This window comes from Polypterus senegalus, chromosome 8, assembly GCF_016835505.1.
Source record: "Polypterus senegalus isolate Bchr_013 chromosome 8, ASM1683550v1, whole genome shotgun sequence".
Classification (NCBI taxonomy): domain Eukaryota; kingdom Metazoa; phylum Chordata; class Cladistia; order Polypteriformes; family Polypteridae; genus Polypterus; species Polypterus senegalus.
This window is the reverse complement of record NC_053161.1, coordinates 135,625,174-135,697,262: the sequence shown is the minus strand read 5'-3', so window position 1 is coordinate 135,697,262 and position 72,089 is coordinate 135,625,174. Positions and strand designations below refer to the sequence as shown.

Below are 72,089 nucleotides of genomic sequence, written 5' to 3'. Positions count from 1 at the left end.
AACATAAACACTTTAATGCATTTCATCATGAAAGTGATATCAAGTATAAATCTAAAGATTCTAAATGTGCAGAGAGTTGGAATATCATACATTTAATTTGTTCTGTGTGATGATCTCTTGCTGCTTGCCGCAGCTGTCCAAGCTGTCCAAGAAGCTCGTAGCGATTAAAAACTGGGATGACGTTTACGATCGTCTGCTTTAATGATAAAGTAAACTACGAGGTTAAAGTGGACAATTTGAGATTAAAGCCGAAATTTCCACTTTAATCACAAAATACACGTTTTCACCGTGTCCTTTATTTTTTTCTCAGTGGCTCAAATACAGCTCTATACATTATGTTGCTGTTGTGAAGTTGCAAAAACAAAAAAGATGGCACAAAGACGTTATGTGAGACTTTTAAAATGCATCGTGTCATTCCGATCAGGAATATGCGATGCTTGAATATAAAAGCACCACGAATGCATCTGTATGTCGGCATTTTGCTTCACCACATCGAACCATTCATCAAACAGTAAAGCACGCACATCGATCCCCGTAGGATCTGCATAGAGGCTTTCTGTCACATGCAGACAGTAAACAGAGACTCTGACGTCACTTTCCGAATTTTAGCACACTGCACCCCCCTGACTTTTTGCTGGTACTGCAACTCACGCACGCGTCACGTTAATTTCTGAGGACCTGCTCAGAGGACGCATGAAATGAACGCTGGGAACGCGTGGCAGCCATGATGCTGGCGCATACGCATTCTGAGCATGAAGTATAAATAAGCCATTATGGGTAATTCAAACATGCACAGTGTAGGGCTCTTACATTAGTCTAGTTGAAGTCAAGGTCAGATAATCATGGATGCTGTACTGGAAGGCTGCACCATTGTTGCACAACGCAACGTGGTGAAGTTTCTTTTGACAGAGGGAGTGAAACCTGCTGAAATTAACTGAAAGATGTTGTTACAGTATGTAATTGAAAACAGCATGACTCAACAAAATGTTTATAAATGGGTAGAAAGGTTTAAAGCAGGAAGAACAAGTGTAAACGACAAAGCTTGATCTGGTTAACCATCAACATCATGCACACAAGCCCTCATCGACATGATGAATACCTTCATCAGAGAAGACTGACAGATTACGTTGCCTACTGTTGCTGCAGATTTTGATCTGCACACGCCATAGTGCACAATACCTTTAGAACAATAAAGTTTGTGCAAGATGAGTACCCAAAGAGCTTACTGATCTGCATAAGCCAACATCCTTCTGTGAATTTCAGCAGGTTTCACTTGTTGTGCCCACTATGGCACATTGTTTAACATTAGTGCAATTCCTCAGCATAATGTTCATGTTCATTTGACCTTGACTTCAACTAGGCTAATCGCAGAGTGCTGCACTGTGTGTGTTCAAACTACCCATATGCCATAGGAAATGTGCGTCATTCATTGCAGTTTCCAGACAATTTTCAAATTGCCTTTACTTTTTGATTTACCCTCGTAAAACAAACATATGAACTTACCGATCTGTATTAAAATGATAATTCTTTAATTATTGTATTTCAAAAGTATACCGTTAGTTAAACTCAAATAATGAATCAAGCATGTACCTCATGATGACCTTAGAAGATGAAGAAAACATGTGCTTCAACTATTATTTCATAAACCATCTCAGCACCTGACAACTTTTTGACATGGAACTCATTGTAAAACTATGTTAAATATCTCAGAAATCAAGAAAGATGAATTGAATCAAGACTCTGACTGTTACTAATGACCCGATGCTGTAGAGTGTACTGATTGCAGGTGCTTATTAAGCATTTTACATTTTATCTTCCTGAAGAGAATAGTCCATTCTTCTTAAAAGTCACAAATGATTCCAGAATGCCTTCCAATTGTATTGTAATCACTATCAGCACAGAAAAAGTTATTCACCTGATGTAAAGAAAATGTAAAAATATAGGAAACAGAGACAGCTACATGCAGTCGATTGCTATATGTAAAAAAATGAATGTAATTCAATGTAAGAACATTCTTCTTTCTGACTTTCTGGACCAACTGAGTTCAAGATGGCAAATGATGAGATTATATGGTTTTGTTAAAGTATTTAATGCTTTCATTAATTGTATTCTCCTTACAAGGTAGTTCCTACCCAAACATAGTGTGAGACAGACTATTACATTCTTTTTATCTTGATGGTGTAACATGATGCATCATGAGTTATAAAACTCTATTATGCTAATTATCCTTCTTCATATTAACACAGCTCTCCCAGTTAATATTTATTTGTCATAATGAACTCAGGTGGTTTATATGTCAGTGCTCCCTCAGATTCATTGAATAAAAGATTTCCATTTGAACCAGTGTGGAAGTGATCCCAGTTGTTACTTAAAAAGGAAATCCCTAACAGTAATAATATTTCATTATCATTTAAACTTGTTTAACATCTTGAAGTGCAGTTTTTAAAATGTTTTAAATACTGTTTGTGAACCCATGGGGAGAGTTTAAAGGAGTGAGACTGCGTTACAAATAAATCTTAAAAAGTTTTTTTAAGGCCACAGGTAATGTATGTTAATAATCAATGAATACGGTAATTAAATCCATCCTTCCCTAAGCGACTGTCTCTCTTGCACGTTGCTATCCTTAAAACAGAGAAGCATTCATAATCTTTCAATCACGGACCAGTTCGTTGTTTGAAATTGAGATCACTTCAGCATTTCTATTTTGTATACAGTATTTCCTCTTTTACATGTCAGATTGCTACTCCTGTCTGCAGACATCCTCAGAGTTGTGCTGCATACACACATGCACATACCTGCGGCTTAAACTTAAATGTGCTGCTTGTAGAAACAGCAATGCAGCAGACAGCAAACCTCAATCACACGTCACGTGACTGTGAGAAAATATTTAATTGGAAAAAATTTCTCTTTGACAAAGTGCTTAAAAAAGTTGCAAACACTTGTCACACACGTGTGCATGGGAAGCAGCTGAAGGGCTTAGACAGTACTGTTTATACATCTGCCCAGGGCGGGGTACGCTGACGCTCTTTCTGAGTTCTCTGCAGGTCTTACCCGGGAAATCCCACCAGGAGCCGCCATTTCCAGGAAGGACACATCACCTCGGTTCCGCCCCAAGAATGAGGTCACTTCGGTTCCGCCCCAAGGGTGATGTCACTTCCAGTTCCGGCCCAGAGGACGACATCATTTCCGCCCTCTGTGCTATAAAGCTCACTGCCTTTGCTTAGGCAGGCAGTTCTGTTTTGGACTCTGTTGTGTAAACAACTGTTTGAAAATGCCTCAAATACTTTTGCAGCCGGAAACCGCATTAAACGGGTGGCTGCCCCAAACCTTTCCACGCCTCTGGTCTCCAGTTCTTACAGTGGCGTAGCCGGCAGGATGGTGTCCCCGAAGAACCTGGGACACGGACTTCAAGGAACCAGGTGGGTGAGTACCGGGCCGAGTTTCGGGCAGGGAGTGCGCGGAGGGTCAGGAAGGGCGGTGCAGGCTCTGCTCCACGAGCATAACCCGGGGCTACCAACCCATCTCGTGGAGAAGGTAGAGGGGACCCACAGGCGTGGGCTGGCTTCTGGGGAAAACACACGAGTGGCTCAGTATGCTCTTCTGGGTAGGAAAGCCGAGCCGCCCATCGGGACCAAGGTCCCTGTTAACGATGGGCTGTCCCCAGGCCGGCAGGTGAAGAATATAATAGACTGGGAGGTTAAACCCAAAAAAGGGCTGTCAGAGCAGGCTATGGCTCTCTGGCAACAGGTGGGTGAGTGGCTACGGCCATTTGATTTGACCCCTTGCAAATAGTGCAGCAAGTGGCCTGTTTTTGCTGCTACAGCGATACCCCAGGAATTTGCCCAGCCGCCTGGGGGAATTCCATTCCATGGACGAGCTGCTACAGCTCTTGCAACCCAGAGGCCGGCTGTGAAACCTGGGAGGCAGAACAGCCGCTCTGTGGACTACCGGGAGTTATGTCCTACAAAGCAGTCCCTTCCACGCAATCCAGAGCCTGTTCCGAAGTCGCCGGGCCGTCTGGCTTGCGACCTGTCGGGGAACAAGGCGGACCGTAGGGGACAATGGCGGGGTTGTTTGTGTGCCCTTAGCAATCCCTGGCGGATAAACATACGGGAGAGCTTCTTATTAATGGACATATGATAACAGCGCTGTTTGATTCCGGCAGTAGCGTGTCTGTCGTTGCCCGCCGCTTTGTTCTACCGCAACAATGGATTAAAAAAAAGACCAGTCTAAAATGTATACACGGAGATATCCGCTCGTACAATACCGCCCGGTGTTACGTATGTCTCGGAGGAACCCTTCGCGCTTACGTGCGGTACACCGGATCCTCCGCTTCCGTAATCCTCGGCGGGACTGGTCTGACAGTAACTGTAGTTTAGAAAGCATTCCCGAAAAGCTTTTGGCCTCGTTATAGATGATAAAGATTCATCTCAAGCTGCTTCCACACCGTAATCAGCCGACAGGGAGTGGGGCGGTAGGCCAAGAGAGTGACGAAGACACTCCCGGACCGTCGCGGGCTACTACGTCATCCACTAGCGCCCCGGCAGCGAGGGAGGATTCTCCGCCCCTTGAGGTCAGACCGACCCGCTCTCTGAGTTGCACTTTCAGTTTAGAGCGACCCGGCTTCTTTCAAGAGAGAACAGTGGAATGACGACTCTCTGAAGCACATAAAGAATGCAGTGGTTCTCGTTAACGCCAACGACGATTTGCCCATGCCACAGGGACCTCACTTTGTCATGGATAATGAATTATTGTATCGGGTTGCTGAACATGAGGGGAAGGTCCGGAAGTTGTTGCTAGTCCCGCGGACCTACCGGCGGCAGGTTTGCGAAGTTAGCCCACTCTCACCTTCTTGGAGGCCATCTCGCCCGATAAAACATTAGAGCGCATTAAGCTCCGTTTTTTGGCCGGGATTAATGAGGAGGTTCGCGCTTTTGCATTTCCTGCCGGAGTGTCAACTGCGGCAAATTCCTAGGAAGGACCGTGCTCCTCTGATTCCCCTTCCCCTTATTGACGTTCCTTTGACAGGATTGGGGTGGATATAGTAGGACCCTGGAGCCCTCAGCCGAGGATATAAATATATACTCGTCCTCGTGGATTATGCAACCCGATTCCCTGAAGCCGTTCCATTGCGCCGGCTACCACTAAAAATATTGCACGGAACTAGTAGGAGTCTTTTCACGCATGGGCATTCCTAGAGAAGTCCTGACGGACCAAGGAACGCCTTTCACCTCGGAAACGCTCAAGGAGACTGCCAAGTTACTGAAAATAAAGCATTTAAAACCTCGTGTATCATCCTCAAACCGATGGGCTAGTGGAGAGATTCAATCAAACTCTCAAGCAAATGCTACGTAAGGTAGTCAGCAAGGATGGGAGGAATTGGGACCAACTCCTCCCCTTGTCCTCTTTGCCTACGGAAGTCCTCAAGCCTCTACGGGTTCTCTCCCTTTGAATTACTATACGGAAGACAGCCCCGGGGCTTATTAGATATTTTAAAAGAGGGCTGGGAAGGGGAGGCACAGCCCTCCACTAATATTTTGGAGTATATCGCCCAATTGCGCGATAGATTTGATGCAATAAGACCTATACTAAAAAGTCATATCGAGGAGGCACAATCAGCACAGGCCCGCCTGTATGACCGTGTACGACTCTCCGGAGTTCCAACCGGGGGATCGCGTCATGGTATTGGTTCCTACTTCACACTCTAAACTGCTCGCACATTGGCTAGGGCCCCTCGGAAATTAAGGAGAGGAAGGGATTGGTCGACTATTTGGTGAAACAGCCCAATCGCCGACCAGCTGAGCGAATATATCATGTAAACCTGCTGAAACCGTGGAAGGAGAGGGATCCCGATCCCTCCTCCGGACAGCCCTGCTCTCTCTTCGGAAGTAAGTGCCCTTAATTTTGTGAACAGCTATCTCCCAGACAGAGACAGGAGCTCGAAGCAGCTATCCGCTCGGTCCCAGAGGTTGTAAGTGAACAGCCAGGTCGGACCTCTCTGATTGCGCGACATATTGACTGACCCGGGGGTGATCGTCCGTGAGCGACCCTACAGACTCCCGGAGGCAAAGAAAGTAGAAGTGGAACTGGAAATCAAGCGAATGCTGGCACTAGGAGTGATCGAGGAAAGTAGTAGTCCCTGGTCCAGTCCCATCGTCTTGATTGCTAAGCCTGACGGCAGTTGGAGGTTTTGCAATGACTTCCGTCGGCTCAACCAAGTTTCCCGATTTGATGCTTATCCCATGCCTCGCGTGGGCGACCTCCTCGAGACTGGGACCAGCCAAATTCTTGACTACACTTGACATGACAAAGGGGTACTGGCAGGGTCCTTTAACGGAGTCCGCGAAGGAAAAAAACGCGTTTAGCACTCCTAGCGGACACTGGCAGTATCGTGTCCTTCCATTCGGGTTACACGGGGCGCCTGCGACTTTTCAGCGTCTGGTGGACAAAGTGCTCCGGCCCCATAACTCGTTCTGTGCTGCCTATCTGGATGACGTTGTCATCTATTCCAGCACCTGGAAGGAACACATACAGCAGGTCACAGCAGTATTACGGACATTGGGAGGCGGGCTCGCATCAACCCCAAGAAATGTTTCTTGGGTTGAGAGAAGCCAAATATTTGGGCTACCTAGTGGGCGGGGTACTGTGAGGCCACAGTGTTCCAAGTTGCAAGCCATAATGGCCTGGCCCGTCCCAAACCAAGCGGCAAGTCCAATCCTTTCTCGGTTTGGCGGGTACTACCGCCGGTTTGTGCCTCGCTTCTCGAGAGCGCGCCCTTGACCGACTTGACAAAGAAAAGAGCTCCTAATACGGTGGTATGGTCTGATAAAGCGGGGGCTGCATTCAGTGACTTAAAAAGGGCTCTGACTTCAGCACCTATCTTAATCTCCCTAACTTCTCTCTCCCTTTTGTCCTCCAGACGGACGCTTCGGACACAGGCTTGGGAGCCGTGTTGAGCCAAAGCGTCGACGGTGTTGAACACCCCGTTATGTACCTGAGCCGGAAACTGTTGGACCGGAGACCAGGTACGCGGCGGTGGAGAAAGAGGCTCTGGCGATCAAATGGGCGGTGACTCAGCTGCGGTACTACCTCTTGGGTCGCGTGTTCACTCTGGTGACGGATCATGCGCCTCTGAAGTGGATGGCCCTTCACAGGGAGTCGAATCCACGGGTCACGAGGGGGTTTCTTGACCTGCAGCAGTACAAATATACGCTCGTTCATCGTCAGGGGTCCCTTCATGCCAACGCCGATGCCCTCTCCCGGGCCCACGACCTCTCGGTGCAGGTCGCCCGACCCGACGGGTCTGGGCTGAGGGGGGAGTCTTGTCACACACGTGTGCATGGGAAGCAGCTGAAGGGCTTAGACAGTACTGTTTATACATCTGCCCAGGGGGGGGCGGGGTACGCTGACGCTCTTTCTGAGTTCTCTGCAGGTCTTACCCGGGAAATCCCACCAGGAGCCGCCATTTCCAGGAAGGACACATCACCTCCGGTTCCGGCCCCAAGAATGAGGTCACTTCCGGTTCCGGCCCCAAGGATGATGTCACTTCCAGTTCCGGCCCAGAGGACGACATCATTTCCGCCCTCTGTGCTATAAAGCTCACTGCCTTTGCTTAGGCAGGCAGTTCTGTTTTGGACTCTGTTGTGTGAACAACTGTTTGAAAATGCCTCAAATACTTTTGCAGCCGGGAAACCGCATTAAACGGGTGGCTGCCCCAAACCTTTCCACGCCTCTGGTCTCCAGTTCTTACACACTCCAACCTTGTATACAATAAACCCAGTCCCAGAACACAGCTGAATGTTACCTCATGCATACATTTTCTGACTTCTGTTATTTAAATATTGTTAAAGGACCTTTTCTCTATTTAAAAGTTTTAAACTTGTTAATATGGCTGAAATTTACCTTATATTGTAATATTATATTATAAACAACCTGATTTTTCAACTTTGGATATGATGATGGATAAATGTAGCAGTACCCTTTTGACATAGTTTGTCTTATTTTCCATCAGCCTAAATGTCAAACTATGTTTACACCTGTACCCAGAATATCCATTAGGTAAAACCAAAGTCTGAATAAAAGAGGATTTATTAAACAAATAAAGGTAATGCAGGAAGTTTTTGAAGGAGAACAGAATACTGAATACCATGCAGGTTTGGCTTACCTGTGTACAAAGTTGTGCTGTCATGTTGATCACCAAACTGTCACAATCATGTCATCTTCTTTATCCCAAACCTTTCATTTTGAATGAGTCCTTGCCTATGATATCAAGCTCTCTGACTTATGCAACTTTTTTTCCTTTTGGGTTTAAACCTTAAGGTATTCACAAGCATGAAATGAGAAGAAGAAACTGGAGTATGCGAAGAAAAAGCAACATGGACAGGCAGAGAACATGCAGGCTTAACACAGCAACACTGGGATTCAAACCCTGGATGGTGCCTGCTCCATGCTACAGTGACATCCATATCAAAAACTGATATTTTTAACCTTACAGAATTATACAAATTATTCAAAATAATCTTGTCTAAACTTGTTTTCTCTTTCATTTTTCTTCTGGAACATGTGTATTTTCCAAGAATCTCTTATTGATGTTGTGACCGCTGCTGCAGGGGGATCTGGCTGCCCTTCAGAAACCCCTTCTTAAACAGTTTTTCAATGGGAAATAAACTCACTCTTAGCTCCTATTTGCAGGATCAGCTGCGGGCATGCTGGCTTGCCAAGCGACGTGCTCCTCACGCAGGGCTTCAAACATTTAAAAGACCAGGCCATGGTCGTCCTGTGTCTCACTGTCCTGTCTGTCTTCCCCCAGAATCCCTCTGCTCCGGCCGCTGCTTCTGAACTGCTGTGCCCACTTGATGAAGAAGACTTTGTGTTGTTTTGATCTGGAGACAGGGCTGATGTGTCAAGTTTGACAGTGTTTGTATAAAGTTTCTACTCATTGGAAAACCTTCTGTAGTCTGCTGTGCAACTTTGTGACCCAAGTTTGACAATGTCTGTTTAATATTATTTTGTTTGTCTGAGTTTTAGTCTATTGGCTATGGCACACATATTCTAAACCACAAGGTTGCTAGGTCATTCACCACTCATTGTGGGACCCTGAACAAGTCTGTCTATATAAATAATACCTATGTAAGAATATTAAAAAGCATTACAAACTAATTAGAAAAGGTGCTACTTTATGTAAAATAAATGTAGTAAAGATGTCACTAGTCTGTAGGAGACACACATGTAAAGACACTTGTCAATAAACCTGTATTATGTAAAGCCTCAACCTCCATGTCCAGCAAAATGTTGTATAAATTAAAGTTCAGCGGATCCATTTAGTATTGGGGATACAACAGACCAGCTTATGGTGGTGTAAGATCACTAAAATGTCATTTCTGCAGGCCGCTTTAGTGATCGCTAGCACTAACTGAATGTGTTCCATTCCTAATCCTAATTAACACTGAAAGCAAAAGACTAAATTAAAAATATGTTAGGCAGAGTATCATAGAGCCGAATTCAGCTTTAACATCCTATATGTGAGGACTATGGGATGGGTACTAATTAGAATAGGAAGTTAATAAATAGAATGAATAATATTTCCAAAGTTTACAAAATTATGGCATTTCAAAATAAAGCGAAATCTGAACATATGTAAATGTAGTCAGGCTTACTTTTCACGTGAGTGTGTCATGTCATTGGCTTCTTTATTTTTACTTACTTTCTGATTCGGTGATGTATTACTTGAGTCATTTTCCTTCTTCCCTTTTTGTTATTTAAATTAGTTTAGTCTATTATTAGAGTACTTTTGTCTTCTATATTATTAAAATAGATTACTAGGCTGATACAAAAATCCTCAGGGAGTGCAAGTTCATTTTGTATTTTTAAACAGTTAAATAAAAATCAATGTTTAAAAAAAGACAAATGGATGTGTCACAGTATTTGCCATGACTGTGGAATTATAAATGAAATGGCAAAAGCATAGCTGAAATAAACTTTCAAGTGACAATAATATGAATATTGCTATAAACATAGGTATTTCTTGGCAGCCATGTCACCTCCTAATTATACAGGTACAGACAGTAGGCAAAATGTTTATTTTCCTCTCCAAGAAATGCACATGCAAATTGAGCAACACATTTACTAAAACACTTGTTCAATTCGGGGTCACAAAGAGCAGCATCAGTGAGTGCAAGACAAGAGCTAAAACTTGGTGGGGTGCAAGTCCATCAGAGAGCACACACTTGCACCCAACAGGATAATTTGGAGTCCTACCTTTCAACCTGGCCTGAGATCCTTAGCATCACATAAGCACCGCAGTGTGTGGTGAAGTCTGTTTGGGATGTACTGAATATAAGACATGCAGCTTTAACACTCACATTGGTAGATTCAGAGAGAGTTTTCATGCATTGATGATAAGGTTGCTTGACACTAATAGTGATCTGAACATTTTTTTATGTATACAATACAATACATACAATACAATACAATACATACTATACAAGATGCACTCAGTGTATTAATTTTATTTTCTTGTTCTGTTGGTAGTGTTTTATTACTGTGATTAGTCTGAGGTAACCATGCAAGTAAGAATTTCATTGTACTGTACACAAAAATGACAGTAAACTTGAACTTGAGCTTCATTACCTCGTGTGAAAACATCAAACGCAAAATTATGGTGGCATTCAAGGTTCAATAGAGGGAGAAAAGCCCATCCTATAATGTTTCTTTCTAGCAGCTCTAACTAAAAATGTCTTTTAAAGAAGCGGGTACCCCAAAAATCTCTTTCCACCACCTATTCTGTGCAGCTTCTAGCTCACTCCAAACATTTTTGCCCAGTAGTCTTTATTGCCTTTAAGACTTGCATAAGAAAAGGCCACCATAGTTAATGGTGGATGACCTAAAGAGGAAACTTTAAGCAATGACAGAATTGAAACTAAACGTTTGTCCTATCATTTGTCAAAGGCTCAAAATGGTGTCACACACGTGCGAATAGGAGACAAGTAAAGGGCCTGAATACTAGTAATGCCATGCCTGATGAGGGGGTGGCGAGGTGTGCTAATTGTCTCTCTCAATCTCTTACAGACCATTCTTGGGAAATCCTGCACAGTTCCGTCACCTCTGATGTTGTCACTTCCAGTTCCAGCATTATTGATGGCGTCACTTCCGGTTCTGCTGCTGCCAAAGATGACACTTCCAGTCCAGATGACGTCACTTCTGGCCCTGATGACCTTATTTCCTCCACTGGCCTTTAAAGCTGCCATCTTAATTCAACAGTTCATTTCAACTGTGGACTTCAATCTGTAAAGATCTGTTTGTTATTTTCAAACCATTTGCAGCCAGGATACAATATACTTTATGATGTCTCTGAGTAATACTTATGACAATGGTAATTTAAGAAATCATAACAAAGAATTCAGAAGAACCTGGGAAATCTGTAGAACATTAACTAACACATGCCCAAAAGATTGTTTTTTGGATATCCAAAAAATGGATGATAATGTATATAATGCAGTGTTTTTATAGACATTATATATTTTCAGTAGCAACCAATGTTGCACAGTGATGATGGATAGTTAAAATGTCAGCATCATGTTAAAAACATGGCAATTAAAACAACAGTTTTCTAATAACTAAAAGTAAGGTTAAAAATATAAATAATTTCAAAATTATGGTGCAGTTCAAACATCTCCATATTGGGAAAGAAACATTAAGAAAGATGCTAAAACATGTGTGCTAAAAATGTCCAAATATACAGAATCAAATAGTTGCACTTAGAAAGGATAGTGAATGATAGTCACCCTCAACACTCCACCCTTAACTCAGTGGCCCTAATGAGTATGCCAACAGTGAGTGATTGAGCTGTTGCCAAAATCAGCATTGTGTGTTTCATGTATGGCTACTCTTGATCCTTTCCCTTTCCTCATTCCTGTTTATAGATACCTTTTGGCTCTACAAAACTCTCCATCTCTCTTCTTTCATACAAATAATAATAAAAGTCTTAAATGTCAAAAAGTTAATAAATGTAGTCAGCACATGAATGTTAATATAGACTGAAAAACAAAGTGATATTCCCAGTGTGCGTATGTAAGCGAGCTGCTGAATACTGTACTTGGCCATCTTTTATAGTTGCTTTATGTTAATATCAAAGGCCACATCTATGTAACATCATCCACCCCATCCATGTAACTTGCAACACCATCTACTATATAATAAAACACTAAGGTCTGTGTGTCCAGTTCCATTGAGCAATCTGATTGGTCAGTTTGGCTTTGGTGACACTACAAAAGAGGAAGTGTGAGTGTGAGATGCACAAAAAGGAGTAAAGGCATATGAGGCACCCTGAGAGAATCACCTTCAAAGATGGGAAGTATAAAACCAGACAGGAGGTAAGAAAGATGTCTTGAAAATGTCTGAGAAGCAGGCCTTACAGGAACACGCTTGAAATTGGGAGAGCCAGTGAAGAGACATTCAGACATGCCATGACAGAGAAAAGGTGCTGAAGGCACATGTGGGGCAAGAGATAGCAAATATTCTTTAACTATTCTATGTTACAATAAACAGCATGGCCACAGCCATGAAAACAACCACAAAATGGCTATAACTAAACACTGTTGAAATTGTATCAAACAAATAATGACAAACTTAAAATTTTATGACACCTTTCATACTAACCAACAGACAAAAAGCCTTACTGTCAAGAAGTCACAGCTGGCGCAAAAGTAAGCAAATAAAGTAATTGGGGATAAAGAAGTTAGCAGAACAAAAAAGGGAACTGGTGAAGAGAGAGAGAAGGAGTGCATGGGGAATTCTCAAAAAGAAAAACAATAAAACAGTGAGAAATCCAAAAACATCATTAGCCTCTGCAATGAGTCATTCATCAGACATCTTGTGCTTCTTGTTTTTACAGTGTGTTGAGGACATTGAAAAATGTTGCTTTAAACATTAAAAGAATTCTTTTGTGTGTGTAGAGTTAGATTTATTTGATGTAAAACTTTAAAATTTAAAATATGAATTTTTGTTTTTTAAGGAAACATGGACCCAGATCAAACCCAACCAGATAAAGTTAGAGAACAATGCATTACAGAGAGACAGACTGACATTAAACTAACAGTGGAGTTTACTGGTAGAACACAACATAGACGTGCCCCTATGTAAGGAACTGTAGTATCCTTCTCAGTTTAGGAAAGCTCTTTATCTACTCATTTAGGGTCATTAGGCCCTTATATATATGCAAACTACATTTAATTTACCAAATACTTTTGCAGTAGTGAATGTCACTGACAACACAAGTTCATGATGCATTTGAACTATGGCTTAAGCAAAAGCCAGACTGGAACATTTCAATTAGTTTGTAATGAATAAAGAGAAAGTAAAGGTACATACGGTATAAAATCGATTTGTAATTACTAAGCGTATTTGGGTCTAGCTTTGATTTTTTTCAATAATTATTTCAAAATCAAGTAAGAACTTAGCCAGTCAATACAGATCTATCAATAATATTCATAGATTCCTCCATCACTGAATAACTGGCTAAACTACAGTATTTTTTCTTTCATTTTCTAAATATGCTGTCTGTTACCCTTTCCTCTTCTCTTGCTTTACCTTCTCCTCATTCTGTAAATCATACCTGCTTTAATCAGTCTGTTGGGTAATTGGTACAGCAGTGACATCCATCATGTTCGATGACAGGTAAGCTCAAAGTTTAACCATGCTCATTTTTAAATTTATTTTTACCTTTGAACATTTTAGTCTTTAGCCTTTAATTCCATAATGCACTTTGGTGTATGACTGGAAAAAAGAAAAGGAACATAACCCAGATCTGCAGATTAAAAGCAGGGCTTTGATAACACTTATCAGCTGGGGCAATCTGGTTATGCCATCTAGTTACTGTTACAATTTGTGAATTTCTCTTTAATTATGCCATAGAAGGAGAACAATTTTAACTACTTGGAATTAAAGCATTACAATAATCAGTTCTGATGAATGTGAATAGATTGATTAATTTTTAGGTATTGTGGGAAATTACTTAATTTTAGAGTATAATGAAGCTGAATGAAGCAAGTCTTTATTAGCGAATTAATATGAATGGAAAAAAAATGATACATTTAGTGTACAGCCAGTTTGATAGAATTATTATGTGCAAAATTGAGTTGAAGGATGAGGAGCATTCAACCTTTTAATGTAAATCTAGCAATTAACTAAGGATGTAAGAGGACCTGCAATGTTATTTTTATCGTTAAGTAAAGATGAGCTACATGAAAGACCTCAATTCTTGTTTTGTAATTAATTTTAGGCATTTAAAGAAAAAGAAAAAAGCGAGAACCTAATAGGCATTGCTTAGTTTGTATTATACCAAGCCCCGGTCCCACAAATTAGCACTCCTTTCGATCCATCTCTGTAAAACTGTCTACTTTTGGACATGTGTAAATTACCTTAGGAACTGTATCTGATTTTTGGTTACCTGGTGACTTTTAATTCCTGGTGGATCTCATGATCCATGGGGACATATATTTATAGAAGCTCCTGAACACTATTCAATCACTACCTACTTCAAGTTCCAGTTCGGTCATTAGTATCCTCCCTTTTTTCACAAAAATGCTGTGTCTCCTGCAGAGCTCCTGGCTTTTTGGAACTTTTTCCTTCTATTCATTCATCTTTAGTTTACCATTTTTTTTTTTTAAATGTATAGTTTGTCATTTTTACTGTCATCTTGATTGTTCATTTTCTTCCTGCCTAAAAGTGTTTTATCATTCTACAGAACCTTTTCGGTTACTAGACCTTAAGACATGCATTTCAGTTTAATACAGTTATTAGGTCAGAATAAAATTATAGCGCTTTTTTTATTATGTTGCTTTAAGTATTTGTGTTATCAAGCATGTGAGCATCATTTGTGCTGCATGGTATTGGGTCTGCCTGAATTAATAGTGAAAAAGGACTTGGGTTTGACATAACCTCTAACGCAATTTTCATTTGCCCTAGAAGAGGGAAGAACTCTCCAGAGGACTACTGATGTCACTTCCTCTCCCAGCTTGTCAGTCCTGCCTCTTCCTCATCTTCCATGTTCACAGATAGTCCACTGTCATTCTCGACAAGACTTCTGACCAAGAAGGAATCTTTCCCAGAAGGAAGTTGACGTTAACAGGCTGCAAATGTTTCTACTGAACTTTTTAATAAGTAGTTACTGTTTTTCCAACTTTTACTACTGGACATTAAACCGGGTCACACCTGGTGCCCAGAATCTTTATCTGTTTTTTTTTTTTTTTATTTGTTAAAGTGTGTACTTTCTGAATAGTGTTTTTTTAATGTACAGGGGCACTCTAGAGTGGTTTCTAACATACAGTATGTATTGTATGATAATGGCTACTGCCACATACAGTAAATGTAATCGCCTTATAAAACTGAAATAATGAAACTAAAAAATTGAATAAAAATATTAAAAATGTTTTACCAAACTTTAAAATGTAGATTGTTCATTGATTTTCAGGTTTAAAACACAGTGGTTCCCAAATTATGATAAATGTTAGCTCCACCACAATAGATTGATCTTACAGGTGGTAAATTTATAAACAAGTTACCCTGTCAGCCTCCTTCACTTAAATGTATAAATCATATTCCTTGGCTCAGACTTGCTTTTAAAAATGTATTTTTTCATATTGTTCGCAGAAGTGCCCTTCACAATTGCTTTCATTTATGCATCCATCATCCTGCAGAGAACAGTGGTGATTGACTGCTAAGCCCGGCTGGAAACTTTCCACTGGACACCAGGACATCACAGAACTTGATATACCTTCACCTGAAGGCTATTTTTTGTCAATTGTAAATTATTAAACAAAAAGTGATTATTTTAAAAGTAGAAAACTGTTTTTTTTATGTATTTCTCATGGTTGTGTTTGCAGTAACTCAGCATTTAGAACAGTAGCAGTGAGCACAACAAGACATCAGTCCATTAGAGTAAGTGCCAATTTAGAGTCACAAATCACCATGGCTGACTGAATCTCAATAAGAGAAAATGTATTAGTTTATTACAAGAAATCTGCTTTTATATTTTGTAAGATAGACGCAGTGGTGCAGTGGCAGCGCTGCTGCCTCGCAATTAGGCGGCCCGGGTTTGCTTCCAGGGTCCTCCCTGCGTTGAGTTTGCATGTTCTCTTACCATATCTGTGTGGGTTTCCTCCCACAGTCCAAAAGCATGCAGGTTAGGTGGATTGGTCATCCTAAATTGTCCCTAGTGTGTGCTTGGTGTGTGTGCCCTGCGGTGGGATGGCACCCTGCCCGGGTTTGTTTCCTGCCTTGCGCCCTGTGTTGGCTGGGATTGGCTCCAGCAGACCCCCGTGACCCTGTTGTTAGGATATGGCGGGTTGGATAATGGATGGATGGATAACTTTGAACTAATGGATTCTGTATTTTTTTGAATAATTGGTGTTTTGAATGCACCTATCAAATTAATTATTGTTACCTGATTAAGACCACTAATTGAAAATATACAAAAATACATTTTATATAAGGAAAATCTAATATCTGCAAAGACATTCATTTATTAGTTGAGATCATTCCAAAATGCTGCAATTTACAACAATAAAGTAGTTTTATAAGCATCCTGTTTTTGTTCTAAAATGTTATATGAATTTAAACTTCTGACCAGAAGATTTATCTGACTTAATTCTATAGCATATAGTGGAATCCATGAAAGTTGGTATCGAACAACTCCAAACTTTGCCTGCTGTGCCACTTTATCGAGTTTTTGTTGCAGCCACACTGTCTTTGGTACTTTGGTACTTGGTGGCTAGGAATCTCTTAGTTTCTGAGTTTTTTTTACTGTGTTATCTTTTTGGCCAACAAGCTCTATGATTTGAAAAGTGTGCTGTGAGTATATGATGTACAGGAGCACACAAATACTCTTGACATTAAAATGTGGAAGAAATTTCCTGTATGCTTAGTGCTTTTAATAGACATTTTGCACTGACGCTTCTGAGCCCTAAGAGGAAGCAGCAAAAGAAGACTTTAAGCCTTTTTGCCTAACCCATGACCTCTCCTGTGATACATCATGATCTGGCACTCCAAAACAACTTTCCTCAAGAAGAGGAGATGCAAATCATATATGAAGCAAGGGAGACTCATGTAAAAGATGCAAAACACTGCAGGCATTACATCCAAGCAACCCCACTTTATTGCAAAGCACACAGAAATCTAAAACATAACCTACTATTGAACTCGCAAGAGCTTTTTATCAGTCATTCAGACCACAGAAGTGAGGAAATGGGAAATTGCATGTTCTAAGTAGTTCCTATGTACAATAATAATAATGATAATAATAATGAATTTTATTTATAGGGCACTTTACATTAGCAGTAAATCTCAAAATGCTACATAAAAAGTTTAAACAAAGGCAAGGCAAGATAAAATAAAAACCAGAGATAAAACAACAGTAATCATAGCATTCTTGTTAATAAGCTTTCCTAAAAAGAAAAGTCTTTAGCTGTTTTTTAAAACAGTCCACAGTCTTCTGTGTTTTAAGGCTCTCTGGTAAGGCATTCCAAAGCCGTGGAGCAGCGGCTGCAAAGGCTCGGTCATCCATTGTATGTAAGTTTGGTCATCGGGGGGTGAAGGCGGTAGGTATTTGCAAAACGGAGGTTTCTTGCAGTGGTTTGTAGTATAAGGAGTTCCTTCAGATATTGTGGAGCATTTCCATGGATTCACTGGTGAGTAAACAAATAGAGTTTTTATTCAATACAGAGGTGGATAGGGAGCCAATGAAGTGACCGAAGGATTGGTGAAATGTGTTCATATTTCTGCATCCTCATCAGGATTCTTGCAGCACTATTTTGAATTGTTTGAGCTTTTTTAGGCTCTTGCTTGGAATCCAGATGAGGAGTGCATTACAATAATCCAGCCTGGATGAATCAAAGGCATGAACCAACTTTTCAGCATTACAGAGGGAGAGGTAGGGACAGAGTTTGTTTCAGAGATGAAGGAATACAATTTTACAAAGGTGATGGACATGTGTATCAAATGACAGATGGGAGTCTAACTTGACACCCAGATTTGTAACAGAAGGGTAGAGGGTAATAGTACGGTCAGAAAAGGAAATACAATTTACAAAGGAACAAAGTCGATGGGGTGTGCAAATGTAAAGAGCTTCAGTTTTGCTGCTGTTCAGCTTGAGGAAGTTTTTGGACATCAAGGCCTCAATCTCAACCAAGCAAGAGGAAAGAGATGATGGAGGTGTAAGAGAAGTTGAATCTAGTCTCACATAGAGCTGCGTATCATCGGCATAACAGTGGAATAAAACTCCATGCTTGTGGAAGATGTGACCCAGGGGTAGCATATAGATATTAAAAAGGGTCGGCCCAAGGACTGATCCTTGTAGAACCACACAGGTGACAATGTGGGCACGAGATTTAGCATCCCCCAGGGCCACATACTCAGCCCTATCTGTAATATAGGACTCGAACCACTCCAAAGCAATGCCAGAAAGTCCAATTATATAGTGAAGACGATGAAGGAGAATATTATGATCTACCATATCAAATGTAGCTGTGATGTCCAGGAGGATATGGAGTGAAGGAGTGCCTTGGTCAGCAGCTATCAGGAGGTCATTGGTGACTCTGACCAGGGCTGTCTCTGTACTGTGAGAAATTTGGAAACCAGTTTCAAACAGATTGAATTTTTTGAGGTGATCCTGAAGCTAACCCAAAACAACCACGTACAAAACCGAAAATAACATCAAAAACTGTAACAAGCTCTCTGACAGACAGTGTAAAAATTTAAAGTTTGCTATCTACAGTACCAGCACCAAGATGCAGTACCCATAGTTCAACAAATGCAGAAATCTTCATATTGTACAAAAGCATAAACAACCCTATTTATTATAATTACAACTGGAAACTAGACACATACTGTCAGCAGTACAAACCGCACCCAGAAGCAAGCTTCACTGAGAGGTTTATCCAAGGTGACTCTACAAAGGTAGAAGAGTTCAGGACTAAAGTAAATAGGTAAATATATAAACTCAGATACCTGCTGAACCTGACTTAACCCTTTTAGGTGAGGTTGTAAAAAGTGTCAAGATTGTAGTTAAATTACAATCTGGTGGAGACACAAGTTGAAGGCTTACTGTTAAGGTATGACAAGATAATTGTAGGCTATCACCTATTAAAAGATAAAAGTAAAAAGAAAAAGCGTTGGTTATATTTGAAGGAACAGAAATTTTCCGACTCTATTTACATGGGCTGATTATATGACACAATAATAAAATTAATTCATGCATAGTGGCTGATTTAAGATCTACCGACTGTATAACAAAAGCAATAAACAAATAAAGTAATAGAAATACTAACTTTCGCTAATTGGCAGCTCTAACCTGGCCCAGCCTGAATGAGTATGACCGAGTTGGTTGATGATCAATAATAATTTTGCTATGATCTTGCAATTTTACTTAAGACAATGGAAAACTGGAATTTGTTTTTCACTATGCATAACAAATAACGATATTTCATACGAGTTTAGTGCAAAACAGCAAGAATTTTACAAATACATTTTTCAAAAAGATGTAACTTTTTACCTTTTGTAGTATCAGTCTGTAATAAACCCAGTTATTCTAAATGAAGTGTTCACAATTATGAACGATCTAAACAGACCAGTTTACTGGCAGTTTAGGAAAGAAAACCAGGTGGAGATTCCCACATACCCACTAATAAACACACAATAAAATTTTATCAATCATGTTTATTGATTCAAAAGTGAAATAGCTGTGTTATGACAGCCCACACACCAAAAATTGCACTCTTGGCTAAGAAAGAAAGAAAGAAAGAAAGAAAGAAAGAAAGAAAGAAAGAATATTTAAATTACACAGCTAAACAACATTTTAGCTAACAAGCCAATGAATATAGATATGAATTAATATCTAACTTTAGTTCTTTGGTAGAATTAGCTTTCAGCTGAAGGTGCTCTGCAAGGTGACCAGAGTGTTATATAGAGTGTATGAAGCTTTTTTCATGATAGCCAGCTGTTAAATCCGTATAAATCTCTCATCTCCAACCCCAGAAAGCTCAGAGCTAATACCAAGGCCAAATCCTGATTAAATATTTTAGCATCTCCTGTTCTTGTTCCACTACCCCATCTTCCCACTGTGTAACTAGCAGAACATTTGCAGAAATATTCTTCCCACTGTAAAGGAACTAAACCTCATCTGGACATAGTATTCCCAGGTTATTTTTGTATATGGCTTCTGTGTTAGCTGTCCAATCTACAGTAGATTCCTCCTTAAGAACTTCCCAAGGACCACGTCTACATTTAATCCCTGCATGAAGACTGGAGCCAAGGAGTCTTGCTGAATCCATCGCCACTATCTGTTTGATTTTACAAGCACTGATGTGCAGGTTCCTCACATACACATACATATATACAGTATTATCATGGAATGAGCGAGTCTCACTATATTCATTGTAGGCTGGCCTATTGTCATGCACCGTAGGCCTGATAAACACACACTCATACAAGATGACGACAAATACGTGCATTTAAGCACTGATTATGACGGATGGCTGCATAGCTTATCATTTCTCAGTACTCCAGACACAGACTCATTAGACCAGGCGTGTGTCCTCTCAACACTGGACGCTGACACACCTTTTTATCACCAGTTACCAACAGCTTTTTATTCCTTCTTGTGTTGCTCACTATTAAAAGCGTTTTCAGACAATCCTGTAGGAATGAAGAACAATCTACCCACACTAGGTGCCCTGTATTATTTACTTTATTACTTCCATCATTCAAGATGTGCATTCAAAATATAGAAGTTTAAAGCAAAAGAGAATTTATTAACAAAATAAGAAAAAGCAGCAGAAATCTGCAAAGTCTGGCTATAAAGCCCTAAAAAAAATACATCCTTGCTTGAAAATCAAAAAGCTTCACACCAGTTAGGTAAAAAAAAAATAATTTTGAAATGCTGAAGAGTAATGTCCAAAGAAGCATCTCTGAAAACAACAATTTATGATGATGGTAGGACAGGCCAGGTGCAAAACTTCACATTAAGGGACAGGTAGTACAAGCTGTAATATAATACCAATATACAAGGTAACCTACTCCGGTCACACGCACATGCTTGGGGGACAACTTCAGGGCTCATCCAATGGTAATTCTACTCTGTGTCGCTGCAAGTGGAAGATTGATGGCCAAAAACCACTGATATCACTTGTGGTTTCAAACCTCCTGTGTCCACCTCTTCCACCTGCTCAGCCTCACAGCCGGGTCCACTGCAATCTGGAGTCAGTCAGATGAAAGCCTCTGCAAAGACACTCTGCAAACTGGAGTGGAATTTTTTTGTTTCCTTTCCCACCAGTTATACAGGTTCACCTGTGGTGCCCCAATTCTTTATGACAACTTGTTGTCTACTTTCTACACTCAGCTGTTATAAAAGCCAACGTAAAGCAAGTAATACTTTAAAAATTGTATGCCTTAATGCTAATAAAATAAGTTGTATTTATATGTAGCTGCACATAACTCTGATATAATGGGAATAACAGAAGTCTGGCTAGTTACTAGAGATGGGGATGAGTATCACATAGACAGCTACACATTATGTAGGAAAAACAGGCAAAGCCAGAAAAGTGGGAGAGTCGCCAAATACATAAAACAGAATTTACATGTAAGGCTTCATCAGTTAGTAAGTATTTTGACATGACAGTGTTAGGGACAGGAGCCTTGTAACAAAAGTGCGTTATAGACCCCTTAATGCAGACAATAGTATCACTATTCATATTTTACTAATGTTAGAAAGGCAAGTTTAAAGGGAAATATAACAGTCATATGGGACTTTAATTACTCTAACATTATCTGGGCTAGCCTTTCAAATGGGGACACAAGAACAGAAATTTTTGAATGTAATCAAAAATGTTTTTTAACATTTTAACATGCGAGTATAATGTAGCATTCTGTATTAATCAGGATAGAATTCAGGGAATATATGTGATGGAACCACTAATGTCAAGAGACCAAAATATAATACATTTCACACTGTTTTAGCAGATTACAAATTCAAAAACTGTAACAGTTAAATAATTTATGCATGGCAAAGTTTGAGCAGATGCCTAAATAAGATAAATTAGTACTGGATTATAAGTGCGAAGACCGTTGAGGACATTTTGGGGCAAGTTAAAAGTGTTTTAAATATAATGCTTGACAAGTTAATCCCAAAATTTAGAAGCAGTAATAAATTAAAGAGAACACCATGATGGATAAATAAAGATCTAAAAAAGAAGTTACAAACGGAAAAAAAGCTGTACAAGGTATGCTATGTACAATACAATACAATACAATTTATTTTTATATAGCCCAAACATCACAAAAGAAGTGCTGCAATAGGCTTTAACAGACCCTGTCTTTTGACAGCCCCCCCCACCTTTGACTCTCTAAGAAGACAAGGAAAAACTCCCAAGAGAAAAAACCCTTGGAGGGAAGAAAATGGAAGAAACCTTTGGAAAGGCAGTTCAAAGAAAGACCCCTTTCCAGGTAGGTTGGGCGTGCAGTGGGTGTCAACAAAAAGGGAGTAAATAAATACAATTACTGTACAATACATTACAATACAATACACAGAACAGAACACAAGTATAAGACTACAACTCGGAGCTAATTGTAGGGCATATGAGAACAATGTGTATTAGGAAAGATAAAAGGCAGTCAAATATTGCTGAAAAGACAAAAGATGATCCAAAGATATTCTTTCAAGAACAGTAAAGGAGAAGGTGAAAATATTAGGAATGGTAAAGTACAAGCTAGAATATACAGAATGTGAAACATGAGAGATGTGCCTATTATATTATTTATCATGATTTTCAGAAGGTTTGTGATACTACAATACATGAGAAGTTTGTGATCATTCTAAAACAAGTGGGAATGTAAGGCCTAGTCTATTGGTGAGTACAAAATGGTCTCAAACACAGAAAATCTTTTTCAGAATTAGGAGGTGGTGTCCTTCAAGAATCAATGCTAGGGCCGCTGCTCTTTTTAATTTACACAAATGATCTGGACAAGAATATCAACAACAATCTGATCAAGTTCGCAGATTATACGAAAGTAAGTGGAAAAGCAGATAATTATCTACATAGTTATAGAAGGGCCTAGATGGCATACAAGTTTGGAAAGAATTTTAATGTAAGTAAAGTTAGGGTATTACATAGGAAGTTGAAATGTTAGATTTGTATACACATTTGGAGGTTGGAGACTTAAAAAGTACACCTTATAAGAAGGACCTTGGAATCACAGTCTATATCCAGTGTACAGAAGCAATCAAGAATGTTGTAGGGTGTTAGGTTAATATAGCATTATGTGTTCAGTACAAGTCAAGGAAGGTTTGATTGAGTTATATAACACAATAGTGAGGCCTCTCCTGGAGTACCATGCTTAATTTTGGGTTCCAGACTCCAAGAAAGATGTAGCTGTGCTGGGTCTAGGACTGAGATGTATAAACTACAGTATGAACAAAGACTGAAGGGGCATAACACATTCAGTTTAAGCAAATGTAAATTAAGAGAAGACGTGATCAAAGTGTTTAAAATTATTAATGGACTTAGTATTGAGGATCCCAGCAGTTATTGTAAAATAAATTCTTGAAAAAGAACATAGTTGGAAATTTGTTATGGACAAATTTCATACAAATGTTACCAAGTTTTACAAGTATATAGACACATGGTATAAAATACCAAGTAGTGTGGTAGAGAGTAGAGCTTTATGGACTTTAAAATTTCAACTTGGTGTTATTTTGGATATATTAGTTGAACAGTATTGGCAAGCTTGTTAGGCTGAAAGTTCTCATCATGATTTGAACAAATCCAAATCGTATTATGTGATATCATCTACTGTTAAATTCTGCTCTGTACTTGTAAGATTTCTATTGCACTTTTATATTGTATTGATGACTACTTGTGTTCTGTTCTGTGTATTGTATTGTATTTACCTCCTTTTTTTTGACATCTACTGCACGCCCAACCTACCTGGAAAGGGGTCTCTCTTTGAACTGCCTTTTCCAAGGTTTCTTCCATTTTTTCCTTACAAGGGTTTTTTTTGGGAGTTTTTCCTTGTCTTCTTAGAGAGTCGAGACTAGGGGGGGCTGTCAAAAGGCAGGGCCTGTTAAAGCCCATTGCTGCACTTCTTGTGTGATTTTGGGCTATACCAAAATAAGTTGTATTTATTGTATTGTATGATTGTCCTTATGAATGGTATGTGCTGGTCAAGTATGGCGTGACTGACCTCTCTAAATAATGTATCTCCTCCCTCTTATGAAAACACCACTGTTTTCTTCAGTTATCAATCTGGCCCAAACATTGTTACTCCCCACTTTCAAAGTCCACTGAAATCTGCACATCACTAAGACTCAACTGGCAGTATCTAGTGGATGGTCGAAAAGACAACACACGTGGAGATGGTTTGTCTGATTACTTGGCATTACAAAGACTAAATGAAAGGTGTCTTTCAGAAATGTTTTATTTATTCAGAAATGGTCAAAAACTAAAATGGTTCAATGTGTAATGAAATAATATTCTCTCTGCAAATAAAATGATAAAGGAACTGACAGTGTTTAATGCTGCTGTCTCATTGCTTCAGGGTCCTGGTTTCTTACTCACTATCAATATGGCGTTTGCCCGTTTTATGACCGGCCTTCATATGTAATCATGTTTTCTCCCTCCTCTCAAGGACAAGCATGTTAGGTTAAATGGTGACCCTAAAATAGCCTGGTGTGAGGGAATGTACAGTATGTCCTGTATGTAACCATCGCCAGCAGTTCCCTATTCCCTAACAATTCCGTGCAATTCCCTAAACATGTACATTTGTTTCCTGTTGTTTTGTTAAACTAGCAGGTCTGCACATTCCTAATGTGGGTAAAGCAGGTTCATGCAATATAATGAATGCACTGATGTTTGAGCACTATTTGAAGTGAAGTATATGAGAACATATTCGACAACACATAAACACCTAATGTACAGTATATGCCTGGCAAAGACAATCTTTGTATATCATGTAAAATGGACTGCATTTGTTCACTTCCTCACACAGTTAGCTATGTGTAACATCATCCTGCATTTTAACTCTAAAGGTCACTTTTCATTCTGTATTTGTCCTCATCATAGTATTCATGTGGTGCTTGTTTTATAGATTTATGTGGAATAAATATCCCCTCATAAAGAGTGGAATTGCCCTTCACTCAGTTTATATCAAACATTATATGGAAATAAAGCATTTTAGACAAAATCTCAAGGTTAATTATTATTTCTGTTCTTGAAACAAAATGGTGATCAATAAAAGAAAAAGATATCATCTATAGATCTAATGATAAACCAGTTTGCATACTAACTGTGCTATCATTTTACAATTGTTATTTAATGATCATCTTCTGCAGTGAAATGTCACTGCATTGTATGCCAAGTTTCCGATCATAAATCAATGTCTTCAACAATAAAACCTTTTTAATGCTGAAGACTGTGACAGAAGTACAGACAGGCAGCATTAAGGAATGTGATTCTTCAGTGACATTCATCATTTGTTATTTTTGGAACAAGCCATACTTACAGTAGTTCCTGGTGTAAAAGAAGCATTATTCTGAATAAATTGCTTGAGCTATTTTGGTACATTTTTAACAGGCTGCAGTCTGGTATAACAATACGTTCCTCCACTTATATTCTTGTAAAGTGAACTTATACTTATAAACCCAGCAGGCTACTCTTTAATTACAAATACAGTATACTATAAAGGTAGACAAAAGGGCAAGCAACTAAAACACAAAGTGATTTGCAAAATAACAACAAAGAAGGAACTAGGCAAATACAAAGAAATATACACATAAAAAGTTGTGAAAAAATATATAGACTTTAATATATTACAGTACATACAGTACATCCATCCACTCTTTGTAAAATTAAATATATATTCAGTTTGCATACACTTAATTGCATTATACTTTACAGCATAATAAAATACAGAAACCCATGATGTGCACAACAGCGTGCATGTAAGTATAGTTAACTGTTTTTTATGGGGAAAGCAAAATTGCATTTGTAAAAGGATAAGAAAAGTCTGTCATGGATTTAAGTGTAAGATTTCAAACACTTACCGTCACGTAACATGTAGTTGGTTATAGTGAATTGATTCAGTGTTTCCATTAAGTTAAGAGTTAATAGTTAGGCAGAGAATGAAATATCATCAAATCATATATAAGCATGCAAATGAAGTTAGAACCAAAACTTCTATGATTTAAAAATAATACACACACAAACACATATATACAGTATATCATTACAGGGTTTTGGTAGTGCCATGGTAAACATTGGAGGAAAGAAGAAGACCACACAAGTGTGCAGCTACTAACTTATACTTGAACAAGTAGCAGGACTCCCAGTTAAGAACGTATCAATTGGCAGCACTACAGGACTGGAACAAATTGAAATACTGTACAAAAAAGAAATGTATAGAGAGTCATAAGTCTGTGTTCAATAAGCTAGCAAATATGTGATTGGGACAGATATCAAACTGGGAGCTGTTCAGTGGCAGGACAGGGTGTCTGTGTGGTGAAGGTGCAAACCCGTGCTCTATTATAAGGAACAGGAGAAGTCAGAGATTTCAAGGATGCCTGGCACTGCAAGTATATAAATTACTATATATGCAGAGAGTCTGGAGGAGGCCAAATGACTTTTGGGATCCAGGTATTGGCTCGGAATCAAACTCAAAGAATGGGGGTCTAAATCTGGCTTTTTGCTATTGGCTGTTTGAGCTTATTGAAGGGAGATGAGTTGGGGAAGTGCATTGGCACAGCGGTAGTTGGAGCAGAGTGGTAAGGGAAAACAGACTAGAAGTGACTAGGTGGCGTGATTCATCTTGGTCTATTTCTTGTGTTGTTTGTTGTTATAATTATTATTTGTGAAATGCATTTTTATACATTTTGCAATGTTGGTGCAGCCCTATGGTTACAGTGGTGAATACCAGTCATTAGCATATATATTCTGCATAACATAATTTTGGTGATTACATAAGTTATTTTACACTAGTCTGTATAGAAATGCAACTCTGAGCTTGACCTTACCTCATTACAACCTGCCTGAAGAAGGAGCCTCAGTTTCCCCGAAAGCTTCCATATTGCAATCTGTTCAGTTAGCCAATAAAAGGTGTCATTTTGCTTGACTTTTCACTTTACCTCATTAAAAATGTTTTGACCAAAACGTATTAAGTGTACTCCATCGGCTGGCAAAATCCCATCACCACCTCATCGCGGTGCCGGCTGGTAACAACGACCCTTTGGGAAATTGGCTAACGGTGAGGGTGTTTGACGTCAGGTGGAGCGACACATCGGTCGATTCATTTCTTGGTCGCATCAAATGGCAATACCGTCTCAAAATTTGGAAGATAATGCTAGGGAGCCCCCTGGAGGCAACGCGCAGCGCCCTCGCCCGAGCGTCATGAGAAGTGGACAAGGGCTACCTGCCCATGGATGAGGCAGGTGAAAGAAGCGAGTCCAACAACAATCAACAACCAACAGCTTTTCAAGCAAGTCCGGAAGTACTGTGGGTTTCCATTCTCCTGACTCCGAAGTACTTCTGGGTTGTAGGAAAAGTAGGAGTCCCCAGATCCTTTATGAGCTCCCCCTGGCACCACCCATGGCACCCAACAGGGCTGAGACAACTGACTCCATGTCCCAGGATGCCCTGAGGGAACCTGGGGCACAGCTACCATCCAGGGGGAGGCAGTGTCCTGGAAAGGCTGCCTTCCTCCACTCTTCCAGTTCAGGGACGTCCTAGCCAGATTGAGCCGCCGGCCGTCTATCACAACCTAAACTAAAGTGTTGCATACATTTGTTATTCTCAAATGTTTTATTTGCAGGAGCTAATCACATAAAAACCAAAAAAAAAAAAAGCAGGAAAAACTGAGTTAAAAATGGATTAGAATTAGAAAACTAGTGATTAGGATGACCCTAGGACTGCATAATTAATCTTGAAACAATAGTTATAGAAACAGAAATAAGCATGAAACACACAACTTTGAAGTGTAAAGAAAATTACAGCAATGGTGCTCCGTCTCTGCTCAAATCAGAAAAGATGGCAGTCACCCCATTATAGGAGTGCATTTAATGGAAAAATTGCCTGTTTTGATGTCACAGTGTTACACAGATGCTGTATGTATTCATTGTCATGTTCTGCAACATCTGTGAGCATAACAGTTGCCATGATGATGTGAAAATGATACAACTTTCTTGAAAAATCTGATAAAACAAAACCATTGGAGTCTCTAATTATTAAAAATAAGTAAATAAATAAAGGTTATCTTGCACTGAAATGACTCACAATCTCAGTAATAACTTGGCAAGTAACAGATGAGCTTTAGGTATGTAGACTGCAAATTCCACCTCCAAGCCTTAGGCCAAAAGAGACACACCAGTGGACACGAGCATACATTAAAGTGTTTCTTAATAATACAGGACTAATATGAAAACTGATTAAGAATCCAGAAATTAAGCAGATTTAAATGGAGTTTAAAAACAAAGCCACTTTATGAAAAATGAAAGCCATTTTGAGTGTATACCTCCTCTAAATTATGCAGTGATACTTGTAAAACAGGGTAAAATTGCATTTAATCACAAGTAATGAAACACATAAAAAATGTGCAAACTCTGTAAAGCTGAATACGTGATCATCAAAAACGGTCCTGAAACTAATTATGGGAAAAGAATAAAAAATTACTATAATGCTGGATCTGGTGGTGGATAGATTTTGCTTTAAGTATAACAATGATTTGCTTTGTTGCATGTGGGATCATAGTATAAATACCATAGTGGATATCATCTGCTTAACACCTTTAGCACATTAGGGGTGGCTTATTTCCGCTAAATACAATTTTACAAATACAGGCACAGAAAATCCGCACTGAATATGAAGGAAAAATTTTGGTTGTGCCTCTAGATAACCTGCATTATGACTGTCACAATCAGTCTATTCTCAGAAGCAAGGACCTACTGTATATAAAACACAATCCAGCAGTGCACCATTGTTATATTCCATCATTACCATTAACTATTTCATTCAGAACATGGCCATAGCAAGCAGCAGTTCTTCCCAATACATCTACCTTTAAAATGCCGATTTTAATCTTTGTTCATGAAAGTTGTGCATCTGATGCTTGCTTCACTGCCCCTGTACCCCTCTACTAAGGTTCATTTTAGTTCAGATCTGATACTCTGGATGGATAAATGATAAAGAGAATAAGCTTTTTCTTGAAAAGTAGTACAGCAATATAAAATTGAATTGCTGTAAGTCTTTTAAAACTATATTCTGTACTTTGCCTTTTTCTTCATTAATATGTAGGAGGCTGCATTCTATTTATAACTCCACTTTGCATATTGTATGCCAGCTTGGCTATTTTGTGGTAAAATTTCATTCAGGCTCATTATATAGTATTCAATATATTCATTAAAATATCCATATAATCTATAACAGGTCCCAACCAAATAAAAGCACCACACTGCAATAATAAAGGGAAAAATACAGCAGTGTGTCTACCCCAATTACTTTCATTTGTGATTTACAAGACTGGCAGAAAATATCCCCCATAGAAAAATTTTGTAATTCTATTTAGTGTTACCTTAAAATGTCATTCCAATGAACTTACCCATTAATGATCTTAGGGAATGCTTAGAAAGAAATCCTTCAAATAAAATGTTGTAAAAGGAACAGAATTCACCCATTCGTAAAATGCGCTTCAGTTCAATATGCACCAAGCACACCATAATTGAACGAAAAATGTCTTCTGTAAAATTTTCTTAGATATCATAGCTAAGTCACATGTTTTGGGAATGCCCAACACTTTGAGCCAAAATATTTGTATAGCTCTTGAATTGCCATAGATTTAAATATATTCCTAACACCTTGACAGCAATGTCTTCACTAATACCATATGGGATAAAAGTATGCTATAAAATATTTCTCATAATATTCTATTCCACATTGCTTGGACAAAGGCTTATTTTTCTCAAAATGAAAAGTAGTAACCAATCAAATTTATCACAAATTAGAAAAAATCAAAAACTCTTTCTCAAGATAGAAGCCCATTTAGTCACTCATTAAGTAAAGCAAAGTAAGCATTTTGGGCCTACACGGTTTTATCATATATGAACAACCATTTTAGAAGGGGCTCTCTGGTCATATAGCTTTCTCTGTCATTTGTGGCTTGAGGGCTGTGTTTCATGACATATTATTGTGAAGATTACTTGCACGTTATTTCGATTTACCAATGCTACACAGATAAGCTAACTATGGCATACTATATGTGACTGTGAATGCTAGATATTATTGCTTTACAGTACTCTTCGTGTATGGTGTCTTACACAGAAGCCCAGGGAGTTTCCTGCAGGCTCTGTTCACATAGGAAATGGAGAAAAAACATTCAAAACAGTTGTTAACTTTTTATTCCTCTTTAACTTCAGAGTAGAGTAGGATGTCCCAGAGGACTTTTAACATCCAGAAGTCCCAAATGTTTCAATCATTCTACTATTTAAGAAGCACTTGGAACTGAAGTCTCTATACTTTCATGGAGCTGTTACTGAAGTGGACAGACCCTAGGACAAATTACTGACACAGTGAAGAGGCCATATCATGAATTGGACAGTCCTACAGTTTCCTACAGTGCATTCTTTAAATTCATTTAAATCAATTTAACTTAAGCAGTTTGTGTTAGGTCACCTTGCTGCTACCTTTTGAACGCATTTCTTCTTAGGCACTCACTTTTGTGAAAATATATTCATTCATCCACACTAAATGTTGAACCAACCAAAAATATTATTTGTATACACACACACACACATATCCACCCATCCATCCAAGGTCACGGGGGTCTGCTTTAGCCAATCCCAGCCAACACAGGACGCAAGGCAGGAAACAAACCCCGGGCAGACACACACACATATACAGTGTATATATATATATATATATATATATATACAGTAATCCCTCGCTATATCGTGCTTCGACTTCCGCAGTTTCACTCTATCGCGGATTTTAAATGTAAGCATATCTAAATATATATCACGTATTTTTCGCTGGTTTGCGGATTTCTGTGGACAATGTGTCTTTTAATTTTTATGGTACATGCTTCCTCAGTTTGTTTGCCCAGTTGATTTCATACAAGGGACGCTATTGGCGGATGGCTTAGAAGCTACCCAATCAGAGCATGTATTATGTATTAACTAAAACTCCTCAATGATATAAGATATGCTTCCTGCGCAGTGCTCGATTGTTTGCTTCTCTCTATCTCTCTCACTCTCTCTGCCTGACGGAAGGGGTGTGAGCAGAGGGGCTGTTTGCACAGAGGATACGGACGCTCCTCTACAAAATGCTGCTTTATCGCGGTGCTTCGGCATACTTAAAAGCACGTATTGATTTTTTGATTGTTTGCTTTTATCTCGCTCTCTCTCTCTGAAATTCTCTGCTCCTGGCGGCGCTCCTTTGAAGAGAAGATATGTTTGCATTCTTTTAATTGTGAGAAAGAACTGTCATCTCTGTCTTGTCATGGAGCACAGTTTAAACTTTTGACTAAAGGGTGTTATTTCATGTCTAGAGGGCTCTAATAATGTTAACAGTGTGGAAGAGTTTAAGGGCTTAAAATATATAAAAATAACCATACAAACATATGGTTTCTACTTCACAGATTTTCATCTATCGCGGGGGGCTCTGGAACGCAACCCTCGCGATTGAGGAAGGATTACTGTATATATATACACACATATATAGTAAAAGACCAGCCCGGACACAAACAGAAACTGAGACCGCCAGAAGTCCAAAGACATACGTTTATTTTCTTCTTTTGTACATAACACCAAACAGTGCCAAAGACATACGTTTATTTTCTTCTTTTGTATATAACAACAAACAGTGCCCAAACACACAACAATATTGCTCACAGTCCTTCTCTTTCCTTTTCCTTCTCTTTCTCTGCCACCTCCACTCCTCTCTCGCAAGTTCTGTCCACTGCCACAAACTATAATGGCCTTTACTACACTACTGGCACATAGACTTATTTTGCTCAACTGGAAGAATTCTAACTCACCTCTTTTTAATCTTTGTGGGTAACTGATGTTATATATTATCGGAAACAGAAAAAAATCAAATTCTCACTTAAAGGATCTGTGCAAAACTTTTTCAAAACCTGGCAGAATCTGATCAATAAAATTTTAGAATAAGCATTTAAAGAACTGAGGAAGCAGATTCTCTCCCCTCTTTATTTTTATTCATTTATTTATCCACATATTTTTACTATTATTAAAGGTTTACTCTGCTGACTTAGCTCTCTTTCTCATTGGTGGGGGTTGATTTGCTTTGAACCTAGTTTTGTTAAACTTGACTTGCTTGTATGGAATGTTATATGATTTTTAGTAACATTCAAAAATGTAAAAAAAAATTCATAGGGAATACTGATGTCTGTGGATGTGGAGCTCTTCTCTCTGTCTGTGAAGCAAACATCCCAAGATTAAAGGCCTCTCTCCACAGTGACTTAATAATGATTACATAAAGTGAATGATCAATAATGTTAAAACCCCTGTCATGTTTATACTGCAGAATTTTGTTTACTGACTGAAGCCCATGCTCGTCATAATTACCCTAGAGTGATAAATAATGTTGTTTTTTGCACATTTAGAAATAATAATTGATACCTCTAATGTTCTGTTTTTTTATTCTGAAAGAATAAAGAAAAAGATTCAAAGTTCAGATCAATAAAGATATGGAGTTTAAATCAATACCTAGTACTTTGCAGTTCTATCAGTTAAAAGATGCAAAATATCAAATAAAGATCTCAACAGCTAAAATTGCCATTTGTTTGAGTTTGAAGAAACACTCCTTAGTATGCCTTGTTTGAAAAGACACCAGTGTGGCTTACCTGGGCTGGAGCTGGTTAATCAGCTCACTGTTCAAATATGGCTGATTTTAAATATATGTCATCTTTATATGTTCTTTGTTAAAGTTCCCATTTTATTCAATTTTTTTTAAATTCACAGTTCCATATAGTGAGTTGGGACATTTATAAAAACAATCTTTAGTATGCTTTGTTTCCAACACCATACAACAACAACATTTATTTAATTAGCTCATTTTCATACAAATGGTGTAGTTCAAAGTATTTTACAAGATGAAGAAAGAAAAGTTTATATGAAACAAAAATAAGATTAGGGAATACTAAGTAACAAAGAATAAAGTAAGGTCAGATAGCTGGGAGGACAGAAAAAAACAAAACAAAAAAAGAAACTTGAGAGGGGCCAAGTGAAAAAAACAAAATCTGCAGGGGTTCTAAGGCCAAGAGACTGATCAGCCTCCACTAGGCATACTACCGAACATAAATGATTTAAATCTGTTCTCATGGTTTTCAGGCATTTGTTGATGATGGGCATGTGGACATCTGGCTATCAATCCGTCAATGTAGTGACTGCATGGAGCCTTGATAAGGTGGTGGTGGCACAGAATGCCACCAAAGAAAACCAGAAATATAGCAACAGAGAAAAATAGGGATTAGTACAGAATGAGGGTCCTTGATGAAAATGATAATTCAATGCACATATAGCTTGAAAGGGTTACACTAAAATGTAGCTATGATAAGGCCATGTTTAAAAATTGGTTTTTAACAGTGTTTTAAAATGCTCCACCACATTTGCCTGGCAAATTTATATTGGTAAACTATTCCACAACAGAAGGCTGCCTCACCATTTCTTTAAAGTTTAGCTCTTTGAATTCTAAGCAGACTCTCATTTAAACATCTAAGGTTGCGATTTGGAGTGTAAGATAAAAGACATTCCGATATATAAGATGGAGCGAGATTATTTAAGGCTTTGTAAACCATAAGCAGTATTTTAAAGTCAATTCTAAATGGCACAGGTAACCAATGTAATGACATCAAAACTGGAGAAATATGCTTGGATTTTCTTTTCCTAGTTAAGATTCTGTACTAGTTGCAACCGATTGATGTCTGTTTTGGGTAGTGCTGAGAGGAGTGCGTTACAGTAATCTAGCCGACTGAAAACAAAAGCATGAACTACTTTTCAGCATTTTGCAAAGTTATAAGTGATCCAACTTTTTCTATTTTCCTTAAATGAAAAAATTCCGTCCTGGTAATCTAATTAATATGTGATTTAAAATTTAAGTCAGAGTCAATAATTTGGCCATATGCGTAGATTGTCTTTGGAACATGTTATTGTGGTGGATTTGATACGTTCATTTGTTTGATTAGGTTGTGTTTTATTATTATTTTCCTAAAAAACATGATGATTAAAAAATACTATGTTGCACAGAATGAGATGGCAAATGATAAGAATTAGGCTTACTGAACATTGTATACATTATTTTAATTACTAATGTTTTTAGTGATGACAAAATCATGCTTTCTTAGTAAGTAAAGAATATATTTCTTTAAAGATGAATGTCCATCAAGCAAACATCTCTAGAGTAGTAAACAGCAATTTGCTTCTTTCATCTACATCTTACATCAATGGTAAATTGAAACATGTTTTTTTTAGAATATTATGATCACTCCAAAAAATTAAGAATACTTGGCACAGATTCCACCTAGAGCTATCACTGTTATGAACTGGAGTATTCCACAAAGGCAAAACAACTACAAAAATCTCAAACTCTTTAACAAAAGCCCCACAAGGAGAAGGATAACTGTCAACCTTCAGCTTGTATTGGAAGGGCAAAGAATCTTTATAACTCTTTATAAAATGTTTTTGAAAAGAAAAAATAAAATTATTCAAAGAAAAGGAGCTAAGAGAAGCACAAAGGAGATGTCTATAAGGCAACTCTAAGCAAACACAGTCCCAATACACAGTCCAGTTATCAGAATCCTTAAAAGATAGAGAAAAATCATCAAAAGAAACTGAAAATCCAACCATAAAAAGCAGTTCTCATGATTAACTCCAACAACGACTAATAATCTGTACTCCTGAGTTGTCTCCGTATAGAATGTGAGGGAGGGCACAGGAGTGGTGACATCAGGGTAGTTCAAGGATATTACAATAAGAATAACAAATGATAAACATTTTAGAGTTTTCAAAAACTTCCTGCATGACCCATAAGGCACCTAAAGAAACATTCTTCATAAAAGCTCAGCTCATCCATCTCATTTATCTGCCAAAAGCCAAAGGTTACACTCTCCAGTAATGCATTCATATAAGACATCAAGCACAGTGGTGGTAGTTTCATAAATCGGCAGTGCTTTGCTGTCTTAGCATCCAGAAAGATAGTTCTGATTAGGAAAGAAAGCTGAAGATCAATTATGTCATGCCTCAACCTCCCACTGTTATTGTATTAATTCTTGGGAGCATCAGTGGTTTAAAAATAATACTATGTTCAGATGAGTTAGTAGTGCCTTTGCCATTTAAGGCTTTTTATGTAAGAAGAACAATTTGAAATCAAATCTCAGCTTAAATGGATGTCAGTGTAAAGACTTAAGAACTGGAGTGATGTGGTTATACTTTCTAGCTCTTGTAACAATTCTTGCAGCATTCTTAATCAATGAACGCTGCATGCAGGAATTAACTTGGAAAGGCAGTTAATTCAATGAGAAACAAAAGCACAAATTCATTTCTCTGTAACATCCATATTTTAAAATCATCTTACATTTCCAACATTTTCAACATGGAAAAAAAGGTTTTTGATAGTTTTGTAATATGTACTGTATATATATATATATATATATATATATATATAGTGTGAAAAGGCACTATATAGCGCCCGACCCGGCACAGACTACGCAGAGGCACGTGTTCACATTTTCACATTCAAGGGTTTTTTTATTTTTAATTCTTCAGCCGTGGGCACACGTCTTCCCCGTGTCCCACAGGCCCAACACAGTCCAAGCACAAAAACCCACACAAACCAAACTTTTCCTGCTCCACCACTCCACCGAGGCAACCTCGTCCTCTTCCTCCCGATTCTGGCCTCGAGTGGAGGTGGCTGGCCCTTTTTATACCCCACCCGGAAGAGTTCCAGGTGGTTGACCACCTGGTCCTAATTGCCCTTCTGGGTGGGGCTGAGAAATCAAACAGCCAGGCTGCGGAGTCCATGCAGCTCCCCCTAGCGGCCACCCGAGCCCCCAACCAGGCTGTGGAGGACTCCATCTCCCATGGAGCCCTGCGGGAGGTTGGGGAATCACCGTCCGCCATGGAGGCTGCCACCAAGCGTCCCAGGGGAGGTACTGAACTGTCCATGGTGGCTCCCCCGGAATATACGCAGCAGGGGCGTCCCAGCCAGGCATAGGACCCGGCTGTCCGTCACAATATATATATAGATAGATAGATATATATATATATAAATACCCGCGCTTCGCAGCGGAGAAGTAGAGTGTTAAAGAAGTTATGAAAAAGAAAAGGGAACATTTTAAAAATAACGTAACATGATTGTCAATATACAGGAATTGTTTTGTGAGTGTTATGAGTGTTGCTGTCATCAAGGATTTGATTAACATTATTTCTTTCAATCAGGTTCGTATTTGTAGGATGTGTTGTGTTCAAGTTACATTCCGTGTTTGTCAATCGTTGTAAAGATAACAGGTTTCATTTATTGATTTGTTTCTTACTGCATCAATAAACAGCTCGTCTTCCTGTTTATCTGAGAAGTGACACACTGCATGCATGGGTTTTTTTTTACACTGTCTTCCGTTAACGGGACATTGACTTTTTCCACCGTGTGCTTTGTTTCCGCAGTAGCTGCACTTATGAATATGTTTGTATGTGTCACACGCTTCATATTTTTTTGCTGCCTTCTCAATTGTGTAATTCGGTTTTTGTTCAGCACTCTTTGGAACTGTTGCTTTTTGTCTGTGCACCGCGTCCAGTTCACGTGAGCGCTCGGTGTACATGCATCGAAGGTTCCCAGCTGTGCTGGTGCCATCTCGTGCGATGTCCACGGCTGTATTTAATGTTAGCTAAGACCCGGCACTTAAAAGTTTCTCTTGCAGTTTCGCTGAGTTTGTGCCAAACACCACCCTGACCATCTCATCTTCGTCTGCATAAGCACAGTCCTTCAACCGTGAATATTTAGCAGCAGTGTTTCTGTTGGATTGCCGCTGACGGACGGCCTTATATGGGCAAGCACTAAATTACGTGGGAGGTGTAACTCTGCCTCCCACGGCCATCGAGCAGAAGTCTATTATAGTATATGGACGAAAAAATAGGTTCCAGTTATGACCATTACGTGTAGAATTTCGAAATGAAACCTGCCCAACTTTTGTAAGTAAGCTGTAAGGAATGAGCCTGCCAAATTTCAGCCTTCTACCTATACGGGAAGTTGGAGAATTAGTGATGAGTGAGTGAGTGAGTGAGTGAGTGAGTGAGTGAGTGAGTGAGTGAGGGCTTTGCCTTTTATTAGTATAGAATGGTGCAGTGAGAGTAATATGGAAAAAGATGATCCACTGTGGCAACACCTAATGGGAGCAGCTGGAAGAAGAAGAAAAAGGTGCAGTGAGAGTAACAATGCTAAAGCAGCTATGGTATCTGGAATAGTATGGCCATTCTGTGGACCATTATATTGTTACGGGTTAATTACAATCAGATGCCTTAAACTAATAAACAATATGCTGTTAATTTCAGTGTATATGATAAAGCCGCGTCAGGAATGTGGATCTAAAAAAGAAAGGGAAACCACACTGGAACAAAAGCACTGCTTTGACACTGGGTGCTGCCAGTTTGCAAAACTGACCGGAGAATCTGCATACACCAGGGTTTGAGGTAGCGTGAAAATGTGTGTGGCTTTACTCCAAGTTTAGTTTTTATACATCGTGATGTAAGTGACGAAATGGACATACACAGCATTTTTGTGCATACGCACCATTTATACATGAGGACCCTGGTTTTTCTCCTTCCTTAAAATAATTCTTTGACTTTCTTCACATTGACGAAGAACAGCCCCAGAATCAACTTGTAAGATAATTCTAGAAGTGCCTCCAAAGCTATCTGGTCAGCTAATATCAACTGATGTTGGTGAAGATGGAATTTTAGTTGTAATGGGTAAAGACAACGGCATAGCAAGGGTTGTTCTTTTTAGGCATGTTTTTCCAGACTAAGGGATGAAAAAAACCCCAGTTAGTCACCTGTGTATTCACAAAATCCTTCCCTATTGTGTCCTTAAAAAATTCTTTACCCAAAAGAGATACATGTAACCTGCAGCCGCAACAATATGGATATTTGTGTTTCTATGTTCATGTTACATGTGTTTAGCATCATGTTTTTGGTTTTGTTGCAAGCTGTGTTGTATTTCATTTTTGATGACTATTGTGAGTGAGTGAATGCAATGCAATCTGTACATTTATAAGTTTGATGGGCTCGATATGGACACTACAGACCTTAGATTAAGCAGATTTGGAAAATCAATACATATTACCAAGCATGTGCACTTAGGGGATATCTTTAGGGTTCAAAGCAGGTAGGCATTTCCACCTTGAGCAGAGAGGGGGTTCTCTTGCTAACACCTTCTCCATTTCAGTCTACATTTCAGAGGTATATGCCCCTGAAGATCAGTGACCTCACTTCCTTGATAAACCAAGGAAACCGCCTTCCCTTCCAGGGGACTGCTATAAAACCTTGCTATCCACCAGAAGTGGGCATACATTGTTGGACCTGCGTCTGAGAGACATAGAGCTCAATCTCAAATGCACCTTTGTCTGAGAAGACTTTATTTTGATGATGGCAAAACCTCAGATTTTGCCCCCGTGTGTGCTGTTTATTTGCTATCTTATTAAATAATACCAGCATTAAATGAGTTTACCAGGTTGTTACCCCAACTCTGCGTTGACACAATTGTGCTTATTTTACAATATATGTACACTCATAAATGTAGACAGTTCTATTAACTTGTAGATAAAATGCAATAATGTACTAATAAAATAAACGTGGCTTACCTTAAAAATTATTATGAGATAAAAGATTCTACAGAAAAGGCCTGTCAAAACTAGTAATATTAGGCTGAATTTAGATGTTTGTGACCCTGGTCAATGCTCTTTTGTTTTTTCTGTAAACCAGTACTAACTTTTATCTCAGTCTACTTTAAATACAAGAGTTTCCCTCAGCAAAATAATCACCAATGATCATAATATTATGGAATAAAAAAAATAATGCTGGAAATTTCTGAATCAAACACTGATGTAAACTGAGTGGTGTCTAATATTTTACTAAGAAATATCAAATAGCAACAATTTTCTTTGAACAAGTCTACTACATGTACAGCCTACATAATGAGGAGGAGGAGGAGGTTAGGAGTGCATGCTGATACAGCGCATTGCCACACCCACCACATGACAAACCAACTCAGGATACCAAATTTGGACCCGAGTGCAGCCATGGAACAGGTGACACCTCAGACCCACACTAGTTCAGATGGAATGGAACCAGTGTGAGGTTTTTTATGGTGGCTGGAGTGCCAATTCTGCCACCAACCCCCATAGATAAGTAAAATATAAAACATGGTTTAGGATCAAAGTATGCAAATTGAAACAGACATTTTACAGTTAAAATTATCTCTTTAACTTTCAAAGTGAGCATAATAATGTATGTGCTAAGGACTGGATAAAGTACTGGTTAAGTATGTGACTTCACAGCTTACTCTGGATTCTCTAGTTTCCAACTATGGCCCAATAGAGTGAATGTTAGATTGTTGAGGATATTTGGCCCCATTTGACCAAGTGAGTGTAGTGTCCTTATTGTGTATGTCTTGTGATGAATTAGTACCCTATTTGCGGATGATTCCTGCCATTCATTTAATTTTCCAGGATTGCTCTTGTCCCCCTGGATGCTGAACTATATTGAACAGTTTTAATAATAGATGTCACATCTTTTGTCGATTCATGCGCTACTGAATATTTCATTAATGCAAAATTGAAAGTACAAATATGAATGCTCCCAGATATTAAAGATCATATACAGTGCTCCGTACTCTAACAAATTTGTTTTTTAGTTTGTGGGTTTTCTCCCTTTACCCCATAGATGTAGGATTTAAGAACAAACTCCTTGGTGCATTTGGGAATATAGAAAACTAATTTCTTGGTCTGAAAGGAATTACAAGTTCTTCCTATTGGTAATAATACGCAGATTTTGTAACAGATGTTTAACATAAGGACTATTACCCAAATACTTGCAATTCCTGGATGTTTTTAATGAAAATAAAGTAATATCATTACCTTCTTATGGACTGTGCAGTTATGTGTCTTTCATAGGCAATGCAATGCAGCCCTTAATAAAAGACAACCTAGACAAGAATTGTATTGGGCCATCCAGTAGTTCATTTGAGACGTCTCTTTTTATAGGTACAAATATAGTATGTTTGGATCCAATATTTACCACATTTACTAAACTTGAGGAGTGCATATAATTTAATCCATAACAGTATGCTGTTTGTGCATGGGGTGCATGAAACAGGGCTTTTAACACAGCTACTAATGTACATATTTTTGGAATTTACCATTTTTTCAATCATCCATATTTTCAGATTTTCATATTCTAAGCACGACTTTTCCCCAGATCTGGCTGCACATATTGAAGACTTGCAGTTAGCATTTATTGCAAAGCTTAAAAATTTGCGAGTTTCATTAGACATTATTGTTGCTTCTCAGCTACATAATAAAATGGCCCAGTCCTGCTCTGATTAAATGTGCAGATCTCTTTATTGGGTTTACTAGCTACTACTGCTGGTTTATTAAGAATTTCAGTTCAATTATAGCTACTATAACAGCACTAAGCATGAACAGCTTAATCTGAGGTTAATCAGGTCTGAAATACACTACACCATTTTACTTTGGCTATCACAAATACAAGACCACCCATATTGCCTAACACTATTTATTGGTTTGCATGAAAAATTATTTCAAAGGTACCTTGAAACTCTGCAAATCTATCCATTTATGTGTAAAGTATTTTCCAAAATAATAATTTGGGCAATAGAAAGTTTAGTGATCAAGTTAGCTTTGAAGGCATGCAAACACCATCTTAAAGACATATGTCCTTCCATAAAGACCTAAGTGATATGACCCTTTGCTTTGTTTCTTTGACTTTAGCTTAGCATTTTGTCTTTTCCTGTCCTTTTTGTCTCTTTATTTTAACCGCCTGCCATGTCATTTAGATCTGACAAGTTGATTTTCGGTATTGACTTTTTTTCTGACATTTTCAAATTTCTTCTCCTTGTCACCTCTGTTATTCTGGTTTGCCTTTCTTTATCTTGATGTAAATAACACCAGAATTCAGTAATCAAAGAGAGAAAGCTACCACACACCACAATTCACTTTGTGACACAGTCTTAGACAAACTGTTTTTCATGACACTCACCTTTCTTTGATTGCTCTGATGATGTCATGTGTCCCCTAAGTAACTTAGTCTTGCTATGTGGAAATGATTTACCATATGGGCAAGTGCCACAGAAGAACAAAATGGCATCTGCCAAGAATACATCATGAAAATAACCATGGAATCAGATTTCCTGAAATTCAAACTTATGCAAGTGACACTTTGTGCATTAGAGAAAAAAAAATTAATAGTAGAAAAAAGGTAAGGTTTTCAAAATCATAACAGTAGGAGCTTGCAAGATCTAAAAGTTTGCCTGTCTCATTCTGGTACTTTCACCTCCATTTTATTTTTATTATACACTGTGTTATACTTTCTGATTCTGAGAAAGTTCAAGACAGTCAGTTGCTTGTGTAGAATGTTCCTGTGCGAGAATTTGTAAGATCATCCTTTGCAGGCTATGTAAATTTTCCTCAGATTTCTATCATAATTCAATGAGCAAATAAAAAAAATCATATAAAAAGTAAAGCAATATGTATGCTGCTTTGTGACCAACTCTAAATTCAACTTAAGACAATATTTAACTTGGGTGAATAAATGTATCAAACATATACAATACAAGCTTATTTACTTCTTCCATGCACTTGAGGCTAATCACAAGGTTTCTAATTTTGAAGAATATGCAGGACAATTAAGATGAAATCTTGATTAGGTGCATTATTTTGTGCAAAGGAGAACTTCACCACAGAAATTATGTTAAGCCAAATCAGCCTTGTCTGGGATTCTACAAATGCTTGTATTCTCGTACTTTGCTCTAATTTGTATCTGTTTGTTTTAGTCACTGTTCTTGACTACTATCATATTCTTATTCTTTTCCAGGTGTGAACCTGGCTTTATACAAATGGCAGTCATTATCAAACAATAGAAGCATGCAAAATCAAGTAGGTGGCCAGACAAATCTGCTTTAGATACTCAGATTCCCTCTTCATGACATTTACCCTGCAATTCCTTAACAATTTGTTTCATTCAAAATGTTTTCAAAAATTTTTAAACTTGTTTCTTTTTTGTGTGCTTGTTTTTTTATTCATCTATTTATTCATCCAACTTTAAAAGGGTGGAGTGGTGGTTCTGAGGCTAGGGATTTGCACTGGTAATCGGAAGGTTGCCGGTTCGAACCCTGTAAACACCAAAAGTGACTCTACTTAATTGGGCCCTTGAGCAAGGCCCTTAACCTGCAATTGCTCCATCCTGGGTATGACGTTAATCTGCATCTAGCCCTCCAACCTGCAGGGAACAACCTGGGGATTGGTGGCAGAACTGGCACACCAGCCACCATAAAAAAAAAACTCACACTGTTCCATTCCATCTGAACTAGTGTGGTGCTGAGGTGTCACCCATTGCATGGTTGCACTGGGATCCAGAGTTCGTTCGTCATGTGGTGGGTGTGGCAATGGGGTGTATCAGAACATGCTCCTAACTTTGCTCTTCTTTAAAACTTGTTTTTCGCCAGAACTGGGTCACAGTTCTATTTATTTATTGTTTATTATTTACTATTTATTTATTGCTTGTTTGGTTTGCTTTTTTTTTTAACGAGACCAGCCTTTGCTGGCTCATCTTAATGTTTTCCTCTTACTTGGTGTTATCATGTCCAAGACAAACTGGGTCAGAATAGGGTTCCCTCCAAGCCCAAATTCAATTTAATGTGTTAGATTAGAATGGACAGATGAATAAAGATCATGCTCTGTGTGATCACGAAATCTGTAACATTGCATTCAAGTACTTAAAGCGTAGTAGGCAACCTTCTGCTATGTGGTGTCATTGCACTCTTTTGTAGAAGGAATCTGCAGTGTTATTGATATACTTTAGGTTTAAACTTGTCAGTTAATCTCTTTTTTTGGCTATTAATCTTGACATTTCAAATGATACATGCTAAAATTACTCTTCACACTTAATTATTTTCATTACAGGATTCTACTAATGTAATTGTCATATCACATCACATCACTAGACTTGTTCAAATTGTCTGTAATTTTTAACTGAGCACACTGTTAATGCTAACGTCACTGGGTAATACATGTTCCTTTCAAAATAAATAACATATTTCAACATTAGTGATGAAGAGAAGCTGAGATATTGTGATAAATGATCATATTTTCTTGGGTGTTTTTATGATACTCAAGGTTCAACATCTCCACTGTTAAAAAAAAACCAACATTTTATTTAAGATATGTTTGCGGTATATGTCCTGTATAAACTATATTTTTATTTATATTTTACATGATGCTTCTCAGTTTATGTCTGAAAATTATGCTCTGTGTTGATTTTATATGTCTTTTAGCTTATTATATTTGTAAATATAGCTTATACCTGGACGTGTACTTAACAATAAATCTAATTAAATCAGCAACGTGGATTTACAAGTCTCTTCCCATGACATTAACATATCAACTGTATGAAAGTGTTACTATAAAACTAGAAAGTATTATGGCTTAGTGGAAGGAGGCTGATTTTTTGATGGAAAGGATTAAAAGACAGGAAGTAAGCTTTAACCATCTAAAATGTGTTACCTGAATTTCAGTGCCATCTTGAGGTGTCACCCACTGCACACAGGTCCCAATCCAGGTGGTTCGGCATGTGGTGGGTGCGGCAACGTGCTAACAGCACATTCTCCCAATTTTTTATCTAATCAAAACAATAAATAGAAATCATAGCGGAAAACCATTTGCCACTGATCAGTACATTAAAGTCAAACTAAAAAAAAAACACACTCCCAGAGTTACAGAGTGGGAATCAGCAACCCAAAATGGAGGAATGGTGTGGTGCTAATGCTGGTGGTACAGAAAAGAGCCATATTGCTCATAAGGGCTTGCTCAGGCTTTGCCAATCATACTCCTCAAATGGCCCAGTGGAAAAACAGGACCTGAGAGAGGCATGTTTCGCAAATAACAGCAGACTCTCGGAAGGGGCAGGGCTACCTGGTGAAGCTGGCCATAAAAGCAGCTCTTGAGAGTGTGAAAAGGAAGAGTGCAGCTCACAGATCTGGGGAAAGTGTGACAGATAGTATTGCCATTGATCGTCAGTGAGTAGTGAGAGGCAGGGCCAACAGCAGTACATGCAACTGGTGAGGACAAGGTGAGGAAACTAGCAGCACATACAGCAGAACATCAGACCATTATGGGAGAGCAGCCAAAGATGAATATAGTGGGTTCAGCTGTTTTTAAGACAGGGTTCCACCCCGGGATACATTTACATTTCTTTTATGTTTATTTTTTTGTTCATTTTCGATTCTTTGATTATTATCATTTATGTTAGCGTTATTTTTCACTTTTATTATTCATCCAGTTTTGTATTTTTATGTCAGTTTTATTTTTTGATTTAATTTCTATGTGCATACTTTTCTCCTCCTATGTTCTTTGTATTTTGTAAGCGTGGACCTTCAAAGATCGGGGCCATCAGCACCTCACCGCAAGGAACCACCCCAAGCCTTTAACAGCAAGCTGGGAGAGTGAGTTGCTTGTGGTTCACTGACTGTGCATTGGAGAAGAGTTAAGCATGTGTTGCTATTTTGTTGTTTGGATTTCTGGTTTCGTGATGTTCTTCTGTTCTTGTTTCTGGATTATGATTTACAGATTCAGGATTGGAGTGGGTTTCTTTGGATCATGTGCTGAGCAACTCCTTTTGGTCCTTTTATTGAGCCTTGTGCTATTTTCATATTTATAAATACTTTTATTTATAAAAGTTTGCTCAAGCCAGAAGTTTTTCATTGTTTTTTTTTTCTCTTCCCTTGATAGATGTTTTGAATTCTTGGAATATTTAAATGTATTTAAACATTTTGAACCTAAAGCACCACTTGGCCAGGTGTAGGGTGAAGCCAGCCTTTTGAGTAGTCACTCGGGATGCAGGGAAGTGAGCCTTTTCTTGGCTAGGCTAAATACTGGCTTGTTTTCGGCTTTAGTTTGGAAGCCCCACACGTTTGCCATTTCTGAATTCTGTGAGCCATTACTCTTTCAAGGGCCAATATTGTGAAAAGTGCTAAATCCATTCCTTATTATCTCACACCCCTGGGTTGTTACAATGTAATAAGCAATGAATAAACAGCTATTTCATTTCTAAATCAATGCAGACAAACTGAAAGGAGGCTTGTTAAAATGGCTACCATTACATTAATCTACTAAGAACAAACACAAGTTCGTGCAATGTAAAAATTTAAAAAAGAAGGCCACTGTAAGTGACAAACCTTTTATCAACTCCAAATATAAACGTAGGGGGCCAATCTTGGAAAGTTAATGTTTGATGTTAAATTCATATAGTGTTTGTTTGGTTCCCATCAAACATTAGTTTCTTACAGCTACCTAGGATATTGTATAGCCTTTTACCACCTGTAAGTTAACATTAGATAGAAGTTTCTTAGCTATATCTGTAAAGCAGGGTGTTAATTAAGTCAGTTAGGAAATAGTCTTACTGCTAGCATGGACAGTTAGATATGTTTGCAAATATGAGATGGCATACAGTTTTCTGACCATGTCTGACGTGCCTCAAATAGGACAGTATGACCAAATTTATAGAAATGAAACAAGATTTATAAGCCTTAACCAGAACTTTCTATAAGAAGAACTTTTCTTTTCTTTGCTATATTAATTTTTTCTCTATTTTTGTATGAACTGTTTTGCCATGATTTTTACTAAAACTGTTAAAACAAAGATATTTTGTCTGTGGAATTATTTGATCATGCATCACACTGATGTTTGAAACATCCTATGAAGCAAACTAAAAGCTGCAGAACTTTGGTATTTACTAACATATTGAATTTAGGGTGGCATGGTGGTACAGCGTTAGCACTGCTGCCTCGCAGTTGGGAGACCTGGGTTCGCTTCTCAGGTCCTCCCTATGTGGAGTTTGCATGTTCTCCCCGTGTCTGCGTGGGTTTCCTCCAGGTACTCTGGTTTCCTCCCACAGTCCTAAGACATGTAGGTTAGGTGCATTGGTGATGTGAAATTTCCCCTAGTGTGTGCTTGGTGTGTGTGTGTGTGTGTGCCCTGTGGTGGGCTGGCGCCCTGCCTGGGGTTTGTTTCCTGCCTTGCACCCTGTGTTGGCTGGGATTGGCTCCAGCAGACCCCCGTGACCCTGTAGTTAGGATATAGCGGGTTGGATAATGGATGGATGGATTTGCTACCTGGTATATGTAGCTATATTTAGCTTTTTTTGAAGTAAAATGATTAGTACATTCCACAGCATAATTTACACTCTTTCACATAAATTATTAATCATAAGTGAAACTAAGGACAATTGTTATCTTCCATAAAGAGAAAATATAAGCAATAAAATCAACATCTTGATCATTAGAACTAGCTAAGTCACAGCTCCAGACTTCTTAGTCCAAATCCCACCCCGGTTGTTGTCGTGACCAATTTGAACCTTCCATAAAAAAAAAAGATCAAATGGATTATGTTTGTTTAATGTGTGAGGCAGAGATATCTTTCAAATGGCAGAAAGACCAGAGTAGACAGAACTGAGCAGAGTTTGTTTACCAAAGGCTAAGGTTGATATCAGTTCAAAAGTGCAATACAGGCTCACAAGGATAAACAACAGTCAAAGCCAAAAGTAAAAAAAAAGAAAAACTAAAACAAGTTGCCTGAGAAAGTTTTCTGATGCCTGAAAAAAGGTTAGTTTCTTTGTAAGAAACAAAGTCCAAATGCTTTATGCTCTTTTAAAGATGACCACCATGACCACGCTTTATGATATCATGAGCACACACACTCAAGCGCACGGGTAGGCCATAGCAACCTCTTTAAAAATGTCTATGCTTGACATCTAACATGCAAATAAACAACAATAAACATTTAACAACAGACTCAAATAATTTTTAGAGGCCACAAATAGTTTGTAATAATAACATTTATAAGCCAAATCATGATAATGAATGCAAATTAATTTATATTTTTACCCCACATCAAACAGGAATAAGGCGTACATGCACATTTACTTGGATTTTTTTTGTAACAGTCAACACAATGTTCCAAAGACATACAGCATGTTGTGGCAGGAGGCTGGAGAGCAGACCCAGCCAAGACGCCTAGAAGGACCGGGAGGTGGTTTATATGTTCCCTGGGGCATGAGGGGGCAACCACCCTGGATAAGGAGGGGACCAGGAGGACGCAGCCAGGAGGCTCAAACCCTTTGGGGCCTGTGGCTGCCTCCAGGGGGCGTCCGGAGCATCATGGAACCCAGGAAACCTGCACTTCCACCACACGTGGGCAGGTGGAGGAAGAACATTCCAGGGACACCCAGGTGGATATAAAAAGGGCCGCCTTCCTGCAGTCGGGGAGCTAGAGTTGGAGGTGGACAAAGCTCCAGTGGATCGAAGAGAGGTAGCCCACTGACTTTGAAAGGCCCGAGTAAGGGTGTTTGGTGCGGGAGGCACCGTGTGTGCGGGATTTGTGTTTGGGGACACTTGTTTAATAAAACGTGAGTGGTTTAAGAACTGTCAGTGTCTGTCTGGTTGTGTCCGGGCTGATTATCTCACAATGTAAAATAAAAAGAGTAAAAAATATTGTGGGGAATAGAAAAAAAAAGATGTCAGTATAATTGCAAATGTTAGCTTGCAATATTGTCATGTTCCCATTTGACATCATTTTAATCCGTACTTTCTGCTTTAGAGGAGAATGTACAGTTAAAATAGCGAAAAGTGCTATTTGGAGAAGCAGCGGGCAGACATGGCAAAAGTCTGTTTGGTAAGTATCCTAAGATAACACATCCAAGGACCAAGGAACATAAGACTTTAGTATAAAATGAAAAGGACAGAACTTATAACAGCTCAATTTTAGAAAGGACCTGCGAGTAAATGATAACCTACTATTTTTCAGCATCCAGGCAGTGTGGTGAGGCAATTAGAAAAAAATAGAACTCTGAGCTGTGTTTCCAGAAGAATATAAACCACAGGAGGGATGTTGATGTTATTTGGCACACTGATTAAATCTCGGTTAGAGGCAGAGAGCTAAGAGAAAACATTGAGTGATATAGTGAATTTCTGGATTAAATTGGCACAGTTACGTGAAATAGGGTAGAAACTGCATCTGCTTAATTTGTTAAAAGGAGAAACAAGAGGACATGTGTTATAGGTGATTAAATCTCTGGGGAGAATAAACCTTTCAAAGGAGCATACCCAAGAACACTGGTATAAAATATAGGGAAAAACATTTCACAAAACGTTTGTGTTATGGTTATTGTCAAATAAGTCATTTGTGTTATCTGTGATCCTTGAAACATAAACCTTTAGTGGTTTATATTTAAATTAACTAAATGGAGGTATACATATTTTTCGCTTTACTATGTTCTACTAGAACTTGTATGGGCCAATTGGCTTAGTCTGGCCTGCTCTTTACATATTCTTAAGAATTCATAAAATGTAAATATGCTTTTTGGGATGCTTAAATGTATGATGTGTTTTTCTGAAGGGTTGTTATTAATTTGGTTTGGCAGTGCTAAATCAGTTCAGTGGGAATGAGTGGAGACGTTTGCATAAACATGAATGTGTCATGGCACCCTGTCTATGCTTGGTTCTTGCCTTTTGCCTATGTCTATTTGGACAGAGTCTGCCTTCTTGCTACACTTTACTTCAAAATACAAGTTCAGCCGTGGGGTTGAATGAAAACATCAGTTTTATCCCATTGTTTAAATCCTAAACTCTTAAAAAAAAGGTGCCAGAGTGGTTCTTCAAAATGATGCCATAGGAGGACCATTTTTGGTTCCCAAAAGACCCATTCACATTAAGGATACAGAAAGAACTATTTAAATCCATTACAGGCTCCATACAGTAAATAATCATGAAAAGACGATAACAGATTTGTAACTCTCGCTGTATATAATACCATAGGCTAATTCCACGTTTTCTTACTCTGTTAGTGTCCTGTTAGGTAGCCTACCATATATTAAAGAGTTCAGATGTTTCTTACATATTAGGAAGTTTTTCAAAGCCCCCAGAGCCAACTTCAAATGCAGAGAACCCTTTCCCACCATTAAGTTGTGTTTCGTCAAGCAATAGTTATATGAGGGACCACACAACCCAGGAATGAATTATAAAAAGCCATTAAATCACTGTATTTTGTAGCATATATATAGTATAGTATAGCATAGCATGTATAGTGTATTGTATAGTATAGCATGTAAATAGTGTAAAAAAATGTTTCACTTAGGGAACTGTCTAGGACATTTTTAGACAGTTTGTGGTTAGTTTTTGACAGTGAAACAGTGTTAAAATAAAGCCAATATGGGCTATGGTCAACATTCAAATGAAAGGAAGGTGTCAGTAATGATAAAATTGAAGAGTAGCAATAGTAGACTTTGGAAACAAAAATATAAGGATGTTAAAACTTGTCACAATAAAAACAATATACAGCATTCACTGAGTCCACCTGCTTGTGAGGGTTGTGTTACCTCTATAACCAGAGTAAGTCTAGAGGAAGTGAACAAATGCAGTAAATAGAGAGTGCCTAGTCTGTGAGGTTTTACCAGTACAAGATCCACATTGTTGGGGACCCGAGTAGAGAGTCATTTACAGAGGGTGGGACTGGAACGCGTGTCTGCCTGGGGTGTTGCCAAACCAGGATCCCAAGTTGTTTTGTTGTGTAGTGGGTACAGCAACACACTGTACCAGTGCATGCTCCCCAACTTGACTTGACTTGATTGGCTAAAATGCTGTGTGGCCACATGATGCACGTGCTGAATGACCTAATGGTAGCCATAATATATATAGTGGCTGCTTACATTAAGCAGGTATGCATACTTTGTGAAAACTTAAGAAGGATATGTGAAAGACTAGTGCTCAGGAAATTTTTCTGGTTTAGACTTATTGGTTAATGTTGACTAACTGTTTTGGAGAGCATTTCGGTTTTAGCGGTGATCTCAAACAAAACCTGTGTAATAGGTTCCTGCTGAAACTTAAACTACTTGTTTTTGATTTTGTTGGAAGAATAATTACAAAGAGAAAATTCTGTTTGAAATGAGATATCGCAAAACTGAGGAGATAATGAGAAGCTGAGCCTCTTTGGCTTTTGAAATGCTTTGCTGTGTAGAAATGTAATTTACCTTTGTGTAAAAAAAACACAGGTTAGCTCATTTTTTTTTCTTCTTTATCATCACTAAATTACCATTTAATCTGTCAAAGCATGTTTTAGATTTTAGAATATTTAGTTTTTTAATAATAATAATAATAATAATAATTTTTACCCACATTTTAGGAAGTTCTCTCTTACTAGGCACCCAGTGCCAGAGTTGTAAAATGCCAAATTTCAGCTTTTCAAATAATTGGGAAATAGTGTTTTTGTTGATGAGCATATATATATATATATATATATATATATATATATATATATATATATATATATATATATATATATATATATATATATAGCTTGTAGAAGGCTTCTTTAAATATTTACTTTGAGAATATTTACTTTAAATATTTACTTACTGGGTTGGTCCTCATATGTAATTTTTACATAATTAAAGCTTTTTCTTCATTGCTGTACTGCCTACTTAAATTTGGTTTACTGAAGGTATGCCACAGCTGCCAGTGCGATCTCTGAAACAATTTAGATGTTGTAGTAATGTGCCACATTTCCAATCAATGTTTGTAAAGTTTAGATAAATGTCACAAGTGCAGCTGTTTCAAATTATTGAGCAATCGTTATAGAACAGCTGCATGGGTCAATGTAGTTGTTGAATCAACCTTTGAAAATCTGAATTTAATAATTTAGCTGAAAATGTATCTAATCTTAGTGATTGCATTATCATTTCTTGAGCTCTACTTGTTTACTTAAAATTGAATTTTAATGCTTCTTGGTTAATCGTAATAGTACTAGTAGTAGATGCAAAGTTACCAAGCACATTAAGACACAAACATAGTATTTTAGAAGCCAGTGGCATTTTTATTTTAGAGACTTTGGCAGGTGTATCAATCACACTTTCAACCTATAAAGAAATTAAGCGAATATATTTGAGTCAACTGAAAGGCCACATATTGACTTGTTATAGAAATACTGAGAGCGCTGTCATTTTTCTTTCTCTATAAAGAGAGAGAAACGTGATCTGTCGATTTACCTCACACTGATGCACATCAATAATTGTGTCTATTTTAGTTTTCATCTTGGTCTGTTTTGCCTCCAGGTCATTCAGAAGCTCTATGGGTGACATCTACAGGATCCAGAATGACAAGAAGTATCATTTGAAAGTAATCCTCCATGTTCATGTCCATGCTGTAAATTTTTAGTTCAACTTCTTCCTGGCTAACATTTATATAAGAATTGTGCACAGTCCCCAGATATCAACCAGTGAATTCTTTGTGTCTCTCATACCCTAACATGCATTTCCAGTTAAATGGAGACTCTAAATTGTCCAATAATAATTAAGTAGGAACTGTAGGTGTGTGTGCCTATCATCTATGACAGAGTGATGATCTGTCCAGTACCGATCCCTGCTTGAACTTTAAGTTCCTATGGCCCTGTACTAGAAAGAGTGTGTCCTCAAAATTGAGTGGCTGTTTCACTAATTGTTTCATGAGTGCCACCAAGGTCTGGACCTGGTCTACTTTTAGCCTGTTATTAATGATGAGCCAACAATTCACACAAAACTGAATTTGTTTGCATTGCAAAAAAATACCTTAATGACAGCCAATGTAGAGACTGCAGTTCCCATTAGGTAAAAGAATTGTATGGTGTATTTTGAAGAGTATTTTTCTCCCATCCACTTCGGATAACAGTTTCATTGTCTTGCTTTTGTCTAAGAATACACATTTTTGTCTCATTGTGGGTTGTGTTTAGTTATGTTACATTTCCAAAAGTTCTTCCATTTATTTTCATCTGGATTTTTTAATGAGGAATTCATGGGGCCAAAAAGGAGTTTAACGTGTTGCCAAACCTTTACGGAGCAATGTTCATTTTTACTCTTCAAAAAACCTTTAATAACTCAAAAAAGCTGTAATTGCAAACAGAAATATCATTCTACTGTACACATGACAATATATCTGAAATGAACTGATGCCACTAGATTTAATATCCATACAAAGTCTTGCATTTTGAAACTATTACACACCTGCATATTATTAATAGGTTTACAATTCCAATCAAAACTTGGTGATTCATGTGTTTTGCATGTGCATGCATACATTGTAATAAGAAAAATACAGAGGAAATACAGCAACAAATGCAAGTTACACAATAGAGCTCAGCCATGGTGAAACAAAACAAAGCAGAATTTTTTTCTGTAACACACACAGACACAGACAGTAAAAAGATATCGACTAATGATGATGTGTTTGAGTGAGTAAAACACATCAGTAATTTTTATTGTGTCTAATTTAAGAGTTTGATGCCAATAAGGAGTTATGATTTGTAGTCATTTAAAATCAACTTTGGATAAATTACCTGAATATTGCAACTGTAACAGCCCCAGCATGCCTGCCTGCCTACCTGCCCCAGCACAACCTTATGTAAAAACTTTCCACATTATATGCTTTGCTTCTCAAGTACTGTTGATTTTTCCAAACAGCATCATTTTCTAGTGTAGGGAAAAACTAAGAGGTGGATATGACAAGTTTTTCTGTCAAAACTCATTTTAATACAAATTTCATCAATAATGAGGGCTGGCAGTGGAGTTTTTAACCAGATTGTTTATTGGAATCTTGGAAAATGAGTGGATGCCTGAGGAGTGGAGAAGAAGTGTACTGGTGCCGATATTTAAGAATAAGGAGGATGTGCAGGACTGTAGTAACTACAGTAGGATAAAATTGATGAGCCACAACATGAAGTTATGGGAAAGAGTAGTGGAAGCTAGGTTAAAAAGTGAGGTGATGATTAGTGAGCAGAAGAATGGTTCTATGCCAAGAAAGAGCACCACAGATGCAATGTTTGCTCTGAGTGTGTTGATGGAGAAGTTTAGAGAAGGCCAGAAGGAGTTGCATTATGTCTTTGTGGACGCGGAGAAAGCATATGACAGGGTGCCTCGAGAGGAGCTGTGATATTGTATGAGGAAGTCAGGAGTGGCAGAGAAGTTTATGTAAGAGTTGTACAGGATATGTACGAGGGAAGTGTGACAGTGGTGATGTCTGTGGTAGGAGTGACGAATAAATTCTAGTTGGAGGTGGGATTACATCAGGGATTGGCTCTGAGCCCTTTCTTATTTGCAATGGTGATGGACAGGTTGACAGACGAGATTAGACAGGAGTCCCCGTGGACTATGATGTTTACTGATGACAATGTGATCTGTAGTGATAGTAGGGAGTAGGTTGAGGAGACCCTGGAGAGGTGGAGATATGCTCTAGACAGGAGATGAATGAAGGTCAGTAGGAACAAGACAGAATACATGCATGTAAATGAGAGGGAGGTCAGTGGAATGGTGAGAATGCAAGGAGTAGAGTTAGCGAAGGTGTATGAGTTTAAAAACTTGGGATCAACAGTACAGAGTATTGGGGATCGTGGAAGAGAGGTGAAAAAGAGAGTGCAGGCAGGATGGAATGGGTGGAGAAGAGTGTCAGGAGTAATATGTGACAGACGGATATCAGCAAGAGTGAACGGGAAGGTCTACAGGACGGTAGTGAGACCAGCTATGTTATATGGGTTGGAGGCAGTGGCACTAACCAGAAAGCAGGAGAGAGAGTTTGGAGGTAGCAGAGTTAAAGATTTTAAGATTTGCACTGGGTGTGACAAGGATGGATAGGATTAGAAATGAGTACATTAGAGGGTCGGCTCAAGATAGACGGTTGGGAGACAAAGTCAGAGAGGCGAGATGGAGTTGGTTTGGACATATGGTATATTGGGAGAAGGATGCTAAGGATAGAGCTGCCAGGCAAGAGTAAAAGAAGAAGGCCTAAGAGAAGGTTTATGGATATAGTGAGAGAGGACATGCAGGTGATCGGTGTTAAAGAACAAGATGCAGAGGACAGAAAGATATGGAAGTAGATGATTTGCAGTGGCGACCCCTAATGGGGGAAAGAAGAAGAAGAAGATCAATAATGAGGGCTCCCAATTGGAACGATGCAAACACACAAATATGAGTACATTTTTTGTCTTGATCACCCAACCTTCACCCAACTATCTGTCTCTTTTAATATTCTTGTTTCAAAACAAGAATGTTACTTGGGCCTAGTTTTGTCGAGACAAGTAGCAACATTAGATGCCGCTGATGCCACTAATTGTATGACAATCAGAACCTGAAAGATGGTGATGACATGCCCTGTGTATTTAAAGTACAAGGATATAAATTAAGGCCATGTGATGGTTTCCTTGGAATTGACCCTTAGGATATCTTGGGGTCAGATTTGACCTGGTTTTGTGTTTGAAATCAGTAAAAAACACTTTCAATTTCAGAGTCAGAATGAAACACTGTGACTTTCCATAATTTGAACAGCCTCTAAACAATGTTTACCTTAGCATGCATTTCAGGTCATTCTTGGCCCACCATTGCCTTTAATTGATTTGCCACTACATTTAGAGTAGTTTGTTTGTTCACGACCCATTTAAACATCCTAAATCTCATTGTTTCAGCTCAGAAATGTGAAGCCTTTTAGTAAAGTGCTCTTACTTTACTAAAGTTTGCAAATGTCACATTTTTGGACAGTTGTTAATATACTGTAGTTTGGTGGAGTTTACTCTCCATTTAGGAGGGCTCACAACCTATTTGTCTGTTTATAACCCATATAAATGTCAACTGTTCTAAAACTTAGGATAATCAGTAACTACAGATTAATATGGTCACTCAGTATAAAATTGGTTTGGGTTGGAAAAATCTGACATCCAGGACACAAAAAAGGGGTGTCAGAATCGGGTTAAAAAAAGGCCCTGAAGGAACAGCATCGATTCAGCTTTTGATGACACTGTAGAGGATTAAAGTTGTTTAATGAGAAGAACAGGAACACATGGAAGATGGTTATCAAACTTCACAAAAAAATTTCTTTGCATGAAAAACTGTAAATGCATGTAACGAGAATCACTTAAAAGTATCACCTTGGAAATCCTAGGTGAATTAGAAATGAAGAGATTTGTTGGGTTGAAAGACTTATTCCTGTCAAAGATATTCTTATTTTACTATTTTTTTTCTTTAGGGAAATCTCTACTTCCATGGTCACAGCCGCAGACAGGATGCCACTTCACTGCACCAAGCCCAGTTCAATTTCTCAATCTACCTAATAAAACATCTTCTGAAGAAAACAATACAGTGGTTCTGCATACTGGAAGCGACCAGCTGAGACAATAGTATGTCACAGGATGCACTTGCTCATGCTGGGCCTATTTAGAGTTACATCTAGCAGCATGGTTTTAATAGTTTCAGGGGTGGAGAGTATTGTATGTCAAAGTAGTTAACTGTCATTTTCTTAAGGATATGTTCTAATCGTGTATTCATTTTCAAAAATGTATTATGTCAACATGACAATATAATAGATCTTTGACAAACAGGCAAGCTTAAAATGAAACATGGATTAAGGGACAAGAAAGCTCAGTAATGTGGCGCCAGCAGGTCTGCAGAGTCTGTAATTTTTCAGAATGGAAAATTGTGAATACAGCAATGAATGAGAGTTCAGTACCCTCTAGCTTGATGTTTTCATGAGAACTTATGTAATTTTGAGCATGGTATCTATTCTGTGAACAAAACAGATGACAAAGATTTACAACAGATTTACAATTTTAACTTCAAAATAATGCATTAGGCTGGAAGGATATGACCTTATTGCCAAAATAAATAAATATCAGAAAACTGTTGCTAACAAATACTTGCCTACCTTCATGTTTCTACTTCCCATTATGTCTTAAATATTATGATATGGTAAACTAAATATTTCTTGAGTGAGGTTGTGGTAGTTTACACTAGAATCTCTTTCCCTCAAAAATTCTGCATTGAAGGTACGGTATAAACATTAAATTAATTTGTAAATTAATACATCCAGTTATTTACTGTCAAACACCAGATCTTTAGAAACCGTAAAACAATCCTAACCCAACTGTAATGTGCAGATTTTTATTCAACTGTTGCCAGCCCCCGAAAAATAATATTTCTAGAAAATAAATGTGATTCTAAACAGGAAGGTAGTGGTAGGCCTAGGTGTGAACTTTTGAAATTGTTTAGGGGTGCTCAAATTGTGGATGCATGTCCATAATAGCCTACATAAGCGTGGTGTCCATAGAATAGAGTCTACTGCATTATTTCTCCCTGATTTTCATGCCTCATTGCAGTAAATGGCATTTTGCCTGGCTGCATTTTCGCTTGTTTCATCTTTCTCTAAATATGTATTTTCTACATTATAATTTGGGTATACCAAAGCCTTAAAAAGCAGTAAGGAACTATTTAAGAACATTTAGGATGCTCAGTGGGGATTGGGACGTCTTTTGACCTTGGCGCCCCTGCAAATTTTGTTTTTCCTCCCTAACGTCTGGAGTTTTTTTTTTTCCTCAGCCATCTGACCTTATCATCGGTCCCATCATTAAAGACTTAAAAATTATTCTACTCTTACATTTTTATAAGATAATATTTCTATGGATCTTTTCTGCCCACCACTATCAGGAAATGCAGTGCTTCCCCCTAACATACTTTTTAATTTCATTTTGAAATATCTGCAGCAATAAACATTTATTTATATATTTATGGATTGATTGAATGTATTATTAGTCCTGTTAGTCTGTATCCTTTTTTTTTATATTTCTGCTGCTGTATGCATCTAAACTCCCCATTGGGATTAATAAAGGATATCTGATATATATATATATATATATATATATATATATATATATATATATATATATATATATATATATATATATATATATATACAGTTAGGTCCATAAATATTAGGACAGAGACAACTTTTTTCTAATTTTGGTTTGCTGTACATTACCACAATGAATTTTAAATGAAACAACTCAGATGCAGTTGAAGTGCAGACTTTCAGCTTTAATTCAGTGGGTTGAACAAAAAGATTGCATAAAAATCTGAGACAACTAAAGCATTTTTTTAAAACAATCCCTTCATTTCAGGGGCTAAAAGTAATTGGACAAATTAAATCACTGGAAATAAAATGTTCATTTCTAATACGTGGTTAAAAACCCTTTGCTGATAATGACAGCCTGAAGTCTTGAACTCATGGCCATCACCAGATGCTGGGTTTCCTCCTTTTTAATGCTCTGCCAGGCCTTTACTGCAGCAGCTTTCAGTTGCTGTTTGTTTGTGGGCCTTTCTGTCCGAAATTTGTCTTCAACAAGTGAAATGCATGCTCAATTGGGTTAAGAGCAAGTGACTGACTTGGCCATTCAAGGATTTTCCACTTCTTTGCTTTAATAAACTCCTGGGTTGCTTTGGCTGTATGTTTTGGGTCATTGTCCATCTGTATCATGAAACGCTGCTCAATCAATTTGACGTCATTTAGCTGGATCTGAGCAGACAGTATGTCTCTGAACACCTCAGAATTCATTTGGCTGCTCCTGTCCTGTGTCACATCATCAATAAACACTAGTGTCCCGGTGCATCACGCTGCCTCCACCGTGTTTTACAGATGATGTGGTATGCTCTGGATAATGAGCTGTTCCTCACCTTCTCCATATTTTTTCTTGCCATCATTCTGGTAGAGGTTGATCTTGGTTTCATCTGTCCAAAGAATGTTTTTCCAGAATTGTGCTGGCTTTTTAGATGTTCTTTAGCAAAGTCCAATCTAGATTTTCTATTCTTGAGGCTTATGAGTGGCTTATACCTTGCAGTGCACCCCCTGTGTTTACTTTCATGCAGTCTTCTCTTTATGGTAGACTGGGATATCGATACGCCAACCCCCTGGAGAGTGTTGTTCACTTGGTTGGCTGTTATGAAGGGGTTTCTCCTTATCATGGAAATGATTCTGCGATTATCCACAACTGTTGTCTTCCATGGACATCCAGGTCTTTTTGCGTTGCTAATTTCACCAGTTCTGCTTTCTTTCTCATGATGTACCAAACTGTAGATTTTGCCACTCATAATATTGTAGCAATTTCTCGGATGGGTTTTTTCTGTTTTCGCAGCTTAAGGATGGCTTCTTTCACCTGCATGGAGAGCTCATTTGACCACATGTTGTCTGTTCACAGCAAAATCTTCCACATGCAAGCACCACACCTCAAATCAACTCCAGGCCTTTTATCTGCTTAATTGATAATGACAGAACGACGGACTTGCCCACACCTGCCCATGAAATAGCCTTTAAGTCAATTATCCAATTACTTTTGAGGCCCTGAAATTAAGCGATTGTGTTAAAAAAATGCTTTAGTTACCTCACATTTTTATGCAATCGTTTTGTTCACCCCACTGAATTAAAGCTGAAAGTCTGCACTTCAACTGCATCTGAATTGTTTCATTTAAAATTCATTCTGGTAATGTACAGAACCAAAATTAGAAAAAGTTGTCTCTGCCCAATTTTTATGGACCTAACTGTATATAGTCATTCATGTGTGTCTGAGGGTCAACTTCCAGGCTTGTCTAAGGTAAGCCCTACCACCCCAGGACACCAGAGGGCATTATCGCTAACTCTCTTATCTCTCTTATTACACACAGCTCAGAAGAGACACCCACTCTGGGCAACTGACCCCACCATTTCTAGTCTCATTCTCCATGTTACTGAGCTTCTACTCTGAAACTTGACCACTCTCCAGGGAATATTGATTACAAACCAACAGCTAAAGGTTGTTTTTGTTAATGCATTATGCTATCAGGTACTTCTTATTTTCAGTTCTTCAACGTTGCAAACAGGGTGGGATGGCTGGCACCCCAACACTTCTTATGAGTCCTGTACCTTCCTTGACTGACACCAGAATATATATACTGTACATATATGAGGATTCTCAATCTCAATTTTCTCTCAATTAATTATAGAGCTTATCTTATTTAACTGTATTATTCACTTTTTGTTATTTATTTATAATTATTCTTATGTAATTTTTATTTGTTTTTCTTACATTTTACCTATTTCTTTGGCATCTTGTAGAGCACTTTGAGATACATACCATGTATGAAAAGGTGCTATAGATGGTTAATGTTGTATAATTATGTATAATGTTTTTGTTGTTGGACAGCTGCACTGATAAAAACGTATGTATTAGAATAACAAACATATCCATGTTTTTTTTTTTTTTTGTTATTGTTTATGTTTCACCCCGTATCTAATTATGCATTTGAAAACAAATGGCTTAGAAAACCTAAACAAATGGGTTAACAGCACATAAAACAAGCATTGTTGTAATAGTGTTATGTTTGCCGTGAGATAAGTTGGAAGACTTTTTCAACTGGAGAGCACTGAATACTCTCTAAAATTCACATAAAAATGGGTCATTGGGGGTTCTCGAGCTACACGGAGCTGGTGCCTGTGGTGGCAGGTCATAATAATACCACTTGATGGCATCTTGTTTGTAGATGGTGAATTTGTTATTGAAGTGCAATGATTGCAGGGGTTTAAATGCCAGTCTAGTAATTGCTTAGACTTGGGTGGAGTGTGCATGTTCTCCCTCTGCCCATATGGATTTTCTCTGAATATCTTACTTGACCCAAATATGTGTGCAAAAGACAGACAGATAGATAGATATGAGTTGCACCATAGGATGGATGGGTAGTTAGAAGCACAGAAATTTACTGATCTATTCACTGTGCTTGTCTAGTTTGCAGTTCTATACTGGCCCAGCCTTAATGAGTGTGTCTGAGTTTGCACTGTGATGGACATGCAACCCATCAAGTATTGGTGGATGTTGTGATGGAAAGAAGGACTTTATCTGTTTTAGTCTAATCATAACTGAAATAATTCAGATGCTTAAGAAATGTTTTTATTTCTGATTTTAAGACAGAACAGCAGTTATTTTAGAGGAATTAGGCAAAAATACATGATTGTTGTTGTTTCATTTTATGTAGGATATAATTATTTTAACCTTTTAAGTGAAAACTTCAGCCTTTAAAATTATTCAAATTTAAAGCAGTCTGGTTTCTGAACTTCAGGAGCAAAATAGACCATTAATAAAGAAACTACATAATGAAAACCTTAAAAGATTTTAGTACGCCCAATAATTTGGTACAGCAATGAAATGAAATAAAAATTTGCTCAACAAAACACAGCAGCCTTTGCAGTGCCCTTGAAGAGATCCTTTCAGACATGCCCTTGCCTGCAAGAACCAGAATGTAATAATCTTTTTGTTGTGGGAACTGTCAGGGAGTTCCATTACTATTACAACAGCAGTAAGTGACCTTGCCCACTGTAACAATGCGATAAGGAGATCTCAAAACAACAGTGAAATGGAAAAACAGCACATGCTGCATTGTAATGCTATAAAATGGCACTTATCATCTGAGTGCCAGGTTTAAATGCCCATGTTATGGCTAATTTTATTGGCTTTAACACAATGATCTGGGCTACCATCCTCTGTGCAATCCAAAATACATTAGAGATTATATTTTTCTAACTAGCAAGCATTTCTGTTAAGGTTGTTGGCTCTAAGTTTTATATACTGCATAAATGTATATACTTTAATGTTTCTAGTGTGTAGCTGCTTTAGATTAATCATCCTATCAAAACTCTAGAACTGACTGTATTTAATTCCATTGTAAAGTAAATTAACTACACTTCACTTACTGATACAGCCACATGACAAACCACTTCAGGACCCCAAATTACCCATAGTTTAAGCTTATCAACATTAACTTTCAGTCCCTTCATAACCATTACCTGTCTGTATTAAGTTCAAGACCCTGAGCAGAAAAAGGTGGGTTTAGGAAATGGATCTGTGGATTAATATTGAATCAGTCTTGTGGCTTTCTCAGTTTGTTTCTGCATAACAACCATATAACCCTGTCGTCACTGGTACATTTGAATACCATATTCATTATGGGATAAACATCTGTCATTTTTTATGCTTTTATCTGTGATCACTGTTTAGACTATAAGAAATCATTCCTAACATAACATGAGACCATAGCTGCTAGAGGGAACATTGAGATCATTTGCCATATCTCTCAAAAATTCCAGTTGTGTGTGCCGTCCTAACCTTAAAATGTTCAAAATATACATTGAATTACTTGCTTTAATTAAACATTAGGATTATTAAAATAATAATAATAAAAAAAAATAAAATGGAACAAAACGCAGAACTTAAGTAGAACAGGTGACAATATAACTAATGGACTGACTGGAGAGGGGTGTTCCTAGAAGGTCCAGAGCAATAACAGCATCTCAGACCTCCAAACTAGCTTCAGACTCCCCACTTCTATAAGAAGCATATCTCTCGTCTACCTTGCTGGACTCTCATTAGCTCACCATATGGAGTTTTTTTTTTCATTTTTATTTTGTTGTTTAAAATTTTGTTACTCATTTATAATTTTGTTGACGTGATGCCAACACTTGATGCTCATTTTGATTGCCATGGAAAAGTTGTTTACTTTTGTTAGGATTGTTCTATTCACACAACATGCTAATGATGGATTAACACAACCCTTCCACATAAGATGACAATGTGGCTATCTTAGCATCTGTACTTTGGATCCAATTCATTGCTTTCCAACTCTCCCTAGTGTTAGGGGAGACTAAAAGGTGCTGTCATGTTAGAATTTTGTTTTGTTTTTTTGACTTCATCTGTGTTTGATGTTGGGAATTAGGTTATGAATTTCTTACTCCATGTACTGACCTCAATCCTGCCTTCCATCTGTGGTATATTTATCTCCCAACACCTTTCCCAGATGGTACAGCCCATAGGGCATCTCAAATAGTGTCCATAATAGTCCCCGGTCTGAACTGTCTACTGCCATCACATATCCTGACGGAATTTCTCTGTCTTTTTATAAGTCTTTTGTGGCATTCTTTTATCTGGTGTCTAGGGCACCTTCTACACCATCACTTACCATCACCATTCAATCACCCTGCACTTGAAAAGTGATATCCATTACCCAGAATAAGTGCCTTCTTTACCTTTAAGCAGAAGTCTATTGTTTTCGGTTTAACTTCTGTAAATATATTTATAGCTGTTGTTTTTGAACACATTTGTTGTTAGCCTTAATCAACATAAAAACATAAAAATAAAAAGATTCCTGTAATTTTAAGAAACAATACAATCTGAGAGGAGCTGAAAGCCCAGTGAATGATAAATTAAAAAGTTAATTGAATTGAAATGGATCATAAAATGAGTAGGACATGTAGATATAATATGAAGGTACAGAAATACCTTATCCATCTTACCTTTATATGCTGTATAATACACTAGCGTGGCTGTTCATTTGTCTGTCCAGGATTTTAAATCACCTGTAGCTCACAAACCGTGTGTCTTATTGACCTGAAATTTGGTACACATGTACTATGTGACATCTACTGTCCGCTTTTCTGGTGATGATTGACCTCCAAGGTTATTTCTCTTTTCTCTCTATTGGTTTATCAAACTTTCAATTTAGGTATGTTTACTAGCCTTAAATTTTACTCTGTTGGCCTTGCTCTCTCTCTCAGGGGTGGGGGTCGACTTGTTCTCAATTCTACTTTTTGTAAAAATGGATTGATTTGTATGGAATGATTGCAATAAAATTAATAAAATCTCAAAAAAAAAAAAAAAAGAATCAACTCTCGGCAGTGGCCAGCAGGGCGGCCATGCAGTGCATGCATACGGGCGCCGTTCTCATTCCCTACCATCATTGCCGTCACTTCCCCTACCTCTTCATATCTTAAATCATTCTTGAGGCAGATTGATGACTTAAGTGCCAGCTTAAGTGAAAAATTAAAGAAAACGTACTAAGTAATTGCAACACAAACACTGACTTAATCAGTTTTAACACGAAAAGATGCTGACAAAAGAAGAGAAGAAGTGGGCCGCTAGGGTGAAGAAAAGAAGAGCTGCTCAGGAAGCAGCAAGCGCATCAACCTCTGAGTAAACGAATGCTAAACATACAGAGAAAGAGGATGAAAACTAGGAATGCTCAAGTCAAGTGTATTCAGTGCACGTGCAGTGCGCCATTACTGGTTTCAATATATATACTGAAAAACGTGCACTGAATATTTATATATTTAATTATTTGACAGTTATATACAAAACCACTCAAAAATCATTATGGTAAAGTTGCTTCCACAATTGTAAAGTTGATGGCCCTTGCAGACTTACTGACTAACTGACTTGTTATTAAAAGGTGGATGGATAAACGGATTGTTCTCTCAAAAACTGGAGAAGAAGAAAAGAAAGTTAAATTAAAAAGGGGAAAGTACAACATATTCCTTAAATATAAGCCAAATACTACTGTCCTCTGTAACAGAGAAAAGATCGAACTGGAATGCAGGTCATAGAGGTAGTGTTTCAAATAAAAAGTTATTTGTGAAACTAGGCAAATAAAAAGAAAAGTTTAAAATGGGCTAATACAATACAAACAGAATATGACCGGAGAAGCATCCTTGAGTCGTCTTTACTCCGATGCAGATGACACTATTATGTATTTAGTTTAGAAGACAACTGAGGACCTGTAAGATGTTTGTCTTTCAAATTACTTTTTCTGATGTCCTTCTTCTCGTATGCAGGTGCCCATCTGGGCCCTCCCTGTCTTTTTATGACCTGGTCAGTTCCAGTTTGTCTTCATCTTTCAAGACAGTAGTAGACACCTTTGTACAGTATGTAACCTTCAATGTCTTAATAATCTGTCACATGGAATAACCAAAAACAATAGACTGACATACTTTTTGAGAAAGTTGTTTCATGTGGCCATTTTGGTACTAAGAACTGAACTTTACGAATGCCAGTACCCTGTAACCCAAGTGAACATAATAATGGCTTTCAGAGGTGCTAATGCAATTTCAAAGGTTTCTCTAATAATGAACTAGCATTTAAGATCATTAATTAAGGGTGTGCTAAGGGAGCTTCCCATTAGGACACTGAAGGGAAGCTGCTGAAAATGGGGCTTTGCAGTCATATGTGAATAATACATTACAAATCATTTTAAGAAGTACAGTAATATCCATTGTAAACACTAGCAATATACTGGCTATATTTTTACATCAATTTAATTGTATCTTGATGATAAAAGTTATTAATCTCTATCAAAGACATGATAATTTCTGAATGACGCCAAACTTTTGAAATGTAGTCTATTGGATTTAAGTTTTATTTTCCCAAATTCACCTGCAGACCAACTCAATGACACTGAAATGCTGTATACCAAGTTAACCTTTGGATCAATCAGGGTCCAATAAAAGATACCATATAGTGAAACATCTTCTGATATCCACTGACGAATGTAGCAAATGTTGCACTTTATACTTACTAAGGGATATATTTTAATGGAAGAATTCCATTTGAAACCTGTTGTTCTGTCATGAGCATGAAACATGACTGTGATATTCAAAGGGAACAAATGACATATACTGAAACTATAATAAGGTTTACTGTGCCTCATTTAAGCAGGGCCTACCAAATTGCATGAACTGCATTTAGAAAGAAATCATTAAATGTAAGCCTTGAGATTTACATTAAAATCAATGTTTAAATCATTCTTTAACAGAAGGAAAATGATATAAAGCCAGCCATGTATAGAAGGAAGCACATTTATCAAGTGATTATGGCTTTCTTTCAGTCTAAATGTTTTATTTTTTATTATTTTTTTTGTTTTGACATATATCTTAAATAGTAAAAAGAATTATTTGTAATGAAGCAGAAGTAGGAAGATCCCATCTCAACAATGTTATTACAGCTTTTCATTTACTCAACAATTTTTGATAAATATGCCAAATTAGCAATTCATAAACTATCATTCCATTTATATTATATGACAACAAGACAAAGTTACTGTTAGAAGTGCATTTGCACATGATAGGATTTTTGCCAGCCATTGTGTTTTCATCAACACCATTTTTAACTTTCAGACACAATCTTGTTTTCTGCAATGGCACCAATTGCTATGGACGTGATCTGGGGCTCTTTTAAACAGCACCATGCTGCAATCTGTGTCCTTGCTCTAAATTATTTTTTAAAACATTATGTGCTAGAATATTTAGGGAAATACATCAAGGTAAAACTTGATTTAGTACTTTACAACTGCACATTTTTGGCTGTTGTTTTAAACGTAATCGCTCAGTTTTCTTCTGCTTTCTCATGCTATGATTCCTGCCTGGTCCTTAACTATTTGTTTGTTTTGTCACTAAGAAACACCTTCATTTTAGGATCTTAAATTGTTTTCTCGTTCTTCTAAATTACCAAGTATGGTGGTGAAGAGCAAGACTTTATGAACCTTCAAATCTCGACTTTATGTTATTTTGAACAATCTATATGAATAGAATGGATGAGCTTGTTTAGCTGTTGAACTGCCTGTTCTTGTCACAATTTTTCAAAATTTTCTATATGGTGAACCAATATATATAAATTAAAATCAAACAGTAAAGAATATGTTCCTGTGGTGGCACACTTACTGTAACAAAAAACATCCTAAGGCACACTACCATAAACTCATTATATCTCATACACATGCTCAACTATGAATAAATAAAAATATATTATTAACTGTCCAAAGGGGCGGGAGTAGAGGAGATGCTGGTAAGTGTGCCACCACAGAAAAAAAGTTTGGAAACACTGCTGTACTGTACAGGAGTAAAGCATATAATACTAACAAAAACCACAAAGCATTCTGTTTACACTTCAGTGTAAATAAATGTAAATTATGACATGATAAAGGCTAATTTTTATTGTGTGAAATAGATAGATAGATAGATAGATAGATAGATAGATAGATAGATAGATAGATAGATAGATAGATAGATAGATAGATAGATAGATATTGTAATTAATAGCACATTCATTTTTCAGAACTACAGTTATGCAGTTCATATTTTGTGAGATGGTTCCACTTTGAAAATCACAGTCTTCTTCTTCTTTCGGCTGCTCCCATTAGCCACAGCAGATCATCTTCTTCCATATCTTTCTGTCCTCTGCATCTTGTTCTGTTACACCCATCACCTGCATGTCCTCTCTCACCACATCCATAAACCTTCTCTTAGGCCTTCCTCTTTTTCTCTTCCCTGACAGCTCTATCCTTAGCATCCTTCTCCCAATATACCCAGCATTTCTCCTCTGCACATGTTCAAACCAGCGCAATCTCACTTCTCTGACTTTGTCTCCCAACTGTCCAACTTGAGCTGAGCCTCTAATGTACTCATTTCTAATCCTGTCCATCCTCATCACACCAAATGCAAATCTTAGCATCTTTAATTCTGCTACCTCCAGGTCTGTCTCCAGCTTTCTGGTCAGTGCCACCATCTCCAACCCATATAACATAGCTGGTCTCACTACTGTCCTGTAGACCTTCCAGTTCACTCTTGATGATATCCGTCTGTCACAAATTACTCCTGACACTCTTCTCCACCCTGCCTGCATTCTCTTTTTCACCTCTCTTCCATAATCCCCATAACTCTGTACTGTTGATCCCGAGTATTTAAACTCGTCCACCTTCGCCAATTCTACTCCTTGCCAATTCTACTCCTTGCATCTTCACCATTCCACTGACCTCCCTCTCATTCACACACATGTCTTGTTCCTACTGACCTTTATTCCTCTCCTCTGTAGAGCATATCTCCACCTCTCCCGGGTCTCCTCAACCTGCTCCCTACTTTCGCTACAGATCACAATGTCATCAGCAAACATTACAGTCCATAGGGACTCCTGTCTAATCTCGTCTGTCAACCTGTCCATTACCATTACAAATAAGAAAGGGCTCAGAGCCGATCCCTGATGTAATCCCTCCTCCACCTTGAATGCATCTGTCACTCCTACCACAGACCTCATTACTGTCACACTTCCCTTGTTCATATCCTGTACAAATCTTACATACATCTCTGCCACTCCCGACTTCTTCATACAATACCACAACTCCTCTTGAGGTACCCTGTCATATGCTTTCTCCAGGTCCACAAAGACACAATGCAACTCCTTCTTGCCTTCTCTAAACTTCTCCATCAACACCCTCAGGGCAAACATCACATTTGTGGTGCTCTTTCTTGGCATGAAACCATACTGCTGCTCACTAATCATCACCTCACTTTTTAACCTAGCTTCCATTACTCTTTACCATAACTTCCTGCTGTGGCTCATCAATTTTATCCCCCTGTAGTTACTACATTCCTGCACATCCCCCTTATTCTTAAATATCAACACCAGTACACTTCTTCTCCACTCCTCAGGCATCCTCTCACTTTCCAAGATTCCATTAAACAATCTGGTTAAAAACTCCACTGCCTTCTCTCGTAAACACCTCCATGTTTCCACAGGTATGTCATCTGGACCAACGGCTTTTCCATTCTTCATCCTCTTCATAGCTGTCCTTACTTCCTCCTTGCAAATCCGTGTCACTTCTTGATTCACTATCTCCACATCATCCAATCTCTTCTCTCTCTTGTTCTCTTCATTCATCAGCTTCTCAAAGTACTCTTTCAATCTGCTCAACACACCCTCCTCGTTTGTGAGGACATTTCCATCTTTATCTTTTATTACCCTAATCTGCTGCACATCTTTCCAAGCTCAGTCCCTTTGTCTAGCCAATCAGTACAGGTCCTTTTCTCCCTGCTTAATGTCCAGCCTCTCATACAGCTCATCATACGCCTCTCTCTTCACCTTGCACCTTATCTCCTTGTACTCTTGTCTACTTTCTGTATCTCTCTGACTATCCCACTTCTTCTTTGCCATCCTCTTCCTCTGTATGCTCTCCTGTACTTCCCCATTCCATCATCAGGTTTCCTTTTCCTCGTTCCTCTGTCCAAATGTCACACCAAGCACCCTTCTTGCTGTCACCCTTACTACATCTGCTGTTTTTTCCCAACTGTCTGGTAATTCTTCACTACCACCCAGTGCCTGTCTCACCTTCTCCCTAAACTCAACCTTGCAGTCTTCCTTTTTCAGCTTTCACCATTTGATCCTTGGCACTGCCCTTACTCTCTTCCTCTTCTTGATCTCCAACATCATCCTACAGACCACCATCCTATGTTGCTTAACTACACTTTCCCCTGCCACCACTTTGCAGTCTTCATTCTTCTTCAGATTGACTCTTCTGCATAGGATGTAATCTATCCATGTGCATCTTCCTCCACTCTTGTCTGTAACCTTATGTTCCTCCCTCTTCTTAAAATAAATATTCACCACAGCCATGTCCATCCTTTTGGCAAAATCCACTATCCTCTGACCTTCATTGCTCTCCTTGACACCATACCTACCCATCACCTCCTTGTCTCCTCTGCTCCCTTCACCTACTGTACATGTCCATTGAAATCTGCTCCAATCAGCACTTTCTGTCCCTTGGGTACACTGTTCAACCCTTCTTCTAACTCACTCCAAAAATCTTCTTTCTCATCCATTGCACACCCAACCTGCGGGGCATATGCACTAACAACATCATCACACCTCCAATTTCCAGCTTCATAATTATTACTCTGTCTGACACTCTTTTCGCCTCCAAAACACTCTTGACATGCTGTTCCTTCAGAATAACCCCTACTCCATTTCTCCTCCTATCTACATCATGATAGAACAATTTGAATCCACCTCCGATCCACCTGGCCTTACTCCCCTTCCATTTAGTCTCTTGTATGCACAATATATCAACCTTCCTTCTCTCCATCATATGAGCTAACTCTCTCCCCTTACCAGTCATACTACCAACATTCAAAGTTCCTATCCTCAGTTCCACTCTCTCTACCTCTCTACTTGCCTCCAGACACGTCTCCCCCCTCTTCTTTTCCTTCTTCTTCTTCAGCCAACAGTAGCCCAATTTCTGTCAGCACCCTGTTGGCTAACAGTACTGGTGGCAGTTGTTGTTAACCCGGGGCTCCACCGACCCGATATGGAAATTTGTATTGTTGTCCGCATATTGATTTGGCAAAATTTTACACCTGATGCCCTTCCTGACATAACCCTCCCCATTTATCCGGGCTTGGGACCACCACGAAGAAACACACTGGTTTCTGCATCCCTTGTGGCTGGGAAACTCACAGTACTGTGCTGAAAAGCTGAAAATGAGAACAATGAGACACAGTCGAAGTGACATGCATTCTATTGATTGAAGTGAAAGTGAAATTGAGGTGCAAAGCCCCACCCATTAACCCACACTATTTGCATTTTGAGAACATGAAAATGGAAATGCAAAGTGGAAAATGAAAATTCAATGAGCAGCAGGTGGTGCCAGTGCTTATTTGCATTTTACCTTTCATTTTGGCAGACTGTTGTTCAGGCTAAAAATGAAATTGCAAATTATGTTATTTAATTTTATATTTAATTTTTGTAGCATTCTTATGTGTAGAATTTGAAAATGAAATTGTAAATGGTGTACTCGTATTTCATTTTATTTTTGCAGCATTCTTGAATATAGACTTTGAAAATTAAATTGCATTTCAATTTTCATTTCCTTTTTGGCAGAAAATACCTCCCATAAGATATGTCCACATATTATTCAGGTATATTGCAATATATTTCATTCTATAAGGGAACCCTGTCCTGGATCATCATGTTAGGAAAATGTACTAAACAAACAAATATATTTTGAATATGGTAGTGGTAATATTAATATTGTCATATGTACATAGTACAGTGAAATTCTCACTTTCTTGTTTAACCTGCTTACTTGTTTATATCGTCAAGCACATAAAAAGGCACGATGGCTTTGCAGAAGATATGGTGATTTCTGTGTAAATGAATAGATAATATGTTGTTCAATTAGTCTGACAAACTCTAATAATTTCTTATACAAGTGTACAGTATAGTTAAATTGTTTGTTTTCAAACATACCTAAATATACAGTATTCTTGTCCCCAACGGCCTGGTCCAAGATTGTCATTCAAGTGATGCATAGCATGCTCCAGGTGAAGCGAGAGCTGGCTGGCATGGCTTGGGGGGATTTATTCATTATGTCATATTATATCATGTGTATGATCTGCTTTTGAGAGGATGTGGCGGATGTCTCCAACTGGCGTACTAACCACAAGTGTTAGTGCAACCACCCAAATATCAGAATGTGATCAGACCTATGCATGTAATACTCGTATCTACACCCTGTCCAGTAAGCGAACCACCTGCCATGGTGCAACACCTAGAGGCTTCGCTGACATCCAAGGTTCGAACCCCACAAGGATAAGCAATGGTGTGTACATCTGGGGCCTCATGTATGAATGGTGCATACGCACAGAAATGTTGCGTAAGAACTTTTCCATGTTCAAATCGTGATGTATGAAACCTACACTTGGAGTAAAGCCATGCACTTTTCCACAGTACCTCATACCTTGTCGTACGCAAGTTCTCCGCTCGGTTTTGCAGACTGGCGGCACCCAGCGTCAAAGCAGTGTTACTGTTCCTGTGTGGTTACTCTTTATTTTCCTGATGCGACTTTATAAATACACTGAAACTAACCGCATATTGTTTATTAATATAATGCATCTGATTGTAATTAACCTGTAACAATATAATGGTCCAGGGAATGGTCAAACTATTCCAAATACCATAACTGCTTTAGCGTTGTTACTCTCACTGCACCTTCTTCTTCTTCTTCTTTTTCTTCTTTGAGCTTCTCCCTTTAAGGGTTGCCACAACGGATCATCTTTTTCCATATTACTCTCACTGCACCACTCGGAGTATTTATATCACTGTATCTGAGTGGGGAATCACAGCAGCAGCTGATCGGAAAGAGAATTATCGGTATACAGCTTCAAGCCCACGCTGCCTCAGCCACGGCAAACGTTTCAAAGCCTTTACTGTACGGACCTCGCAGTTCAGAAACAGTTTCATCCCAAGAACTATAAACGTACTCAATTAATTGCTCCTTGTAGAACTGTTTGTAGTTATAAGTACAATTACCCCACTGTAAACTTGCACTACAGTTATAATATTGCACAACCTGTGCCACTTTATAAAGCGCGTATTTACGTATGATGACGATATCATTTGTAAGATGAAATACAACAAAATATGTTGATTATATTATACAGATAAAACTTTAACTTCATTTAAATAATCTGTATTTTTAATAATTAAACATGTGAGGACATGGTGCCAAAGCGCTTGCATGTTCATGTATTGTTCCTTTCTCGCGCTGTATATTTGCTGAGAGTGGCGCAACACTGGAAGGATAGATGGATAAAATAATTAAACACGTACTATGAAGATATCTCAATGTTCCTTAAACGTTTTGAAAAATCATCGTTGTAAGCTTACAGATGGCTTAACTTCTATTACAGAGCTGAGTATTTGGGGAAAGAAAAGTAAGGACAAGAATTGAAGATTAGTACGTTTGAAAGAGACAGTACTGATACAATAAATTATTTAATCGAAGGTCGCGCATGGCGTGTTCTTAATATCATGCTTTCATTCCAATCATCATGAAAACGTTATCACATATACATCTCAGTATTTTAATTATTCAGAGAGCTGTATTATCATGAATGGAATGGATTCTGTGTCCTGTCAGAGAAAGAGAAAGAACGGAAGCACGTAGTGATTCACACACATAGAGCACATTGAAGATCAAATACAAAGCAAAGCATTTAACGTGCTTCTTTAGTTACGATGGGATTTGAGAAACTAGTAAATTAAATGATTTTAAGATGTAGTTTATGTTCTACTTTAATGACAAAATAAACTATGTGATTAAAGTGGATATTTCGAGATTGAAGTTAACATTTCTTGGTTTTTTCCTACTCTGTGCCTTTTTTCTCACTGTACCCTAATAAGCTTCCATATGACAATCAGACGGTGGGCTACGTCTCGCCTTTTCACGGCGACTTTGATATGTGACAACTTCCTTTTTATGTTGGACACTGTGCGACTCTGGAACTTGAGCTTTCAAGTTTCTC

General features: G+C 38.2%; 1 long non-coding RNA gene across 1 annotated transcript; it reads right to left on the bottom strand.

The window, feature by feature from the left end:
* Positions 1 to 17,498: 17,498 nt before the first annotated feature.
* Positions 17,499 to 62,584, bottom strand: LOC120533637. The gene is made up of 3 exons (XR_005634584.1): positions 62,481 to 62,584; positions 43,837 to 43,951; positions 17,499 to 17,681 (listed from the first exon to the last, which is right to left on the bottom strand). It is a non-coding gene; the product is annotated as an uncharacterized LOC120533637 (long non-coding RNA).
* Between the last annotated feature and the right edge of the window lie 9,505 nt (positions 62,585 to 72,089).